The sequence below is a fragment of the Papaver somniferum genome, unplaced genomic scaffold, assembly GCF_003573695.1.
Source record: "Papaver somniferum cultivar HN1 unplaced genomic scaffold, ASM357369v1 unplaced-scaffold_107, whole genome shotgun sequence".
Lineage (NCBI taxonomy): Eukaryota > Viridiplantae > Streptophyta > Magnoliopsida > Ranunculales > Papaveraceae > Papaver > Papaver somniferum.
In genome coordinates this window covers 8177365-8249453 of record NW_020619603.1, presented here as the reverse complement: position 1 = coordinate 8249453, position 72089 = coordinate 8177365, and the positions used below count along the sequence as shown (strand labels likewise).

Below are 72089 nucleotides of genomic sequence, written 5' to 3'. Positions count from 1 at the left end.
ACCATGCCAAAGATCAAAATACCATCTGTTATTGCTTGAGAAGTCTTTGTTGTAGTAGAAAAGAAGCAATATAAATAATAGCATCAACTAAACCCCCAAAATAATGAAGCCAAATAGCTACGACCGAGAAACAGGTATTATCTCTTCTTGCATACAAAATGAAGAAACATAAATATACGGAGAAGAAACATTATTATCGGCGTTATAGAGAAATTAAGGCCAAACCTGACCATGTGTGCATAAACCTAGTCATCCCTGTATCTGTAAATAGACAAAACCATACGACGATATTCTCACATATCCTACAATAGCAACCATGTAAATTTAAACACATTGAAGATCCACACCGTCTGATATCTCAAGACACTATCACTTCACCGTGGACAACAGAAACCAATAGAGGAAACGAACTTTGAAAGAAGCCTGCAGAATCGGCAAGAAACAAACCTTATGCCTTGGTTCTTTCATATAAAAACAAAGGAAACAAAAAAAACAAAAACGAAGAGAGTCGGCGGGGTCACATAAAATCAAACAATTTTGCCGCGCCTCGCCCTATGATCAGGTGTATCGTAGGAAACTATCATGCGTGCAAGAGAAACAGATTTCGTCCTGCTGCGATATCACACACTCTCTCTCTCCCCCCATCTTACCTCAAAAGAAAATTATCCACATAATATCCTCATAAATCTCCCCACTCTGCAAGTCTATTATCGTTGCATCGGAGGAGTAATACTCAATATGCTCAAAAGAACAACAGAAGTAGCAAAAGTTGGATGTTTCCCAGCGGTAAGGGTTCTCCGAGTCAATAGAGGCAAGGATAACACGGTATGAAGATGGACTCGAAAGCATTTATATACATTATTAGATTTCCAACAAAGTCACGGTTTAGTTTCCTAACATAATAATGGTTTAATTTTCCTAAATTGTCTTGAATTCCAAAATTGAGACGCACTGGATTGTCGCCACGAAGGAATTCCAAATTTACAGACGTACTGAATTGTCGTCATGAAAGAATTCCAAATTCAAACTCTCGGTTGAACCAATCATAGGTTGCCATGTGTCTTCACCAAAATACTCAATTCACAAAACTGAAAAAAGACCTACTTCACCCAATCCGAACTGAGAATTTCCTCACCGTTCAACATGGGAGTTTTTTTTTATCTAGACCTTTAAGTATTTAGATGAATGAGATTTTATTGTTTTGGATGGCTGGAATTATACTAAGTTTCCTAACGTAGTTAGATTTTCTAATCTTTTCTAATTGAAGACGGCTAACCTAAATGCAAAATATCAAGAGTTATTTAACATTTGAAACCCAGCAAATGTCCAACGGTTAGCTTTGATACCCAACATTTGAAATATTAATTGTTGGTATCTTGAACAGACGTTGACATTTGATGACTCTGATTGACCAATTTTTATTTTATTATCTCTAATTATTAAGAAATGTTTATTGAAGTTTACAAACTAGTCCCTAATAAATCCTAAATTATCAAATAATCTCCGTCACATTCCCGATCTTTCAAGGAAAGAAAACAGAGAGGAATGGATGGAGGTGCTGTTGACTTTAAAATACGTGATTGGATGACTAAGATATTCAAGATTTTTATGTTTGTGGATGTTTAAAACTATGGGTTACACTCGATTTCGAGTTTACTGTAGGGGAATGACCTATTAAAAGGAGGGGAAATCCGAAATCAGCAGTAAATAACGATCTATTTGCACAACAATATTGCACACCAATTGTTCGATGAAAAAGCTTAATGTCGGTTACCAATTTTTATCACTTACATCTTGTAAACCTTTTTGTATATTGTTGGAATTTAAACCAAGATATGGTGATTTGGTTCGTGGATCAACATATGCTCCAAATGGATCAACTGCTGCAGTTGACGCAGTCAAGTTGAATCAACATACGTTGTTGACACAATGTGTGATATTTGGAAGTTCGAGTTAACTAGAAGAGCAAGTTGTGTCGGTCGTTTGTTTTAGAGTTTTTTTGTGTTTCTAGAAGTGTGCTTTATTTAGAGTTTGTTTTTATTAGGAAAGTACTTTGAGTGTTCGTCAAGTTTGTGAGACTATAAGTAGGCTAGTGAGCCATGAAAAATTGTGCACCAAACTAATTATCAATGTAATCGTTTTATTGCTTCCGCGTTGTGCTCTCCTCTCTCCTACTCGATCCTACGTATATGAATACTGAATCAATCAAAGTCAACTCACAGTTGTGAGACTTAGCTAAAATACATTATAAGTGTGTGGAAACGTTGGTATTACCATAGCTAGCTGCTTGGCATCGTTGCCGCAACGATGGAAAACCCATGGCATTTGTCACTAATTATTTTTTGTTTTCTTTGAGCCGATTCTTGACGAAGGGAGGAATCACACTGGAATGGTCCATGATGCCAATAGATCTAGTCATTTTTCTTCTTATTATTTCTCCGGTCCAGTCCAACACCCAGAGGAAATATGATTAGTTCCATCAGTTCCAACTTTCCTATTTTAAGGAAAAAAAAAAAACACGACCCTTGTCTCGTTAACTAAACAGGCTACCATAACAATTGAATTCTTTCCTATTTAATTTCTTGGGTTGGATAGAAACATTACAAAATCCTTAGCAATCTTGTACCCAAACTCTGTTTCCTCTTTGGCTTCGAAAATATTTCCAAACCCATTTTGCCGGAAGTTGCCCATTAGTGCAGACTTTACCGGAAGTTACCCCTCGCCAACACAAGATAACTCTAAAGTTTAAACTCAGTAGAGGTGTTATTGTTTATTAAACCTTGGTTTGCAGAGTGAAAGGAAGTTAACCTACGCTTCTCTGTTATTTATCTGGGGCAGTATAACGAGGATGGAGTTGTGGGGAAAGGTAAATATGGAAAATTAATTAAAATTATATTTCTTAAATGAAAATAATAAAAAATCAGGTCAAATCACGGTGTTTGACAGTCAACATCCGGTCAAGGTACCAACCCTTAATATTTTGAATAATGGGTACCAAAACTAGGTGTTGGACTTTTACCGGATACCAAAGGTTAAATATCCCAAATATTAATTTCCAAAACAATTTAAGAAGCCAGCGACCGAAATGTTGGGATTGGGGAGAAACGGAGACAAACAGCCTTGAAGTTGGGTCTGTGAAAACTATCACTGTGCCTCCTATGACTGGTAGTTCAACACTTACCGAGAAGAATCATGGCATTTTTACTGGTAACAATGGTTGTCGAGCTTCCATTTGAGTAAAGCCCACTCCGCCGGGGGTGATATTGGCACCGATGGCATGCAGCATCCACCTGGATCTGCCCTCAATTCAGTGTCTTTTTTATTTGTTTGTTTTGTAATTTTGGATGTTCATGTAATTTTGGTTTATCATAAAACTAAATCTACAGCAAAACTTCAACTTGACGTCGACAACCAACAAAGTGGACTAAACAGTAAACCATATGCTTGAGAACAAAATGTCTCCCAACAATTATTCCGACAGTATCGTATACCAATTGTCTCCGTCTCCATAGCCAACTTCCACACGTTAAACAGACCACAATCAGCAGGATGAACGTATCCGGTGGGTTGTATCTAATCGCTAGGTTGAATTACAGCTGCACATCCAAATGTCAAATATTCCACATGTGACACACAAACTTCTGGTTCTGCCAACACTAAACTGAAGCGTATGAATTGGCGTTGCATATAAACCATCACTGCCCATGGATGAGGATAACAGCTCAGTTCAAAAACCGGCCCCTGTATTATTTGATGAAACAAGTGACGACATCCTGGGCACGAGTAGAACAGCAAAGAACATGAGAAGATAATGAATTAGGTTGCTATTTCGTACCATATTCTGCGCAAATCACATTCTTATCATTGTTTTCCTTATTTTTTTTGTCTTTCAAGTCTGAACCTGTGTGGCTTATAAATTGCTGCTCATGCTCCTCTGGAACTGCACAAGAAAGACGAAATGGTGCACCGAAGTAAGATTGTCATCAGTATCAATTAGTGAGCCCTTAAGGGTGAATAAGGGCTCCTATGTGGCCAAGTCTAGGAATAAGTGAGCCCTTAAGGGTGAATAAGGAAGCCAACTTTGTATCTGCATATGGCAGTGGGTCCCAGAGAGTCCCACCTAAGGTAGCCTGCAACAAGCTTGCAGTTGCACAAGAGCTTGTTTTTCTTATTAAACATCGAGAAAGCAACCTACATGACGATGGCGTTAGTGTATATAGAAGTTGATGGTAATCCAGCTTGTAATCGTGAAACTGAGAAAGAAAAACTAACCTAGAATATAGTGCTAGTGTAAACAGCAGCTGACAGCAGCTTCTGTTGCAACTGTCAGCAATTTGGCGTCGCAATGGGTCTGAAGACTGTTATCAATAAGCCACCTTTGACATTTTTCATTTCTAAACAACATTGAGTATACATTGTAATGGATCCACATGGTCATCTGAGGTGGTAGTGTACAAGTCCCAGCTTAAAGGCATCCCTCCTCTATAATCTGTACCTGGTCATATATGATATTCTGATTGTACGTACACTCTCAGAAACGAGACAGGAAATCTCTGTAAGTAGTCATAATGTTACCACACACATTAGAAACCAACATGAAGATCACACAATCACTTAATATATATATCTAATACATATATAGTGGCACATGAAGAACTCGCGTGCTGCAAATTTGAGAGGTACACAGAGCATGAAACCTCTACAAATTTGAAGTTTGTGAAAATTTAATGATAGCCACCATCCATGAAAAGCTTGGAAATGCAAATCTTATGGTGCTCCAAAGTCAGTCCAACATTTTCCCAAAGCATGTTTGAGGGATCACTGGAATTAACATGGGCTCGAACATTCTCATTTGAGAAGTAGCATCACTTTTTAGGATAGCGTACGGAACTCCATAATACCATAAAATTTGCATTTCCAAGTTTTTTATGGTTGACTGTTTGGACATGGAAATACCAGAAGGCTTGCCCTTACCTAGCTTTACTAGACGCCTCTAAATTTTAACTAGCTATTTCTAAATTTGTGAAAATTTTGAAGACAAAATATCTCTCTGTTGAGGTATTTATGCTAATTAGTGTTACTATAGTTGGTTCATATATCTGATTTTGAAGACAAAATATCGAAGTAAGAAAATTGATATCTAGCACGCTACAACCCGAAATTGAATGTTTGTAAGGAACTGAATACACCTACAGTGGGAAGAGATCACCTGGTCTGGCGCCAATTGAGCACTTGAGGTGACAACTTTGCATCTTCTACTCAAGGGGCACAAACTGAGCACGAGAAGAACATCAACAAATTTGAACAGTCAGACATTTTCCAGAGAGCTTTGTTGTAGAAGAAAGGTACGGAATTAGGTTGTTATTTCGTACCCTATTCTGCGCAAATGGCACTAGTATCATGGTTATCCTTCTCCCTTTTCTTGTCTTTTTAAGGCTGAACCTGAATGGCTCATTGCTGCTCATGCTCCAACTGAAACTGCACAAAAAAACTGAAATAGTGCATCAAAGTAAGATTTTCATCAGTATCAAATCTAGACCAAAGCATCTGCATCCCGGCTTGGATGAAGGAATTATCTGTTCACAGAAATTCAGCAATGCTGCATAACAAGATCTTGTGTAAGCAGCTTGCAAGCTTCCTGGGGCCTCCTAAGTGGCCAAGTCTAGTGGTTGGTGAGCGCTTTAGGTTAAATGATGAAGCCAACATTGATCCACCCAAGGTAATTTATCAAATTCTCGAACATGACAGTGCTGAAAACTAAAGGAACTAACCTAGAATACAACAACAGTGCTAGTATACACAGAAGCATTAAGTTAAAAGAAACAATATTGGTGAACAACTAATTAAAGCTGAAAAAGCTGAACGTGAACCAATTTGAAGGTCCAAAAACGGACCAATGCCCTTCCATCATTCGATAAACAGGTGGCAGTCCCCCCAATCCTTAAAAGGCACATCCCCTGTTAATCCAATGGTGGGGGGGCATTGGTCTGTTCATGGCTATCAAATTGGCTATCAAACAGCTGCTCTTACAAACAACTCAGGCAGGTATTCTACTTCATTTTAAGATAGCGTTCTACTCACTATACCCCTTCCTCTAACCTAAGAATAATCTTTGACATGTCTCCTATGGATTGAGCCATTCGTCAAATGGGAAAACTGGTCCTGCTAGACACATGTACTAATGTATATACACTAGAACCTAACTGTCTAACAGTTTCAATTAGAAACACAAAATAGAACCTAATTTACTAGTTGACTTGCTCATCAGCAATAACTGTGACTAGTAGTATATGTTACCCACTAACTTAATACATATCTACCCAAGTCAACCATGTATGAGGGAGACAGATCCGTTAACAGGCAAATGTTGGTTGTCCAGATAGAGATGTAAATTGAATATGTCGATAGGTTTAAATATTAAAATAGTTTTAAGTACCCAGATTTGTTCTTACATCAGACAACAAAAACATTCCCAATTCGTGTAGATAGGTATTAAGTAACACAATAATCACTCACAATTACTGTTGATGAGCCGCCCAAGTTAGCTGGTGGGCACGTGGCACATCCTTTTTGACTTCGTATTTGTTTTGAAGTTTCCTTTTGAAATACCAAAGAAGTTTCCTTTTGTTTGACATTTCAATATATTAGGTGAAAGTTGAGCTTAAATATAAAAATTCTTGTGCAAACTTATTCAGATCATGAACTACTTGCATAAAGTAATGGTTTTCGATTCAACGGACCTCCATGTTCAAATGAACAATCTAAGATTGATAAAAACCACAGAAACATACAACCAAGAAAAAAATAAAAACAAAGAAGAAGAAAGAAATTACTCACAGAGAAATTGAAGCAGCAGCAGCAGAAGAAGAAACTCCTATCTCTATTACTTCTGTTTAAAACAGGTACCATCAGAAAGTCTGGTTCCTCTTGTTGAGAAATCATGGCAAAAGAACTACCAAAGTATGTCATCATACAATCAGACGACAACAATAGATACCTGCACGTCGACACAGAATATCCAAATTTACCTAATGCCCTCCGGTTCGAGGGAGAGTACAGTTTCGGGCTGGAGACGAGATTCGAGGTGGTGCCGTCTACCACTAGAAATGGACTCGTCCACATCCGGTCTTTGCTGAACAACAAGTACTGGGCGACTTCCGGTGGTAACAGCTGGATAACTGCCATGGCTGCTAAACCTGAGGAGAATCAGTCCGAAAAACATTGCAGACTCTTCCAGCCTGTTTTCTTGTATTCCACCAGCAACAGCAACATTGTCGCTAGACTACGCCATGTCAATACCGGCAACTACGTTAGGAGGTATTATGGCAACTCCGATACCGGTGACTTTCTTGGTTGCTTGACTTTATTGCCTAAAATGCAACCGGACGACAACACTGTTGATATGTGCACCTTCATTGACTGGGACTCTGTGGTTATGCTGCCCGACCTTATCAGGATCAAGTTCAAAGAAAGCCAAAGCCACGCAAAGGCCTTTGCTGATGGGTATATGGACTTACGTTCCAGAGCTGATAATTCCTCAATTTATGATTTCGAGGTGTTGCCAAGTCGCGATGGAGGCATACGCCTGAAGAGTACCCAGTTTGGCACTTACTGGACGGATATGCAACCTAATTCTTGGGTATGTTTAACGCAGGCTTCCCCCACAGTCCATGAAACCAACACCGTATTTTTACCTACGACACTAGACGGCAACCTCGTCGCCATGCGATGCCTGAAGAACGGCTTGTTTTGCAAGAGATACTCAGGATATGGTAAAGACAGCTGCATCGCCACACATCACACCTATCCGGACGAGTTCAGCTACATGGAGATTGAGGAGCCTGTTTTCACAAGAACGATCTCTAACGGCATATATCACCTTACTGATGCAAGGCGTTACGACGAGAGAACTGTTGCACTTATCAGCGATGATCAGAGCAACGGAACTCAACGTCCCCAAACGTCACAATTAAATCTCAAGACGACATTTACCAAAACAACTAACTTGAGCAACAGTACCACGTGGAAGGGGGGTGTTAAGGTGACCGGTAGCTTTGGTGTCCCAAAAATAGCATCAGGTTCGCTTGATATATCCGTTGAGCATACCCGATCTTGGAATTGGGGAGAAATGGTCTCAGAACGCACTCATGTTGGGTCAATCAGAACTGTCGTTGTGTCACCAATGAGTAGAGTGAAGGCGAGTCTGGTGGCAACACGGTGTTCGTACGATATACCTTTTTCGTACACTCAGCGTGACTTCTTGAAAAATGGGAGTATAAAAGTTTACAACAAGAAGGATGGCCTTTTAAGTGGCACCGACGGCTACGACTTTAAGTATGACCTTGTCGAGCTTTCACTCAAGTAAAGATCTCTTCATCAGTGACGATGGTGATGGTTGACCTTCACTTGCTTGTTTGGTTTTGTTTCTTTGTTTGTGGTGTCTCTATTGTTTGTTTTTAATTTTTTAAGTTCTTGAATAAGATTTGTTAAAATATAATCTCTATCACTATCTCTATCCGACTAGACATGCAGATGTGAGACCAAAGCGTCTGTCAAGCACCATAGCCAATTTGCATTGGTTAAACAGACCGTAATCAGCAGGATGCACGCTCCTAGCAGTAAACTCGCTAGGTTGAAATACAGCTGACTATCCAAAGGTCAAATATCCCACAAGTGATGCACATCTAAACTTTTTGTTCTACCATCCTAAAACTCTGACAAGTAATCCATTTGTTTGAGTTCACTAACACTATACCGGAAGGGCATGAATTGGTTTTGCTTATGAACCATCTCAGCCCAACGAATAAGGTTGTTGAACTACACTAGAAAACTGAAATGGTGCTCTGAAGTAAGATTTTCATCGAAATTTTGGCATACATCCATGAGTAAAGAAGCTCTTGCGCAAGCCGCGGGAAAACATCATCAGGTGGCAGCCTATGTGGCCATGTCTAGGCCCTTAGAGGGGGTGAATGAGGAAGCCAACTTTGTACATGATACATAGTGAGTCACAGAGGTCGCCGCGTAAGGTAGCCTGCAACAAGCTAGCACTTGCACAAGAGCTTGTTTTCTAGCATTTTCTTATTAAGCATTGAGAAAACCACCGACATGACCATAGTGCTAGTGTATACAGTAGTTGATTGTAATCCAGCTAGTAATCTTAAAAACTGAGAAAGAAACCAACCTAGAATATAATGATAGTGGTAGAGTACACAGAAGCTGACAGCAACTTCTGTTGCAACTGACAGCAATTTGGTGTCGTCACCTTTGACGTTTTTCACTTTCAAACAACACCGAGTATACATTCTAATGGATCTACATGGTAACTTGAGGTGGTAGTGTACAAATCCCAGATTAAAGGCCCTGCCTCTGTAATCCGTACCAGGTCATATATGATATTCTGATTCTACGTACACTCTCAGAAATAAGACAGGAAATCTCTGTTCCTAGTCATAATGTTACCACACACAATAGAAACCTAGATGAAGATCACACAATCACTTAATACATGTATCTATCTAATACATATAATTGGCACATGAAGAATTCGCGTGCTGCCCCACTGGTAAAAGGTACACAGAGCATGAAACCTCTGCCAATTTGATGTTTGTGAAAATTGAATAATAAAACATCCTAAGACCAAGTCATGTAATGTAGAAGCTTTTTATATCCAGAGCCAACTTCCATGAAAAGCTTAGAAAAGCAAGTCTTATGGTGCTCAAAAATCAGTCCAACATTTTCCCAAAGCATGTTAGAGGGATCACTGGAACTAACACGGGCCCAAACATTCTCAAATGAGAAGTAGCATCTCTTTTTAGGATAGAGTATGCGACTCCTTAATACCATAAAATTTGCATTTCCAAGTTTTTTATGGTTGATTGTTTGGACATTAAAATACCATAAGGCTTGCCCATAACTACCTTCACCAGACGCCTGTAAGTTTGAAATATCACCAGGTATGTATGCTAATTAGTGTTACTCTAGTTGGTTGATTTTGAAGACATTTATCAAAGTAAGCAAAACAAATATCTAGCACGCTACTACCCAAAAATGAATGTGTGTAAGGAACTGACCTGCAAGGTCTATCAGTGGGAAGAGATCACTTGGAGCAAGGAATTCTGGCGCCAATTGAGCACTTGAGGAGACAGCATCGCATATTCTCAAGGGCCACAAAAGTGTCTGTCACGAAACAAACAAGATTACCTAAGTTACACAAAATATGAACTAATATTTATAACAAACATAAAAAAGCAATAGCCCCAAGATTTTCGTACTATCATCTCACTTAATCTACAAAAATATGCTCAGTTCATTGTCACTACTAAGGCATAAAACATGAAACAGAATTATGTTATCACCAGTTTCACTAACTCTTAATGTCTTTATAATCTTAACAAAAACTTCCAGTTTATGACGAATAAGATCTTCTTATCATCCATACGACGCTAGAAAGAAAAAACAGAAAGTCTCTGTAAACCAAATGCAATTGAATTGCTCTGCTTTTCAATACGAAGCTGCTATACGGATGGCATATTTTCTTTGATGTCAATCAATCAATTACAAAAGTAACGCAATACTAAAATCGATTCTTTGGCCATAGCTCAAAAAAACAAGCATAACTGACCATTTCCTTTAACCTTTCACCCAAAGATCACCATCGACAATTCCAAGTCTCATAAGAACAATCTCAGGGTTGCTATCAACAAGCCACATTTGACATTTTTCATTTGCAAACAGCATTGACTATACATTGTAATGGATCTACATGGTAACTGGAGGAGGCACACGACCCAGCTTAAAGACATTCCTGCCTCTGTAATCTGTACCTGGTCCTATATGATATTTTGGTTGTACGTACACTCTAAAAAAACGAGTCAGGAGCTCTGTGTAACTAGTCATAATGTTAGCATACACATGAGAAACGATAGTGAAGATCACAACATCACTTACTATATCAAACTACTAGATAATAGTGGCACATAAAGAACTTGCATGCTATCCCACCGTTAAAGAGGATACAGAACATGAAACCTCTACAAGTTTGAAGTTCTGAAAATTCCAATCTGAATATTCGAAGTAAGAGTTGAGTCGGGCAGTATGAGTATGATGCAATTAATGCACTACGTAAGTGTGCAGCAAAAGTTCACCCAGGCGATCACAACCTTCTACTGAATCTATTGAGTAGAACAACTCTAAGTTGTCAACAGACTCAAATAGCACCAGGAATCAAGAACAGTAGATCTTGATTAAGAAATTAGATGAAACTAATTCTGGTGAAGATACAAATTATGAAGAGGAAATTGAATGTTGTTGAGATCTATCTTGTGTTAGGCGCTAGGCGAGGCGAGGCGCCAAGCCCTTTGCCTAGAGCCTAGGGTGCGCCTAGGCGCCGATGGAAAAAAAAAATGACTGTGCACATGTTGGCGCCAAGGGCACTTTATTGCCTAGGCGCCCCTTGGGAGACTCGAATACCTAGCCTTTCACAACATAGGTTCAGATATGATGTAGAAATTGAACGCATGAAATCAGATTTGAAGTAATTGAGAATGGGAGATAAGAAAAGGAGATTACCGGCACAGAATCGATTTTACCAGTTGAGATCGAGGAAGCAGACAAACCAAAATTCTAATTAAGATCAAAAACCAATTGAATTCCAGATTGTACTTTAGAATCGTCAAGATCACACACTAGAAAAACCAAATTTCAGATCTAAGAATCAAGCTTGATTCGGATTGTTGACGTAGCAGGTATCACAACGAAAACCCTAAGTTCTACCAAAACCTCCATGAATCTTCAGAAACACTAGATCAGTGGCAGCAGAAAATGTGATTAATGGTGGTGGTGGTGGTGGTGGTGGTGGTGGTGGTGGTGGTGAAATTTCAAGAAATTGCAAAAGATCAACGCCATGAGGCTTTCCCCTCGATGATACCATAATAATACAGGAAAACCTCATGTCTGCATTGCTGACAGTTTGTAATCCATTAGAAAGATTCTTTCCATTACAGGCAGACTGAATTCATATACTCGACTTCTCTTTTCACTCAACACCCTCACACGTGCACTTGGCACATACAACGACTTACACACTTGCTGACATTCATTAACACACACAATATATGCTATTACTAAGAGCAAGTCATACTAAAGCCACCTTCCATGAAAAGCTTGGAAAAGCAAGTCTTATGGTGTTCCAAAGTCAGTCCAACTTTCTCCATGATTTGGAGATGGAAGAATATGGAAATTATGAATACCATATAATTTCTCTTTTCCAAGTTTTTCGTAATTGATTGTCCGCGACATGAAAATATTCATTACCATAACGCTTTTCCTTAACTGACTTAACAAGACACCTATAAATTTAAAACAGCAAACCAACATGCTTTTTCTATAGCTAAAGCTTATTCTAAACGAAATAGATTGAGAAATGAAGGATGCCTGACCTTGATTAAATCCTCAATGGCAGGCTCTTAGGAAAGTGATAACAAACTCCTCTCTGAAATTTTGCAGCAACCTTTTTTTAAAGATAAACGGTCAAAGTAAGCAAAATTGAGTGGGTAAGGCCTGCAAGGTCTATCAGTATGAAGAAATTACCTGCAACAATGAATTCTGGCGCCAATTGAGCACTTGAAGGAAACAGCATTGCAGTCTTCTAACAAAGGGAAGTAAAAGGGTCTGTTAGGAAACAAACAAGATTAGCAAAGCAACACAAAATATAAAGTAAATCATAACAAACTTCAAAACCTCAAAATGCTCGATTCCAGCATTCAAAAGCATAAAACCATAGAACACATTTACCATGCATAGAAAGAAAAAGATGAAGATAAAGGATTACCTTATCACTAGCTGGAACCCTGACTTGAAACTGGCTACCCCTTAATGCCTTAACAATAACTTCGATGTTTACAAAATTGACAAAGAAGAACCACAGAAACAGAAATGCAAATCTTATCATTAGTAACCAAACCAAATAGAATTGCACTGCTTTCCTATATGAAGCTACTAACTGGATGCCATATTTTCTTTAAAGCAAAATGAGACCAATCAATTACATGAGTAAGGCAATACTTAACCGACGAACAAACTGATTTCGCTATGGAGTTGTTCATCCTCTACACAACCATTGATCAAAATCAATGAAAAACTGACATTTCCTTCAATTCTTCACACAAAGGTCACCATCAATAATTCCATGTCTCATAAGAACAATCTCTTTAACTAAATTCCTGTAAGTAAATGGTCGAACAGCGGCTCTTACAAACAACTCAGGCGGTATTCTACTTTTTTTTACTTTCCTCCTATTTGGTCCACTTCCCACAATTTTCCACTCTTCTTGCTTCAACTTTGTTTTCCTACTCTCATTCACCGTCTCTTGTTTCCCCTCTGCCATCTCCGATAATCTACCAAGTTGCTCCTCCTTCTCCTCTTCCATTGCTTTCATTTGCTGCTTGTAATATGCTGTAGTTTTCTCAACACTTCTTGTAACAAAACTTTCCATTGCATCCGAACTTCTTACCGCCTTATTGAACTCCTCTTTCCAATACTCTTCATTCTCTTCTACGCTTTCTTTCTCATCTTCAGACTCTTCATTCTCCTCATCCTCACTGCCATCCACTCCACCTTCAAGGTCCTCAATCACAAAATCATCCTCGTTCTCATCATCTCCATCCTCAACTTCAAACCAATCCACAATTTCTTTCTCCCCCTTATCCCTCACATTATCCTCATCCTCATCAGGAGCATCACACCCCAATTCCATCTCCTCCAATTTCGCTTTCCACTCCTTCGTATAAGGATGCAACAACTCATTTGGATGATTCGACAACAAAAACTCCAAACACTTATCCTTCCTCTCATCACTCATTTTCTCATACGCATTCACAACATCATCCACAAATGCTTTCGGATTCACCCTCACAATCTTACACAACCCCGCGAAATACGTACACATTTCAACTCTCCCATCATCATGTCTCAATTCAAACATAAAATTCATCTCCGTACTCGGATCAACCAATGGCCCTAACCCTTTGAAAAATTCCTTCTGAGGCTCAAACCTGCACTGATACACCGGCCGCTTAACATAAATTATGTCCGGCCTCATCCACGCTGCGCATTGTGTAATCAACGACCGCGTCTTATTCCCTAACCTCCCCATCAAATTCCATTTATTCAATCTCTTCTCCCCTGATTCAATCACCACTTCACACACCAATGTCCATTGCTGCCACGGAAGCTCCGTCACTCGCCATTTCGGATGCCGAACAAACACCCAGTAATGGTGAAACCCAATTTTCTTATCCAAAACAGTCAACCGCTCACTAAATTCCGTCGCCATATCGAATTTCTCAATTTCTTCCCATTCCTCATGACTATTCACTTCTTGTATCATCGTCACACCTTCTTCCCATAAATGAGCACGAACCGGATCGCCTACCACGATCCCCCGCCACGAATAAGGCCCGTACTCGCCGTATTTGTACCAATCGTGTGGATGTTTCAGATTGGGATCGTCTTTCTCCATGAATCGAACCATTCTATCATACCCCAATCCAACCATCTGCAATTCATCTTCTGTAAAATTATCAGCTTGATTTCTATGCGGATTCTTCAATCTGTAAAAGAAATTCTCTGCGTAGATTTTGTTCTTCCGTCTAGCGTTTCGTTTTGCTTCACGGCGGACATCGGCGTTTCCTTCGATTCTTCCGGTGGATGGACCTCCGGGTTTTTTCTTACTGCGGCCGGCGGAGACACTGGGGTTTCGAAGGTGGTTGATTTTGTGGGGAATGGGTGTAATTTGGGGGTTTTGGGAGAAGAAAGAATGGTTTTTTAGGGGTTTTTTGTTGGGGGTTTTGATTTTGGAGAGTGGGATTTTGGATTTAAAGAGTTGGTTTTGCGGCCATTGGAGAGATGAGAGATTAGGGTTTAAGGAGTTGGGGTGGGTGAAATTGGAGGTTAGCATTTGGGGTTTAGGGTTTTGAAATGGGGAAGAAGATGAAACAGAGTGTGTTGGAAATGAGGATTAGATTTTACCACCCTTGCTTTTGATTAATCTTATCTACCACCCTTGCTTTTGATTTTAACTAGCGACTTATGACGTGGCATTATTCTGACCGTCAGATCATGTAATCTGAGTTATCAATGCTTCGAAAATTTTGGATGATGGTGTAAATTTTAATTTTTAATCACTTAATCGGAGATACTTTTTTTAATTGGGGATATTTTACTGTAACTGCGGGCATGGTTTTTCAATGCCGACAATCAATCAACCATGCCGGAAACATCAAAAAACCATGCCGTCAAATATTCCCCAATTAATTTATATATCTCCTAATTTGGTATTCTTAACTAGACCTTCGGAATGATCATATAACTAATTTAAGGTCATTAGTTTTATTTAAAAGAAATTATATTTAATACAAAGTAATACTAGAAAAATATATTTATATTTATAAAACTAATAGTAAAACACCAAGGTGACCAAATTTGGAGTACAAAAATCGGAAATGATTAATTGACGACAATCTCTCCCGACGATTAATCTCGCAAGAGAGAGAGTAGTTAGGGACCCAACATCACATGGCTGTAGGGCTGTCAACGGATAAATATCCGCCGGATATTAGACAATCCGATAAGGTTAAGGTTAAGAATTATCGGATATCCGATATCCGTTAACATCCGACGGATATCAAAAATACAAACCGATATCGTTAACGTTAATCTATCAGATAATGGATATTTATCCGTTAAAATCCGATAACGCCTGTCACAGAAGCAAATGCAGAAATGCTGAAAATTTAGGTTGTTCTTCAAGTTTTTTGACAGTCTTTTTTGTTCAGGTGTAAGAAATACAAACCACACAAACACCTCAGTCACATCACACATGAAAAAACAAACAACAACAGAGTCTGCAACTACAAACAAAAAATTACACTCAAACATGCTAGATCTTCTTTGCTGGTTTCATTTTGCATCAACTTCAGTCGACGACTTCCATATCTGCATTCACAATCACAAAAACCTGGTTAGGGTAGCTCAATACTTGGACACTATATTAGCTCATCTACTAGCGTATGAGATCTAATATGCTTTTACATGTTACAGTTCTGGAACAAGTGCAATATGGTAGCTCATCTAATATTACAGTTCTAATATGGTAGCTCATCTAATATGGTAGCTCATCTAATATTAATATGTTACAGTTCTAATATGGAAAAGAATTAAGTAAAGGAAAAGAAACGAAGATTTACCTGCATCAAAGAAGTCTGGCAGCCAATCACTTAAGCATAGCAATGCTTGGACTAAATCTGGACTTAGTGAAGTTCTATGAGTTGTTAGGACCCTTCCACCATCGCTGAACATGGACTTTGACGCCGCACTAGTCACTGGCACAGCCAATACATCTCTTGTTATCTTTACCAGAGTTGGATACTTACAACCATTCATCTTCCACCAAACCAATATATCAAAGTTCATTTCATCTTGAGCTGTTAGAGTTGGAAGAATTGGTTCTGCTAAGTATGTCTCTAACTCAGATTCCTGAACATCATCTTCATCATTTTCCAACACAAAACTAGCATAATCTGTGCTAGATGCACCTGAGCTTCTTACATTCATGCGAGCGACAGAGTTTCTAAAGAAAGCAGGAGTTGCAGTGCTGTTTTGAGATTCATATGCATTGTAAACTTTGAAAAAGTTTGTTCTGAATTTCTCATAAAGTTCTGCAGCTTTAGCATCTCCAAACATTCTTTTATATGTGTACCTTACCCATTTTTCCTTATACCTTGGATTCAAAACCACTCTAATGCTCATAATCAAGTTACTCTCACTCCAATATCCATTAAACTTTTCTCTCATTTTCGACCCCATTTCTTTGATATAAAAAAACTCACTATCTTCCCAACTGTTGATGCATTTGTTAATTTCATAAACCCCATTATAATACAGATTTGCAGTTGGATACTTAATCCCTGCAAACTGAGTTGAAACAGTATTAAAAACCTCTAAACATTTACATATTTCTATTCCTTGTTCCCACTGTTGTTTAGATGGTAGAATATCGAAATCAGAATCAAACTCACTAAGTCTTTCAAAACCTTCTTGCAGTTTAATTGCATTCTTAAGCATCATGAAAGTGGAGTTCCACCTTGTGTCCACATCTAAACTAACTTCTCCAGACAATCTACATTGTGCCAATGCTATATCAAACTTTTCTTTCCTATCTTGTGAAGACTTTACATATTTAACACAATCTCTAATAGCCTCTATAAACTCAGCAGCTACTTTCATGCCATACAATACAATCAAATGCAGTATGTGGTTGCTACACCTCATGTGAAATATTTTTCCTCCAAGCAACAAACAATTTTTACCATCTAGCCAAGTGATAAGATTTCTCATCATAACACCATTATCTGGAGCATTATCAGCAGTCAAAGAGAAAAATTTCCTATCTATGTTCCATTCCAAAGTGCAAGTTTTGATAAAATCTGAGAGAGCATCTCCTGTATGTGGTGACGGCACTACAATGTAAGCTAAGGTTTTGGCTTTCAAATTCCACTCATCATCTATAAAATGACATGTAACACAACAATAACCATCTCTAGTGTATTTGGCAGTCCATATATCAGTTGTAAGACTACATTTGGAAGTCAAATTCTCTAATTGTAGTAACAATTCATCTTTCATTTCAGCATAACACCTCATAACATCTTCTCTATTTGTATTCCTACATGGCATTTTAGCAGCAGGGTTTAAAGCCTTAACAAACTCTCTAAAGTAGAAATGCTCAACCATGTTAAGAGGGTAATCATGCTTAGCAATCATTCTAGCAAGGCAATCTCTCATAACAATAGGATCATACTTCCAATTAAGTAATTTAACTTGGTTATTACCTCCTTTTTTAAATGTAATCTTCCTCTGGCCTGTCTTGTTTTCAGGATTCTCAAGGCAGGTTTTCAGATGTTGAGACAAGCGGGTAGTTCATTGTTCACTCTGAGCAGGTACTAACCTTTTACAATGATGACATTCACCCATAAGTACAGCTTCTTCCTCATGTGTCTTCCCTTTTACAGGTTGTACAATGATTCTCCTAGTGAATTCATCCCATGCCGGTGACCTTGTTGTACGCAATTTCTTCAACAAAGCAACAACAAGTGGATGATTTTCATCCGCTACTTCTGCTAATCTCTTACTTGAAGAAGGTGTTGAACTTGAAGCAATTGTTGAATATTCAACACTTTGATCTTCTTGTTATGGTTGTTCGGAATTTGGTTGACTGCCTGAAGTTCCAACTCTGTTGGATGCTTTATGACTTTCAGACATTCTGAGAACAACATGAATAAAGTATTAGTAAAACACAGAACATGAAAGTCATAAAGCATAAAGCATGTTGTTCAAGAAATAGTAAAACTCTGTTGGATGTTATCGATTTCAACCAATAATAAAACTCTAATACTTTACCTAAACTCATACAAGTTATACTCACTCACACAGACACACTGACCTTGGTATTTCCAAACTCCGTGTTTGCAGATCCTGCTGCAGAGTTACAAGCACCAGTCTTCAGCCCTGCAAGCAAGTAAAACATCAGTTTACCTATATATCTCAAAGAAATCCAGAAAATACAACAAATCAAACGTTGAAGACAAATTCTATCACAACATAAGATGTTTTAACTTCCCAAAATCTCAAATCGAACTAGAAGTTAAATGAAGTTTTAACCCAAAATTAGTTCCACATTACTGAAATTCTAAACAAGATTCAACCCCACATTCCACAAAATACATCCAACATTTAACTGAAGAATCAATAATTGGAACTTAGCATATCATTTCACACGCACAAAATGAACTAAACCGGTAACCCCTAAATCGAAGTTGAAGCTGCTTCATACAAGAATGAAAACATCAAAACAATTGAAAGAAACCCTAGCTTACCTTGAGGATTTTCGCACAGCTGATTCAAACAACACAAAAACAAAAACAAAAACAAATAAATCAGTAATCCCTAATCGAACTATTCAAAATCCAACTATTCAATCTCACTTTCAATTACCTAAATCAACAGAGAAACAAAGAAAATAAACAAAAAACTTACAAAATCATACTCACCAAGATCCACACCAACCTCTGTTCAACTTCTTCAAATCTCCTTATCCCTCCTCGTTTTCTCCTCCAAAAATTCCCACTGCCAAAATACTGATAAAACCCATACACATTCTGAGAAAAACCCTAGAAACCAAATTGGCTTAAAATAAACAAAATCGAACAAAAAACAGCTTAAAATGAAACAAAAAAACTCACAATTGAGAGCCGATTCAGTTTCTATCTTCAAGAAATATACCAGTAGTAGACCTTACTGCTCAAGCTGAATAATGGAGATGATTTTGAAATGCAAAAAAATCTCTCAAATTAAAAAACCCTAGTAATCAAGACAGCCCTACTCCTCCTCTAGAGTCGAATCGAATAGCGGAACAGAGAAGTCGAAGATCAGAAGATTAGATTAGGTTCTCCCTGTCGGCAGCATATATCTAAGGGTAGGAAATTACAAGTACACCCCTAGACTATCAGATATCGGATATTAACCTAACGGAAAGGCATATTCCAATATCGTTATCGTTAAGAGAAAATATCCGATAAAATATCCGATTCCGATATCTGATATGTCGGATAAAATCCTATAGGATGTCGGATTTCGGAAATGGATATCGGATATCGTTTATCCGTTGCCAGCCCTGCATGGCTGCTATCTCAATGTTTAGAGCGCTACCAAAAGCCGTTGGATTTCCAATCGGGACACATTGCGGAGCAATGAATTTAAATCTAATATGTTGGTGACATGTTCCTCATATAAAACTCTACATTCCTGCCAAAAATGAAAGTATTCTGAAATACGAAACTTCACCATCCACAAATTTTCATTTCAACCGTTAATCTTCAACGACTGATATTCAAAATAATAGATGGTGGATTTATACATCTCGGAATGCTCTCATTTTTGGTTGGAATGTAGAGACTTATCTTTCTTTATAATAAGAAACCCCAAAAACGCCACATGTCGTGTCCATAATCATTCTAATTTGTGGTTAATCCACATCATCGAACTTTGCCATGTCACTGCCATGTACTTTGCCAACTCATTGTACGCACGGAAAGGTCACCTTTTATATCTTTCCAAAGGTTACCTTCCGAAAGATATCTTTCCAAACATATAAGGATGCCAATTCGACAAAACATTATGCACAAGTTCTCTAACCGACGCATCCCATCAATATCCAAGCAATATTATATGGATAACTACAAATAAGCCAGTGGAGATGTGTGTTAACGTGGGACACTAGACCAAAGTCGCGAAACATCATAAAAAATCTTCGTCAAAATGCCAAATTTACAAAACGTCTGATATTGGTTATATTTATCCCACCGTCATACTACAAATATATATATATATATAGGGTTTATACTACTGCACAAAACTAACCTACCTCTCTCTCACCTCGGTGAAACCTCAGAAATACTCAGTTTCTCTAAACCTTTGGGTACATTTGATTTCATTGTTTTCTTTAGTAATTTTCGCATCAATGTATTACATTTCAGGTGCATAGCGTGTGAAAGGGCTTTCTACAAGATCAACGGTCACCTCTTTTGAATGAAAATATAATATAATATAACATTTCTACAGGTCTCTTAGAAAACAACCCCTGTAAGCCTCTTACCATTTCATGAACTACTTTTTTGATCGTGGAAAAAGATACACTTTACATGTTTGAAACACTACACAAGACATCGAAGGATCTGATGACTTGTCAGATAAAGATATCCGGAAATATCCTACTGATCAATTCGCTGCAGTTACCGGGAATACCAAAGGAACAGTTAGGACTGAAAAATTGGAATTCTAATTGTATATGCTGCTATGGAACATAAATCAATTATTAATGAATGGATTTTCGCAGCGTAAATTGGAAAGTGAGTTAGTGAAGAAACAAATCATAACATGAAACCGCATAATAAGGCATCAATGTATTACATTGATAATGGGTTTTTTCCAAACGATCGGAAATATTACATTGGATATACAAGTCTATAAGAAGGCATCATTCGCATCATGGCATCTTGTAACCAAGAGACTCACCAAAGAAGAATCACAAGGCCCTTCATTGGCCTTCCAAGGCAATGAAGGTACCCTACATGACAATAGAAGACAAGATACCATGATTTAATTAATATTTCATGAGGATAAAGCCCCAGAGATTTTCAAGATTCACACTGCAAGCACTACACATTCACTTCTTGGTGGTCTCATGAATTAAGAATCTCATAATGCTACCAAAGTCCCCTTGAAAACCCCACATTTGACTTCTTGCTTCCACCCTGAAAGTTTGGAGTCTAGATGATCGAATCTCTAGGGTAGTAGTTGTCCAACATTGTTGTAGGGTTGCTTCCTTCATCTGAGAAAAAAGACATGATGTTTTCCAGTACAACTGCAAAGGCCAAAAAAACAATAGACAGATGATGTTGTATGCTCACCTATGAGAAGAAACATAAGGGGGACCGCTCAAGTACAACTACAAAGGCCTAAAAACTAATAGACAGATTGATGATATAAGGTATATGTAACCTTGGGGTGACTCGAAAATGTAAATCGATATAGTAAGAGAAAGAGGCGAAAGCAACAGTTAAAGTGAATTGTCGTTAATATATCTATATACTGTTACCAGGATTTACATGTACCAAGTCTATTCTAATTACAAGTGAAAAAATGCAATAGACCACCATAAATTAAGTTACCATATGCGCTTTCGTGTACTAATTTGTATCATTTTTTTCTTTTTCTTTTTGAAGGAGTACTAATTTGTATCTGTATCTGTTATTTTCGGTGCGTGAAAAGTGCACCTTCCATGTCAGCAAACCTTTCCATGTCATGAAAATCATGTCGCCAACTCATCCCATACAGTAAGTTCACACCAAACGTCACATTTTTTAGTTAATTTCTGATCGAAATTTGTTTGAAAGACTCCAAAAAAACACCAGCCACCAAACACTACCTTTTAGGTTAATTCTTACTGATATTTGATTGACCAAAGGGTGCACCTTCTCATACAGTTCTAGAATGGAAAAAAGATCTGGGTATTTTTATCTTTTGGTTTGAGTTGCCCTTTCAATTTAGTATCTCAAGAAATATGTTTTCTTCAAATATTATAGCACTAAAAGACTTCAAAATCTTACACGAAAAGAAACGTTGTTTACTTATTCATAAAACCGGAAAAGATCTTTCTTCTGGAGTTGCACCTTTATTTCCATATCTCAATAGACACATCGTTTTCTTATTTTGTCTATAAATGCTCGAAAAAATCGGCCTCACAAATAACCAGTGATATGTGGTAGGGTCTGATAAACTTGCAATGGATATGGGAACCAACAAGATGCAGCCGAGGAAGATCAACCAATCAGCAAAACAAGATAATCATATGACAACTATCCATTCACATTCTGTTGTCCATACTGACGGATCGGTTGAAAATATTACAACCTCAATTGTGTGCCCAATTGATCTCACAAAGTTTAATTCAATAACAACAGGTGAACAACAAATCTTACCCTAACTTCCAAGATAACATTTTACAACATTGTTACATAATTTTTGGTATCTATATTTTCCAATATATGTGTGACAAGAGGAGAATCAAGCCAAACAAAATCAGAAAGGAAGGAGATATCACATTTCAGAAGATCATCTTCACAAAATTTTATCCCAACTACGGTAATGAACCTTTTAGGTCTAACAAAAAGAGTTCAACGAATCATATGGTGACACACTATATGCGCACTATTAGATCAGAATTTATATATTTCTCATTATTCAATAATGTCTGTGAATTTAGGAATTATGCAATCTTTTGTGATATCAGATTTAAGCTTTGTTTGTGGCATGCAAAGCAAAAATATGGGAACCATACTACATCAACGGAGTATGCGATTAGAAGAACCAAATCAGTCAAAGAGTGACAACCTAAATGAATTACAACACCTAAGTGAGTTGTGCCTGATTATAAACCTTCGCTTCCAAATGATTTCATGGTATTGTTATTAGCCAATTTTTTTTTATACAGGATCAGTAAATAACGTTTGGAACTTTGGCACTACAACACATACATTCCCTCAGCCTATTATTTGGTACAAGGAGAAGAATGATAAGTCAACAAGAATTAATGAACCTGGGTTTCCAATCTGTTGTGGGACTGAAAAAATGAAACTTATATTGAATAGAAAACTTTTGTTGATGCCACAGAATCTGCTGGACTACCAAGGAGGAGTCACCCCTAGACACTTCAGGAATAAAATCATATCATATAATTCAATGATATGTTCACATCGATGAAAGGTAAATTAAATACAAAGATCAATAATGGTCGCGCGCCATATGTCTTCGGAACAATCAGAACATCAACGATGAAGTACCTATGATAAATTAACTGCTTTGTCGTTGTTATGTTGAGTTGTTTTTATTCGATGTTATTCAAAAAACACAGTTTTAACTTTCAGTAATTGAAATGGTGTCCTATTTCTTAATCTAATTTTCCCTGCCTTGGTTCCATTATTAAATGTTTATATCTAAGTTTACCTGAGTAATGACTTGATTATAAAATGTCATTTTTTAAGGGAAGATGTGTAGAAGATATAGTTAATATGGGACGCTATTTTTAGTTTTCCACACATATCATTCTAAGTTCAAACTATGTAACCCAATAATTCTCACCAATTTGCAATATTTTACATTATTAATATTTCGATCCTTCCAGTCCGTATGTACCGGGTTAGTGGCTTGTAAGAAGAACATGTCACAAAAAAATAGCTTTAAATTCGTTGCTGGTTAGGCTCAGTAAGAAAAATAGCGCTAAAATGTGAAGATTATGTCAATATAACCATGTCAACGGATCCCGCCCCTTCATTAAAACTCCATATTAAACAAAAATGACACAAAAACCCCAAATTTTAAAAAAATTGGTTTCATCAAATTCTATGATGAAACCTAATTTGGTTCCATCTTATTTTTGGCTTTTTTTTTTATCATGAAACTGAAGATTTTAATGATAAAACGGTAAGTTTGTGATGAAACCAAATTTTGGTGGTACTATTTCTGGTTAGTGGTGGTGTTGGTTGGTGGTGTTGCATTTTATGGTGATGGTAGTGCTAGTATTTGTTGGTGGATGTGGTGTTGGTTGCTAGTAGTGGTAGTTGATGGTGGGTATGGTGGTGGTGGTTGGTGATCGTAGTGGTTGGTGATGGTAGTGCTGGTATATATTGATGGTGGATATGGTGGTGGTGGTTGGTGATGTTAGTGGTGGTGGTCGGTGATGGTAGTGGTGGATATTAATACAAAAACCCCAAATATTCATATTATTTTGGGTTTTTGTGTTACGTACTTTTGTTTTGATGAGTTTTTTGTGGATGGATAGTCACATCTTTGGGGTTATAACTCACGACCCCTTATATTTATCTCAATCTAATATAGCATACAACCTTAATTATTAGAAATGAGTTTTAAAACAATGGTTCTCATGTAAGCCAACATATAAAAGCACCGACAAATTGAGCTCTGACAATCACCTCCAAGTAGGATTTTCTCGTCCTAATTTTGTAGATGCCATAAGGAATTTGGTAATAATAGTTTTTGATTAAATGTGAGAAACTTGTAAGCTGCACAAACTCATGGTTTATGAGAGATTAATGTTTACTCAATGAGATATCTTTGGAGCTGGTGTCACTGTAATATAATGGTAAACTTACTGACTGATGATACCAGTGATCTGAGTTCAAACTCATCATAAAAATCTATAGTTTAGAACGCTTATGGAGGCTTTCCTTATAATTTTAGAATAAGTGGCTTGCACATATGTAGTACAATTATACAAAAACTTAGAATAATAAAACTACAGCTTAATTTGGTATTGTTGTGTTTTTAATAGAAGCACTTTTCTGATATGCGTTGCGTTGATGTGTTGTCACTAGTCCAGAAGGGGATATAAATGACGATTAAAGTCTGTTATAAAACATGATTTATCACGGTTTTCATCTGTCATTTGAACCGTTATTTGACTCTTTATAACTGACGAACTGATAATGTTGTTAGTATGACGACTAAAATTTGTGATTTTTTTCACTTACAGAATCTGTTATTAAATATCACGGTTATTGTATCTAATATACAATAACGATTGATTAATGTCATAAAAAATCACAGTTACTGTATGTGAAATATAATAACGGTTGAAGTATGGCATTTAAAAACCACGGATGATGTATGTTAAATAAAATAATGGTTCAGCCCTATTATAATTCGAGTGTTGTAGTGGAAAATATGGAGAAAGTAAAGATACAAAGAGAGGTTTCTATTGATCAGGATAATAGAGTTACATGGATACAATATCATTTATATACATGTAAAGCGAAACCCTAGGTTCCTAGTTGGGTCGCACATTCATGGGGTGTAAGCCCTACAACATTCCCCCTTGTGCGGTCCAATAGAACTCTGTATACATGCTTCACATAAAATTCTTCGAATATAGTTCTTCAAATGTTGTCCTCTACTTGGTGACTTGTGCCGAAATCAATTGCCTCATAAAAACTTTGATAAGGAAAATCCCAGTGGGGAAAACCTTGGTACAACTTTTCACATGTAGTACTTCACATGTTGTCTTGTACTTTATATACAGTTCATCACATGCAATACGATCTTCAAAGATCGACGAGTCTAAGTTAATTGTCTCGTTAAAACTTTGTCAGGCTAACCCAGAGGGACAAAACCCGAACTAAAGTAAAAGAGTATAATATTAAGTAAAAGTTAGAACATAGTTGGATGCATATACGTTTCCTCATTAAAACCTTGACAAGGAAAACCCAGTGGATACAACCTTGACGAAGGGAAAAGAGTACAACGTCACAGATGCACGTAAAGGTGATCCGTTGCAGATGATCACTTTGCTCCGTTGAAGTTGACTAGTTTCTTCACAACTCCTAAGGCAGAAGATCCTCGTGGGAAATACAATAGCCTTAGCTGGGAAATTACATTCCCGGTGTTTGTTGTTGTCTCATTAAAAACCTTGCCGAGTAACAAAACCCTATAGGAAAAAGCAACCTCTGTGAAGGATAATAGTTCAACATACCATTAGATGCTCCCCCTGATGTCAGATAATTTTCATTAGTCTAATGCATTCAAAAGGAGTTTATCACACTCTACTTTGGTGACTTGAATGTTTATAAGACCATGTTGTTGATTCTGGAAGTTACGTTGCTTAAGAGAATATAACGTTTCATTTCTTTGATTCAGATATTTTCAGTAATATCAACGTGATCTCTATGTCTTCAAAGTTCAACATACGTGATGTTTTTAGTATTGTCTCGCTAAAAACCTTGTCGAGTAACAAAACCCTTTGGGAAAAACTATTCTCGATCGAAGGGAAAAATAGTACAACACATCTTCAATTTCGAAGTAAAATATGTCGACATCATATCCTTGGATCCTGCCCCTGATGTCGGCATCTCCCCATGATTACTTTAAGAGTTGTTCCAGACAGTTCCTTTAGTCATGTACTTTTCGAAACTGAATATCGGTAATGACTTCGAAAATACTCTACCATATATCCCCTTGATTACTTTCGTTGGAGAAAAGATTATTGTTCCTTCATAATCAACAACCTTTGGATTGCAGTTCCTTTAGCATTCCTTTTTATGTCTTTTCAGGGATAAAACAAACCCATTTCAATGGTTACTTTTAAGTACATGATTACATTCACTGTACCATTCCAAAGACGTTGCGTTGGCGCTGAGCTATATCTAGCTAACAAGTTCCCCGAGGATGAAAAATTTAATCGAGTATATTATTATAGTAAGTACAACAATGAGAATATTGTACTTATATATGGGATTTCATCTCCAAAAACATCTTCATTATCTTCCTTTAGACGAAATGGTTACTTACTTACATTTGAACCTCGACTAATCATGGGAGTGTTATCAGGATGCATGTCTTTATTAAATTTCCTGTTAACTTTAGACAAATGCAAACTGGTGGAATAATATACCACAAGCTCAGTATTCGGTCGAGCTTTCCCCATATTTTTCATCTCAAATTCGGATTTCAAATAGCTTTTAAGGTCTCTTATTACATCAAGAGTACCCATCATGTCTGTACCATCGACATAGATAGCTACAATTCCAAATCAGGAACTCTCTTGTGAATACGCAATGAAAATAACTTACTTGTCTATCCCCTCCACATCAAATAATCACATAGACGGGTATACCACATCCGCCTGATTGCTTCTATTTATAAGTAAGCATTCTATCTAACTGTAAACATACTTTTTGGTTTAGAGTCACTTTATTTGGGTAAAAAAGGGCTATCAAGTACTTTTGTAAACATCTTATATCTTTTGATTCTTTTAGAGATACGTAACAACCACATTCATATGCTGCATTTCAAGTCCTTTTGAAATTACCAAGCTAACTAAGTAGCGGAACACTATGAAGTTCATTACAAGAGAACAATTCCAGGGCTTTTTGAGAAACCTCGCGCCAAAAGGCGAGTCTTTATCCTTTAACACTACTTTATTCTCATTATGCTTTGTGACAAATTAATCATGTATGTCCAATAGGATTTACACTTGGTTGGTTAGCACTACCACACCAAATACCTGTATATTTGTCAAAGAACTAAGTTCTACCTGGATTGTATAGGCCAAAAATGCTCTTCGTTGAAAATAAGCAACGAGGAGCTTGGTTCGATCTCATTTTGCAACATTTCCTTAAGCAATTGTATATGAAATTAATCATCAATATGCTCGCATGATCTTTCCATTGACTCGTGCGCATTCTCATAATCCACTTGGGATGTCATTGTCCTCTGGAATCATTAAACTTCGGAGCGTCCTATAGTTTGATTCATGGACATATTCAGACACAATCTTATGAGATGATTTCTGATGATATAAATAAGTTGTGCCTTCCTCACCTATTTTCTTTCTAGGTGAGGATTGATCGAACCAAGTGGTCTCTCCAACTTCTTTTATGGAGCCACGGCCTCAACCACACTTCCACTAAGTGTAGTTTCAACACCTTAGTCTATGGTGTATATCCCTTATTGAGTATTTGTAACCTTGCAGGTAGGTTTGCAGCTGGTATATGTGATCTCATCACTTTAGCGACATCAATGTACATTCTGAAAATCGATTATTCTTTAACTTCCCATTTACATTTGTGGAGTATAAGAATCAATATGAGACACAGTGGGAACACACCACGACAATTCTTATCGTTCCCTTAGAAAATAATTTTTCTTATCTCCCTCTAACGATGGAAAGACTGTCTCATTAAAGTGATAACCCGCAAATCTAGCGGTAAGTGATCTCCAACCAAAGGTTTTAAAATACGGATAATTGTTGAGAGTAAATATCCAACAAAATTTCTTAATCATTTTCGTGACCCATCATAGTACGATGTGGACTCGTAATGGCACATATATAGTGCAACCAAAAATGCGTAAGAACATAAATGTCAGGCTTATAACCAGTTACCAACTGATACGCAAAAATGGTTGACTAATTATGGGTTCTAAAACGAATAAGTGAATATGCGTATAATATTGCATATCCCCCAAGAATTTGTAGGAAGGTTGTTACGCACAACCTATCCTTAGACACCATATATAACCTATGATGGTAGCCTCTGCGAGACCATGGGGTATATGATGCTCTACAATGATCCTATTAAACATGCACTATCCATCAAGTCCTTTTGATGTAAAATATCTAGCAATAACAAGGTTGGTGAGACCTTAAATTGTATAATATGTGCTAGAATTGTTTCAAAAAAGCATAATTTATTGTGAACAATAATTAATTCAACACTTCGAATTATCCACCAGAGCCATAAATCACTTGAATGGACCGCATTCTGTATGGATATGTCCACAAATATAACCTTGTTTCTTTTGAAAAAATGGGTTGGTTACCATTTGCATCTTAGGATGGTCTCAATCCTTTTTACTAAAGAATGACTTTGTAAAATAAGTTACATGCTTTATTACTTTAAAAGCATAATGGGAGGGGAGGTGGTGTTTCTGGTACTTTAGAAAGAGTTGATTGTGAGAGATGCCATTTGCATTCTTTCAATCTTTGTGATTCCCATTTTCTTGTTAACTGAAATAAAAGGATGTCCATTTGAGTTCTTTCAAAACAAAACATCATATCACAACCAAAGTGTCTTTATGGTTATGTCAAAACCTGAGTGAGTCATTGTCAATTGTCCAAGTATTTGTGATTTACAGTTCACTAGACTAATTGACTCATTATCTTCTCTAAAATGTGATTCCTTTCACATTCATTGGAGGTAATTTGTAGATGCATTCCCATTCTCACGGTTAGTTTTCGTTCAATAACCGTTTGCACAGACTTCGTAGAAACTTAAAAAAGTGTGACTAGCTCTTGGTTCTTGTAGGTCTCATGTAACTTTTACTAATTATGCAACAAAGATTGAGTATTTTTTCATTCGGCTATTATCTGTAATGATCCAATCATCGCATGGTATTACATAAGAAAACAATTCAATAAGCAGTTTAATATATTTCCTTAAGAGCTTCGTGTAATAAGTGGTGTGGCCTTATTACGTAACAAAAGAAATTTTATCTCATTTACTTTAGAGTGTTATAATTCATGAGGATGATATACTTTTCATCATAATGTACGAATGATCCTTTTAACTCAAGTAATTATGAGTATATCTCAGGTGCTTTAGAATATTTCAGTCTCATGTAAATGATATACTTTTCATTTCATAAGTACAAACTATGAATTTAGTTCTTCGCATAAAAAAGTTTTTTATTTTAACTTGAAAAAAAAATGTTTACTAAACTACCATACAACCAATCGTCCATGATCAAATCATACAAAATTCAGTTGAATAAAGATAATTAATAAAAACTTAACAAAATGTAAGTATATTAATTGGGCAAGTTTCTTATTGCCACTGAAGTTGACAAGCGGGGGTATGGCCTTCTTTAACATATAGTGAGTTTGTTGTCATTTGAACTCTCTATATATCTTATAGTTGGCTGCTATTATATGATACTTGTATTCCATCACTTGTACCATACTCAGTAAATGTTTATACCAAGCGTCCATCTCTCATTCCAATGAATCAGAATTACGTCTCTGTCTCATGCTCAGTAAATACATTTACTTTGTATTGTTACTACTTGAGCCCATATTACAAGTGTTTTAAATTCCAATGAACATTCAAATTTTCAGGGGAAAAATTTCATGAATGTTTCAAAAACTTCCTTCAGAGCATTCCATCGTCTGAAATCAATATGTCGCCTTAAAACGTAGAAGTTATGCCTTCATTTTTTTGAACAATGCATCGTCATTGGTTGAAGATTTTCATGATGGAAGTAAATACCTTGTAGACACAATTGACTTCTATATCAGAGGCTCTTTAATGGCGCTCAAGTACTTCTGAGTCCAAAAGGTCAAATTTTATTCGAGTTGGTTTAATCAGAACCCAGTCAACGGATTGGTCAATGCCTGGTCCATTGGGTTGACTATTTTATGGTTAACAAAAGTCCACATATATGTTCCATTATAAGTGCTCCGGTGATAGGCACATTTTTATGTCTTATATAATCTCAATTGTATATATTATTAGTGCTCGGTTTTATATTTATTATGGCTTTTTATGTCCCTGTAGGTATTTTTGGAGAAATGAGCTTTTGCGGCGAAATTGGCTGAAAACGTGGTTTTTGCGCTCGTGGGAGAAAATTACTATACGGACTCTCACTTTGGATAAGGGGTAACCTCAGAAACGCGTGAAACAATTTTGGGAAGAGATTATTGTCGTAACTGCAAAGGAAGGAAAGAAGAGATTTCGAGGAGTTTTGTGGAGATTAAATCGCTCTGTTGGATATATATAAGTTTCTGGGAGTTCAAGGAAGAAGGTCGGACAATTTGGGGAAAGTTTAGAGCACCACAGAGTCGAGAAATCGAAGTTGCAGGAAGTCGAGTTCTGCTGCTGTTGCTGAAGAACACGAAGAACATTAGACCTTTCAGAGCAGTCTTTTATTCAACAACATATATTTTCTATCGTTCCTGTAACAGTCTGCAACAATTATTACTGTTAGTATTTCTATGTAACAGTGCTTTCTGTGACATTGCGTTTTGTAACAATTACAACTGTTACAAACACGTTACTTCATACCTTCTCTTCTATTTAATCAACTTTTGGGCAACAAACATGTATTTTGAGCACCTGAATAATATGAGGAGCTAAACCACTTAGCCGAGGCGACGGAGGAAGCCATTGTTCCATGAAAATTGGTATATTTCTATTTTAATTAATTCATGCAATTTCTTTTATGATTATTTGCATGGAACTAATATTGGAAAATTAATTTTTATTGAATGATTGTGATCCGTTTTGATGGAGCATGCTTAGTTTAAGACTTTTGATGTTTCATGCTTGATGTATACAATTGTTACTTCAAAAGTCTACCAGAGGCAATAAATTATAATCACTTTAAACGCAAAGAATTACATGGATATTGATTAGATTAAATCACTCAATTGGTCAATGGTGGAATCCTGAGTCTTGGTGCTTTTTATAATCTTGATAAAAACAACTTCTTAAGTTTTCTATTGAGTTTGAATCTAAAATCGAATCTTCACAAGTCTGAGTGAACGATACTTTACTACCACTTTCTACAACAACATAAAAACTACACCAATTTTTGGCGCCGCTGCCGGGGATTTGTATTAGGTTTTAGGTTTTAGATTTATTTTATTTGTTTTAGAATTTTTGTTCTCTTTTACGCCTTTGGTATTTTTAGATTCTTTTCAGATTTGAGCGAAGCTACAAGGAAAGAAAAAGTAATATAAAAGGAAAGCATCGCCAAAGAAGGAAAGAAAAGAGGAATCCAAAAGGAGTGAAGAAGAATATTTTGTATATAGTTATTTTGTTTTATTTTTAGAAACTGTAAGTAGGGTTTTATTTTTTGTAATTTTTCTTTTTATTTTTGGACACTTTTTGGACTTTATTTTTGGACTGGGACATTATTATTTTTAAACCCTAAGGAAGGGTTAGTTTAAATAAAAAAACTGTGTGCAGAGAAGGACGGTGATTACGATATCGCCTCGGCCCCTCGGGTTCGTACATGACATAGGAGTTGTGGCCCGAGTCGACTTCAGCGGTTCTTCGCCCGTCTGGTACGGGAGGTAAGTTTTTCGAAACACCCGCGAATCCCCTGTCAGCGGGTTTACCGTATTCCTTCGTTTGCATATATGCTGAGGACTTGAAAACGACTGCTTTAATTTCCTAGTAAAGGGCAAGGACTGGCCATACAAGATAAGGGTTCGGATTTCATCACCGTTCTCTTCTTTCCCGCCTTAGGAAAACGAAACCAAACACGAACCTAAGCCTAAAATTTTGACTAGAACGAGACCGATAGGGTAACGAGCTTAATAGGAAAGTCGTTAGAAAAATATTGGTTACTCTTTTGAGCATACTTCGAAGTTCATGATGGTTTCACAGCGCCACCTTGTAACCGGTGAGGCCTTGGGTATCAAAGCTGCACTGAGCTTCCCTCGCCTCGATTCAACTTACTTTGACTCGGATTGATTCCAGAGGGGTTTGCTCAGATTGTAACGAGTTCCTTTTCGAAAGAATAGAAGCTGGTCTAGAAACAATCTAAGTGGAACCATCATGCTTTTTGTTTGCTAGAAAATTAGGTTTGATTTGGTTGAGTCATACTTGTTTTGTGATTGCATAGAATCCCAAATATACCGATAGTGCCAGAAATGGAAACTTTAAAAGCTTTGTTGAACCCTATCAGGACTACTCGTCCCTCCTTTACCAGGTTAGCTGAAACTGAAGCAAATTATGAACGTAGGCCTGGGACCCTACATATGCTCCCAATCTTTTTAGGGAAAGAAAATGAAAACCCATACTTCCATGTTAGGGACTTTGAGGAAATTTGTAGTACCCTAAAAATTAGAAACCTTCATGATGATGCTTTGAAACTCAGGTTATTCCCCTTTTCCTTAAAAGATAAATCCAAGTCGTGGATGTATAGTTTGGCTTCCGAATCAATCGAAACATATGAACAACTTACATCTTCCTTTTTGAACAAGTTTTTCCCTAGGCACAAAACATCGTCTAGTAGGACGCAAATCTGCACATTTTCTCAACAGGAGGGAGAGTCTTTGTATAGGTATTTGGAAAGGTTCAATGACTTATTAGCCCAATGTCCTCATCATGGTTTAGAAAAGGTTAGGCTAGTTCAAATCCTTTATGAGGGTTTAGATTATTCGACAACAACCATGGTTGAGTCTCTATGCACTGGTGGTTTTGAAAACCAAACTGTTTATGCGGCGATGGAATTTTTGAATGAAATCTCCGAAAAGACCCAGCAATGGGAATATAGTAGGGAACCCAAGAAAACAATTCTTCTAGGTAGAGGAAACGTTAATAGGGTAGAAGGAGGCTATGAATCAGATGCGAAAATTGTTGCTATAGCAAAAAGGTTAGAAGCCTTAGAATTGGGTCATACTAGTAGTAGAATAGAGCCTTTTTGGGAAGGCCAGAACAATGAAGAGCAAGCCAATGCTCTCTATAATAACACTAGGTTTGATAACCGTCAGAAGTTTGACCCATATTCAGAAACCTATAGTCCTGGTTGGATAAACCATCCGAACCTTTCATGGTCTAAGGGCCAGAGTCTAGGTCAGTTTAGTAATTCTAATGCTCCCCCAGATTTTGTTTACACTAAGAATTCATCAGGCCCAGAAAATAGAACGACTAGCTTAGAGGAATCTATTAAGATGTTAGCAAAACTCAGGATATGTTAGCACAGAGCCAAATTAGTTTTCAGCAGGAAACCAAGCAGAACTTTCAAACTAATGCTCAGATCCTTACTAAGCTAGAACTTCAAGTCGGCCAAATAGCTAAGACTTTAAGTGAGAGAGATAACGGAAGGCTCCATAGTCAGACTACCCCCAACCCTATAGGAGTTCATGAAGTAGGTGCAAAACCATTTAATCAAGTGAATTCTGTCACAACCCTTAGGAGTGGTAAAACGGTAGACAATAGGGTAGCCAAGCATAATAGTGGACATACTGTAGATCCACCTTCTAGTTCCCAAGATAGCCCCAGAAGGAGCCACTAACTGAAGAAACCGATAAAATTTCTAGTGATGCCAATGTGGTTCCCGACAGGTCTCATATTGTACCCAAAGCCCCATATCCACAGTTGTTAGCTCCAACAAAGAGAGAGTCGACTTTCAACGAAATACTAGAGATATTTAAGCAGGTAAACATTAACATCCCTTTATTAGAAGCAATTAGGCAAATGCCTGCTTATGCCAAGTTCCTTAAGGACCTTTGTACACGAAAGCGTAAGCTTAATGTCCATAAGAAAGCCTTTTTAGCTGGTCAGGTAAGTTCAATCCTTCTGAACCAAACAACCCCTAAGTATAAAGATCCTGGATGCCCCACCATATCTTGTGTGATCGGTAATTATTCAGTAGATAAGGCATTGCTTGACTTAGGAGCTAGTGTGAACTTACTCCCTTATCATGTATACAACCAGCTAGGTCTTGGTAAGTTGAAACCGACTAAAATGACATTGCAATTAGATGATAGGTCTGTCAAAGTACCTCGTGGTGTCATAGAGGATGTTCTGATTTAGGTTGATAAATTGATTTATCCAGTGGATTTCGTTGTTCTAGATACTCAGCCTGTTCAGGATCCTAGTGCTCAAATACCGGTGATTTTAGGTCGCCCATTTTTAGCCACAGCTAACGCTGTCATCAACTGTAGGACCGGACTTATGAACATCTCCTTTGGTAATATGACCACTGAACTAAATGTCTTTAATGTTAATATACAACCTTCTAACGATTTAGAGGAAGTGAACATGATTAGCACTTTAGTTCAGGATCTAACTCAGTATAATTGGGACGACACTTTATTTGGTGATTCCTTAGATGAACTTGATGAGGAAATTCTCTTAAGTCAGTTAGGTGACCAAACTTTTGAACTAGAAGAATCTCTTGAGTACTTTAAAGACTATACGGACCCTGAGATTCAAGCCATAGTGCTAGGCCTTACGGAGAGTAGTGTTGACCCTAAGTTTGGGGGTAATGAACTAGAAGAATCTCTTGAGTATTTTAAAGACTCGGAGGATCCAGAAATTCAAGCAATAGTTAGAGGTTTTTCCGAGAATACTGACTACCCTAAGTTTGGGGGTAGTAATGGTCAATTATCCCCATTAGAAGTCCCTAACTTGGGATTCGATCCTAGTGTACCTGAGGTATTACTTGAGTCACTTCCGACTCCGCAACCGGATCCTCCTGATATTTTCCAGGAGAAAATTCTAAAAACTTGTTGTTCGAATGAGTCAATTTGTCAAGACACTCATATGAAGCCCAAATGGGCACAACAGAAAAACCCAGTTGTCTTGCAGGAAACCTTGGATGAGGATGTGCTATGTCTGTTCATTTTTCTGATTTGGTGCAGTTGTCTGATAATTGTGGCAATTTTATTTGCTTTTGTTGACCCACAGTTGTTTCGACTATTGATATATGATTTGAAAGGTAATTAGCCATTTTGTGGTATTTGACGTCTGGCTGAAGACTTTAAATTTAGCACTTCTTGGGAGGTAACCCAATCTCATGCAACACGGTAATATCTTTCCTTATATATTTGCTTCAAATGGTAACAGTTTCTCCTTGTTCATGCTTTTAATTTTATCTTTAGAATATTGAGGACAATGTTAGATTTAAGTTTGGGGGTATGGGAGAAACTTTTTAGTTGCAATATGAATAAATAAACTCCAGAGCTTAGAAATTTATGCCTATTAAGGATTGCACTAACTAATCTAAGTGGATGGAAGCATTTTGATCGTAGGAGTTGAGGAACCAATCTGATTAGATGGAAACATCTAGAAGAGTCTATTCATAAAAGCACAGAGCTCAGGTGTTAGAAATAACATGATAGTTTCACCATATCTCGTTGAGTCCTTTTCACTTCTATTTTTATTTTATTTTGTTTTTAAACCATGTTTCTTCAAGTGATAGGTGGGGCCCACGATTCAAGTTGTTACCAATGTTAGGGTGAATTAGAGTGATTGAGTTACAAAGAAAAAGAAAAAAAAAAGACCAGACCAATTAGACCAAACGGATCAAAAAAAAAAAATTCAGTGAATAAAGTCGACCACTGGTTCCCTTGTATATGCCAGTTGTGTTGAACTAGAATTAGGATTATCGATCACTGGTTCCCTTGTATATGCCAGTTGTGTTGATATTAGTCAGACCAGTATCTCAATCCATTAGGATAGGTTCATTTTGGCGGAGGCCTTCAGACAGATATGGGAAACGCCGTTCACTTAGTAAACATCAAAACCTATGTTTTTCTATATCCATCTTCTTGATATATCCATGTGATTAGTTTTGACTCCGGATATTGATGTCCATAGTGCAACTATCTGAGTAGAGCTCTGTCACTTTATATGAATTTTAGTATGCTTGAGTGGAAACTCGTGTACAACAATTGGAATTTCGCATCAGGGTACTTCCTATTGTAGTCAATAAGTATGCCAACCAAGGAGATTCTTTAGTGCCTTCCAAGGTTCTGCGTAGATAGCTAAGGTCTGGAGTAAAGGTTTTGTGGGTATACCTCTTGTAAGCCCTCCCGAGACTATAACTCGGCCACTAGGGACACTTAGGGGTTTAAAGGCTTATTGCATACGCTAAATGCAATCGACGATGCCTGCAACAGTGAGTTAGGATTTTATTTTCTATTTGATTTGCTCGAGGACTAGCAAATAATAAGTTTGGGGGTATTTGATAGGCACATTTTTGTGTCTTATATAATCTCAATTGTATATATTATTAATGCTCGATTTTATATTTATTATGGCTTTTTATGTCCCTGTAGGTATTTTTGGAGAAATGAGCTTTTGCGGCGAAATTGGCTAAAAACGTGATTTTTGCGCTCGTGGGAGAAAATTATTATACGAACTCTCACTCTGGATAAGGGGTAACCTAATTACAAAGGGGTGACCCATTTTCAGGCATCTGCTAAAGGGAGACCATCCACAGATAAGGGGGGGTCACTTTCTTCCCAAATTCAAATAAAAAAATTGGCGGGAAAATTTTGTTCACGTCTGCATGATTTTTGGGTGAATATTCGATCGAGTTCCAAAGCGATTCAATGGCTGAAATTGATTGGGTTTACTCCTTAGGCCTAAACAGTCCTGGTGAAGTCTTTTGTTTGAACCCAAATTGGCTAGAATAGCCGGAAAAAGAAATAGAACTCAAGTTATACACGGTTTGCTGTTGGACTTATTTTTGGAATTCCAGGAAGACTAAAGGCAAGAAACTCTTCCCAAACATACATATCTATATAAGGAAGAGTTCGAGTAAGTTGGAAAGCTCAGAAACGGGTGAAACAATTTTGGGAAGAGATTATTGCCGTAACTTCCAAGGAAGGAAAGAAGAGATTTCGAGGAGTTTTGGGGAGATTAAATCGCTCTGCTGGCTATATATAAGTTGCTGGGAGTTCAAGGAAGAAGGTCGGACAGTTTGGGGAAAGTTTAGAACACCACAGAGTCGAGAAATCGAAGTTGCAGGAAGTCGAGTTCTGCTGCTGCTGAAGAACACGAAGAACATTAGACCCTTCAGAGCAGTCTTTTATTCAACAACATATATTTTCTATCGTTCTTGTAACAGTCTGCAACAATTATTACTGTTAGTATTTCTCTGTAACAGATTTTCTGTGACAGTGCGTCTTGTAACAATTACAACTGTTACAAACACGTTGCTTCATACCTTCTCTTCTATTTAATCAACTTTTGGGCAACAAACATGTATTTTGAGCACCTGAATAATAAGAGGAGCTAAACCCCTTAGCCGAGGCGACGAAGGAAGCCATTGTTCCATGAAAAGTGGTATATTTCTATTTTAATTAATTCTTGCAATTTCTTTTATGATTATTTGCATGGAACTAATATTGGAAAATTGATTTTTATTGAATGATTGTGATCTGTTTTGATGGAGCATGCTTAGTTTAAGACTTTTGATGTTTCATGCTTGATGTATACAATTGTTACTTCAAAAATATACTAGAGGCAATAAATTAGAATCACTTTAAACGCAAAGAATTACATGAATATTGATTAGATTAAATCACTTAATTGGTCAATGGTGGAATCCTGAGTCTTGGTGCTTTTTATAATCTTGATAACAACAACTTCTTAAGTTTTCTATTGAGTTTGAATCTAAAATCGAATCTTCACAAGTCTGAGTGAACGATACTTTACAACCACTTTCTATAACAACATAAAAACTACACCATCAGGCCCATAGGTAATAACCTTGAAACTATTAGCTTATGAGCCCAAAAAATATTGTTAAACCCAAATTGGAAATTTCATCATCCAACTATAGTGATCAGAAAACAATTGTAAACATCTCCGATGATTATGAAACTTTTACATTAACTTCATAATAATTTTTTGACATACATGATAAAATTTCAACTCAATCCAACGGCTATATAAAAACTTATCCATGACTCCATATGACTGTTCTAATTAGCGTTTCTGTGGAAACAGTTGGAAATATCACGTATTTTTGAGTATTTTCATGGTTGGAACTTTATGAAATTTTTACAGTATCTCACCAAGAACAATATACAAAACATACCAAAAATATAGCATAATCCAACGGTTGAAATTCTCAGAACTTAGGTTTTTCGACGTTGTTAACTATTAGGGTTTTTCTGAACGTACACAGTTTTATTCAACACAGGTTTTGGAGATTGCATCATATTCCGATTTGATTGAAATTTTAACCTAGTACGTAATAACTGATTGGGTTGAACATATTAAAATTGCATGAAAATGAAGGGGTGGGATCCGTTGACATGGTTATATTGACATAATCTTCACATTTTAGCGCCATTTTTTCTACTGAGCCCAACTGACAATGAATTTAAAGATAATATTTTGGTGACATGTTCCTCATATAAAAATATACATTCCTATCAAAAATGAAAGTATTCCGAAATACGAACCATTAATCTTCAATGACTGATATTCAAAATCGTAGATGGTGGATTTATACACCTCGGCGTGCTCTCATTTTTGGTTGGAATGTAGGGCTTATAAGAAGAACATTTTACAAAAAAATTAGCTTCAAATTCGTTGTCGGTTGCGCTCAGTATGAAAAATGGCGCTAAAATGTGAAGATTATGTCAATATAACCATGTCAACGGATCCCACCCCTTCATTAAACAAAAATGATACAAAAACCCTAAATATTAAAAAACTGATATAGATACCCCAACCAAAATTGGTTTCATCAAATTCTGTGATAAAACCAAAATTGGTTTCATCAAATTCTATGATGAAACCTAATTTGGTTTCATCTTATTCTTGGCTATTTTTTTTATCATGAAACTGAAGATTTTAATGATGAAACGGTAAGTTTGTGATGAAACCAAATTTTGGTGGTACTATTTCTAGTTAGTGGTGGTGTTGGTTGGTGGTGTTGCTTTTTATGGTGATACTAGTGCTAGTATTGTTGGTGGATTTGGTGTTGGTTGCTAGTAGTGGTAGTTGATGGTGGATATGGTGGTGGTGGTTGGTGATCGTAGTGGTTGGTGATGGTAGTTCTGGTATATATTGATGGTGGATATGGTGGTGGTGGTTGGTGATGTTAGTGGTGGTGGTCGGTGATGGTAGTGGTGGATATTAATACAAAAACCCCAAATATTCATATTATTTTGGGTTTTTGTGTTACGTACTTTTGTTTTGATGAGTTTTTTGTGGACGGATAGTCACACCTTTGGGGTTATAACTCACGACTCCTTACATTTATCTCAATCTAATATAACATACAACCTTAGTTATTAGAAATGATTTTGAAAACAAAGGTTCTCATGTAACCAACATACGAAAGCACCCACAAATTGAGCTCTGACAATCACCTCCAAGTAGGATTTTCTCGGCCTACTTTTGTAGATGCCATGAGGAATTTGGTAATAATAGTTTTTTTATTTAAATGTGAGAAACTTGTAAGCTTCACAAACTCATGGTTTTATGAGAGATTAATGTTTACTCAATAAGATATCTTCGGAGCCGGTGTCACTGTAATATAATGGTAAACTTACTGACTGATGATACCAGTGATCTGAGTTCAAACACATCATAAAAATCTATAGTTTAGAACGCTTATGGAGGTTTTTCTTATAATTTTAGAATAAGTGGATTGCACATATGTAGTACAATTTTACAAAAACTTAGAATAATAAAACTACAGCTTGAAATGATATTGTTGTGTTTTTAATAGAAGCACTTTTCTGATATGCGTTGCGTTGATGTGCTGTCACTAGTCCAGAAGGGGCTATAAATGACGATTAAAGTCTGTTATAAAATATGATTTATCACGGTTTTCATCTGTCATTTGACCCGTTATTTGACTCTTTATAAATGACGAATTGATAACGTTATTAGTACGACGACTAAAATTTGTGATTTTTTTTCACTTACAGAATCTGTTATTAAATATCACGGTTATTGTATGTAACATACAATAACGATTTATTAATGTCATAAAAAAATCACATTTACTGTATGTGAAATATAATAACGGTTGAAGTATGCCATTTAAAAACCACAGATGATGTATGTTAAATATAAAAATAATGGTTCACCCCTATTATAATTCGAGGTATTTTTATTAAATAAATTTTTTGAATTCTCACGAGAAAGTTCTGTAATTTTTCTGGCTACCGATTCAGATATGAAATCCGTTTATAATTATTTGGTGTATCAGAAATTCATCCAGACTAAAAAAAAATAGACGTTAAGCAAATTGATTTTATTGATAAACTTTGTTAATTATTTTTTAAAGAAAACAAAAATTATAATACATATCCTAACAACTCCAAGTTACATACTGAAAATAAAAAAGGTAATCAATTTACTGTCACTGCCGCTATAATTTGACCGCTCTAACTCTCCTACGGGAGACACATAGGCCTTCCGCCACTTAATAAACTCACCTATAGGAACATCCCGATATGCAGCATCATCTCTGTTGCACAATATTGCACTTGGCTCAATGATTAAGTGAAGCATGCAGTCGTAATCGTCATCAATCAACACCTTAGTATCAACATATGCAACTGCAACCGGCTTTTTCCTTAAGTTCCTCAAAAAGCAAAGACCAAACGAGGAGGGTACTACTGGCATTCCAATATCAAGACCAAGTTAGTTTAAGAAATCATGATAGCAACATTGTATGCATTTGACTACACATTACTAAGACATACTGGAAGTCACCTGCTGGTAAGAGCTATTAGAGATCTGATTATGTACTCCAGTGTTGATTTTATGTCTTTCGGCATCCAACTGTGCTTTCAAAGCTTCGTTTTTCTTCTCTCTTTCAGGATATTGTGCTTCTGTTCCTGCAACCCGGCCTTCATAAACTCAGAAGCAAGAAACTGGGATTTAGAAACACCAACACCCATTCTGCGTATGTATCCCTTTCAATCGGCTCCAAATATCTAGCCATATTTAAGAAGCAACTTCAAATTCCATGAAATTCAGTTTAAAAATTTAACGTATCACAAGGGAATTTTTTAGACTACTGTACAGATGGAAAGTCACCGGCAATTCACGAGGAGGCAATAACAGTATACACATAGAGGGAACTTCAGTTATTAACAAATTATTCCTATACAGTCTAGCACTTATGTCTTCAAACATATAAAAACTAATGAAATTTACATAGTGGTGCTGATGTTGGCTACTTGATGTAGCAATTACTACTAAAACATAAAATAAGACAGTTCAGATGCAACAGTGTTACAATATGGCAATGTGATTGTAAGAGATTGAAAACAATTGCAAACTGAATCAATAAGCATTACTATAAGAGAGCAACGTAACCACTATCACCATCCAATATGAAAATTCAAGAAACAGTTTCATAGGAGCGTAACAAATGTTGGTGTTATACGTTAGGGAATGTGCTCATATTTGATAGGACCGTAGAGCTATATAGGAGGAACGCATCCCCGAAATATTGGTTTCAAATCCGCTACCGTTCAAAAGTTCCCAGAAATAAAAAACGCCCAAAATGTGAGATAGTGTAAAAATAAAATTGTGAATAGATCCACCATGTCTCTTTTTTTCCCCGAAAATCTCACTAACTAGAAAAATTTATCTATATAAGAAAGTAGGCGAAGGCCTGATAAAGAGAAATTCATATACTGAGATCGGTTTCCTAAAAAGTTACAAATGAAAAAGCGGGGGTATAATAACCTTACCCAATATTTCTTTTATGCAATCTGTATGTAAAAACTCCAATATAATTCCAAGAGAATCAACTAGACAATCAAACTCAATCAATGGAAATATATCCAAGAGTTGTATCTCTGTTTCACAATGTAATCAGCAAATCAAACAGATAGAAATCCGCGAGCCTGATTATCATGTGAAACAACTTGAACGGTACCAAATACCAACGTTCAAGTGTCAATTAATTTATATCAACAACCAAAGATGGGATTACCTAATTGATTGAACTGCGCACAACCTGTGATATTCCAATTATATAAACAAATATAATGCGGAAAAGAAATAACAAAGACATCAGAAATTTTGTTAATTAACGAGGAAACCGCAAATGCAGAAAAACCCCGGGACCTAGTCCATATTTTAATACTATACAGACACTCGCCTACTCCAAGTTAATTTCAGACTGGAATGTAGTTGAGCCCTAACCAATCTCACACTGATTAAGGTACAATCTCATTCCTTACGCCTCTGAATCCCAGCAGGACTCTACGCACTTGATTCGTTTAGCTGATCTCACCTACAACTTAAGCAAGGTGAACATGAACCAATTGATACACCCGACTTATATTCCCGAAGAACAGCATACTAATATCAGTCACCTCATAATAATCTTAATCGTATGGTAGCGAAACAAGATATTGTGGAATCACAAACGATGACGCGAAGATGTTTGTGACTACTTTTTATCTTGCCTATCAAAGATTAAATCTCGAGCAAATCTTAGAGAAAATAATACTCAATCACGATATAAAACAGCAAGATCAGAACACGCAACTACAGAAAATAATTGGGTCTGGCTTCACGATCCCAATGAAGTCTATAAGTCGTTAACCAATAATGGTTTTGGAAAAACCTAGGTTAAAGGAGAATCGACTCTAGTCACAACTATTATCACACAAGAGGTGTGGGGATTAGGTTTCCCAGTTGCTAGAGTTCTCCCTTATACAGTATTCAAATCAGGGTTTGCAATCAATGTTACCTTGGTAACAAAGCATTCAATATTCATCGTTAGATGAAAACCTGATTAGACTCAAGATAATATCATTCAACCGTTAGATCGAACTTAGATTGTTACACACAAATAAAAAGTGACTTCACTTAGATATGAGTAATCGTACGTACCTAAACGTGTACACCTTGTTGGATTAAAAATAGTAAACCGAAGATAGCCATATGAACACTTTCATATCAACCTTGTTCATCTTAACAGAACTAGTTCAAATAACTCAAATGAAACTAGTTATAGAGTTGTTCAATTGTTTATATTCTCACAGAAGTATACAAGACACAATTGAGGCAAAATCGATTTTGATTCACTCGAATCAATTAATGAACATTATAGCCACGGTTTGCAAAAGATTGCATTCCTTATTATATAAATGTATTAGTTCATCAACAAACCGATTTTAGAACATAACCTACTCAAATATGCGAACGGGTATACATACCTAAGTGGTCGGGCTTAGTTTGGGTTCGCCAGTATGTGAACGGGTACACATACCTCCAAACTCAGTTGATTTCCGGACTTGAACTTACGTCAGTACGCATACGGGTATGCATACTAAGTACCCAGACTTTCAACTAACCAACCAGTACGTGTAAGGGTATGCATACTATGGTTCCCAGACTTGGAATAACTTGCAACAGTTAGCATGCAAGTACGCATACTGTGCTATGTCCCATCATGGTTAATTTTTCTAAACTCTCATTTTATTCATTGAAACATTCTTAGAAGACGACAATATCTGTCTTACACAAACTATTAGCTTCAAAGCAACTTTTAAGTGATCGATAGATCAATACGAAACATTCCGAGTGTACATCAAATGACTGTCTCACACAAATCATGTAAGATGTTACCAGGCGATTTTCACATCATCATCTTTTGACTTTTGTTTAGAATATAAGATGAACTTGGTTAAAGCGAAATCTTACCAACACATATTTCGAGAAATATGTAAGCGAGTTAAACTCAGCTCGAAATATCTAATGTGTATAATCGAAGTATATATAGCTATACGAATTTTGTCTCAAATAGGAGATTGAGTAGATATACTTTTGAGTGATAGATGAATTCAAGTCTTCACATACCTTTTGGTGATGAAGTTCCATAAGCCCCTCAGTAGTTCTTCATCTTCAATTGATGAACGCCGTGAAGTCCAATGCTCAACTATACTTTCTATCCTAATTCGAGACTTAGCTATAAGTATACTGGAAATCAAGACTTATAGTTTTGACAACTAAACTTTGACAAACAAGCTTGAGATAGAAACGCTTGCGAGTTCGACCGAGCAGTGCTCTAACAATCTCCCCCTTTGTCAATTTTAATGACAAAAATATCAATACATATGGATTACAAAATAAATAAACTTTATAGCTTCTCATCCAAATGCTTGTTCCTTGGTTCTTCAACATTACTCAAAATCTCCATCATTTCCAAGTACTCCATTGATTCTGAACGTGTTCAACTCAGCATCATAGTTGTTGAAGATCCATAGCTATAACAATGAGAAAAAAGTAGCTCTCAATCATTATTATACAATGTCATAGTATTGTTACACAACATCAAGGTCCAATAGTATCACAACTTTAACAACAATACTATGGTGATATGTATCACTCCCCCCTTATTCAATACTTCATCTCACAATGAAAACCACTCCCCCTTACTTAATGATCGGTAAACCATATATATATTTGTAGTGTGAACTACACATTAATTCTCCCCCTTTTTTTCAATATAAATTGGCAAAGGTATGAAACCGAGTGGGATCATAATGAAATTCTCCCACAGATACTTCATGACTAAAAGAGAACATATCAACTTTGTTTCGATTTCACATAGTCGAAACTTAGTGTATTCATCAAGGAGCTTATAAAGATGCAAGAAAACTCATACAATATTCCACGACCGCACTCCCCACAAAGATTCGGCAATTAAGCACAAGTTCAATTAAGAACTCTCCCCAGTAAAATGTCATTCCCGAGAGAACAACAAGAGCGACCTTACTTTTATAAGAAAAGAAGGATTTCTTTGGACTTTAAAAAATTACATGAAACATGAATTTGTATCCAGAAAACTCAATTAAATTAACCACAAGAGAACCCGACTTTTGAGGGATAAATGAGTTCAAGTTGCCACATACCTTTTGTTGATGAAGTTCCACAAGCCCCTTAGTAGTTCTTCGTCTTCAATTGATGAACGCCATGAAGTCTAATGCTCAACTACACTTTCTATCATAATCCGAGACTTAGCTATAAGTAAACTAGAAATCAAGACTTATAGTTTTGACAACTAAACTTGACAAACAAGCTTGAGATAGAAACGCTTGCGAGTTCGACCGAGCAGTGCTCTAACAACAAACTCATTTTTTGTGTAATTATTTTCAATCTATGTATTTTTTTTATTTTCTTTTACATTTATTTTTTTCTTAAGGAAAAAGAAGATGTCAGTAATTAACTTAAAATTTCCAAATGAATTTTTTTTCTTTCTAAACAAGCTGGCAAGGAGATTTTATATCGAAAATGAAAGGAAAAAATAAAAGATGGGGGCAGGGCCTGACCTCAAAAAGAGAAGAGAGAAACAAAGAAAAAACGATATGCTACAAACTTGTCTAAAACTATAGGAAGGAAGCGAAGATCTATCACTTCCCATGGCATATTGAATAAACGAAGGTGTTGATCGCACCATTTTTTTTCCGAAAAAGAGGCTAACCTCAGAACATATATTGAGAAAGCCAATTTAGGTAATCGGAAACCTTACAGGAAGTTTTCAAGATCATAACACAGTCATACAGATTGTAGCATCTCCACCAATTCTTGCATATCAAATCTATCCCTTCAGATCTAAAAACAGTTTCAGAAATCCCAATCTCTCGCAAAGGAGAGGACCAAACATATATGGTCAAACTGATTTTGAAAACAAAACTAGTTGTGTGAAAGCACAAGGCAGTGACCGGATCAAGTCCGATCCAATGTTCCTCATAGCATGTAAATAACATGAACTTGAGTTTTTTAAATTTACATTGCTTAATGCAATCAAGGTATAATAACCCATCTAATAGTAACAATATCCAAAATGTAACCAAAATGTCTCAAATAGTAACCGGAATGTCTCAATTGTCTCAAGTGTGAAAGTCTTCAACGGTCTTTAAGTATCTGTAGCGGAAATTTTCGGGCTGACTCGGCTTTGGAGATAAGGTAACAATTGCAGTTGTAGATGAACTGGGAGATGATCTTGAATGAGTTGTTGCAGTCTTTCTTTTCATTACTAATCCTAAAACAAGTAAAACTAAAACAACAGAGGCTAACATAATACTATTACAAACTAAATAAAAAACAAGGCACGATGAAATCCTCTCAACACCATAAACTAAAAATATAGCAGGTATGTAACTCTTTAGTGTAGTTGACACCGATACAGAAGAGGTTGTAGAAACTTTGATTTGCTGAGTGATAAGAACCGAAGAAGCTGATATGCTTTGTTTGCTTATCTGCCAAAGAACAAAAAACATATTCATGAAGCAAACAAAATACAGACCACAACCATCAATCCACCTGGTCAGAACTAAAAGCAGGATCTCATGATTGTTGTTAGAAAGCTGTCTGGAATCTTCCTCCACAGAGAATAATAAATACGCCGGAAAATACAACAGAACTTATGTAACTGCCGGCGGAAACCATCGTAAAGTTTGCAGCAAAAGCCAATAGATCACAAATCCAAAGGTACAACGGAACTATTACAAGTAAAATTACTAAAGAAACATAAACAAAATCAGACAACAGATACGAATCTTTTCGAGATGCCGGAAATGAAACTAATCTTTTGATTTGGACAGAGTTTAAATCTGATAAAGGTCGTATGTCTAAATCTCTTCTCCCTATCATAAAAAGAAACATACCAGCACCAAACAGCTGAAGAACTACCAGCAAAACCATGAGATAACAATGAAAAACTCACCGAAAAGACTAAAAGAGAGAGAACTAACTGAAAAAAATCAGTCAGACGAAGCTTGAAGAAGAAACAAGGTTTGGGTGTTGATTGATCTGCTCAGATCATCCCCAACGGAGCCGATCTGAGCAGAACGACGCTCACTGGACTGGGGTTTTCATGGAGCAGAAAGGGAGAAGAAAGAGAAAGAGAACCACTAGGGCACTGAGCATATACTTACTGAATTTTCACCCCGTTTAGCTAGTAAATCCGCTACTGAATTTCCTTCTCTATAAATATGCGAGAATCTGAATTGAATTGAAGATAAGTATTTTAAACAATTCTCTCACTGAACTAATAGCCTCCAAGGAACCAAAGATGAGTTGGATAGCGCCATAATAACGTGTACTCGAACCAGATTTTTCTCATTCCCCTCACTTGCGCTATATGAAAGGCCTGAATTGCACCTCAAAACTCCACCAAAACTAAATTATCAATACCTAAAGCTTGAGCAAGACTTCCCAAAACCAAACCATTATTATTTCTAATCACCACTTCACAACCTGCGGGGTCAGGATTGCTTAACGAGCAACCATCGACATTTATTTTAAACCAACCATATAAAGGCGGGTGCCAACGCACCTCAATAATCCTTGGAGCTTTAGCTGCCTTGCCCTCCATGTTAAAAAACCTCAAAATACACAGATCTTTTATGCCATTAGTCATAAATCCCTTACTAATTTTTCCAGATTCCCCAATCATTAACCCGAGCTTACCGACAGCTTGTTGAACGGTCGTAATCTCATGTTGCTGTCTTAACTGATTTCTAACCCACCAAATTAACCAAAAGCAATTTATTACTGCCACCCATAGTAGATTTTTCACCTGCGAGCTTTTGTTGTACCGTCTAATTAAATGAATCATCTCTTTAATTGTATTTGCATTCAATTGAATGTCAAAGGTGCTTCCAATCCAAGCCCAAAGAGTTGTAGCATACCAGCAGCCAAAGAAAAGGTATTCTTGGGTCTCCGCACAGTAAGGGGTTGTACACAAATTTCAGCAATTAGCCGTTGTAATGTGTACAAAAGCACATCGTTAGTCACCAAACGTCGATGTAGCATCTTCCAGACTACCCATGCTCTTCGAGGAGGAATACGAACTTCCCAAAGGTCTATGAAATCCATTTTAACTGGTTGTCTTGGTCTATAATACTCATAAGCTTCCTTCATTGTAACCACTCCTCTTTTGCCATGCTCCCATATCATCTTATAATGGAACGGATTGAATCTGGCTTCTCAACTCGTGGAGATCAGGCATATAATCCGGGATATGCCACCTACCATTTACTATGAATTCCTCAACGGAATTCATTAAATTCAAAATGTCCAGGTCCAGAAACTTACCAATATAAGAATTCAGCGAAAAACATCAATTGTCTCTCCAAAATTCGATGCATGAGCCATTTCCTACCAACCAAACAATACTTGTTTTAAGTCTCTCCCGTTGCCTACAAAAACCTGGCCAAACGGAATTTTTTTTGAAGCGACAACCAGTTGTAAAACGTGCTTTTATGAACCTGCACCATTCTGAATCTCCAACCATTATTTGCCAAGCGGTTTCATCGACGCCGCATTATTCAGACTTACTAAAAGTCTTATATTGAGGCCGCCTTCTGCAACAGGTAAACAAAGAGTTTTCCAAGCAACCGTATAATGCTTAGTGATACTAATATCGCGCCAGACCATATAAAATTTCTCATCCAAGTTTCTGAGTATATGAATATTGGCTTTAGGCCATTCATAAACATGAAAACTATATAATGAAGAACTGACTATTACTTACTAGTTCCACCCTACCGATTTGCCTTTCCAACTAGCCAATTTTAGCTTAACTCTGTCCATTATCGGTTGAATGTTCCGTTTTTTAGGTTTCCCTTGAAAAATTGGGACACCCAAGTAACGGAATGGTAAAGATCCCATAGCGATTCCGCAATGGGTAGCCCAACGATTAGCTCTACGTAATATATGCTTGTTAGCAAACAAAGTGCACTTTGACTTGCTATTTTTTTAGCCAGAGCAGGCACCATATTCTTGCTAAATGAATATATTCTTACTTACACAGGCCACGGTGTGAAACATCTGTGTCTGCGCATGCGAGGCTTATACATCGTTCTGAAACTGTCCAAAAGTCAAATTTTCCATAGTGAGATTTTTATGGTACCATGTAATAGCATTTGTATATTAAAAAAAAAAAAGTTGGCGCTTTTTCTTTTTTGTGCATCACTGAAGGACCTGCGACTGCGAGGGTCCAGGGAGCTCGAGCAAGGTTAGCCCTTTAGTCCACTAACTGGATTTTATAGCTTGGTTTAAGATTTTAGCCCATCTAAGAATATTGTTTTAAGCGCTCCTTATCCTTCCTGATTTAATTTGGGTGTTTCCTTAATGGACAAGAACTCCATACTTACGAAACCTATAAATTATCTGAGATGGTTAATATAAATATATAGAGAAAGAGGTAGTTACAAGCCGTATCAAGGTATGTTTCAATACTGCACGTCTCAACTGCAAATATGGGAGTGCGATTCAATGTCGGAGGCAAAATCTTTGAAACAAGTGCGACAACACTTGCAAACGCAGGCCGAAATTCCATGTTTGGAGCTATGTATGATGATCAATGGAACTTTCGTCCAAGAGAAATTAATGATGAATACTTAATTGATCGAGACCCGGAATGTTTCCCTATTCTTCTTAATCTTTTAAGAACAGGTAAGCTTCATGTTCCTCCTAGCATACCTGAAAAATTACTCTACGAAGAAGCTCTCTATTATGGTCTTCTTGATAATGTTAGAAGTGCAAAGTGGGGAAGATTTGACGGTAACAAGTTAAAACTAACAAGTTCGGTTAAGGGTCCTGCTCCTCTTCACGATTGTACTGCAATAAGGGCTAGTCCTGATGGAGGTTGTGCTGTTGCTCATGGGAGCATTGTTCATGTGTATAATTGGATGCTTGAAGAACGTGAACCACTGAATCTTGATTATCGGATAGTTAATGATATTGCGTGGATGGATTCAGAAAATATTGTGGTTAGTGCTGGCGGAAGATTAGGTGAGGGATATGGAGGAATAGGTCTTTTCAGTTCGTCAACAGGTGATCTAAGGCATAGGTATGAGGTGAAAAACACAACTGCTGGAGCTTTATGCTTCAACTCTGATGGTAAGATATTTGCATGTTGTGGAGGAACAAGTTTGGAAAACGGGATTGGAGTTTGGGATCAAGTTACTGGAAAACGAATCGAATTTTACAATGCAACGCCAGATTGGCCTCTTGGTGATGCTCCTAAGATTTAATGGCATAATGGATGTAACTGTTTATTTATTTCTGCTTGGTCCCCATGGGATAAACACAGTCACATTTGTCTTTTAGATTTTAGAGTTGGCAGAATCGAAAAAAAGATGAGTTGGTCTTGGAGCGAAAAAGATCAAAGGGAAGGAGTTGTATATGATGCAATTGCAATGGAAGAATGTAATTCTATATGTCTGGTTCAGGACCTTGAGGATTTGAGTTTCATAGATATGAGAAGTGGCGATGTTACATGGAATCGTAGAAATCTGGAAACCGGAAAGCATATCAAACCTTGTTATCCTAAATTAGCATCACATGGTGGACAAGTTTTTTATTCCAGGGATGATGGTATATCTGTGTTTTCAGGGCCTGACAAGGTTTTAACATCTAGTCTTGGAAGAAGTTGTGGTGGTTCAATTCGTGATTTCTCAATTGGTGGTGATTGTTAAAAATACAAGTTAATTTGTGATCATTATTCTAGAATAATCTTGAAGTCCCCTGGACTAGGTAAAGCCCAGTACATTCTAGAGTTTATGGGCCTCTAGAGTCTTCCTTTTAATCACGTGTAATCTAGAGAATTTTTTCTCTAGAATTCTCTTAAGGCATAGTCGATCATAGTCTCTAGAATTTTCATTTCTAGAGTTTTCTTCATAGTCACTCACTAGGCCTATAAATAGGCACTCCATGGCTTCATTTTGATCCATCAAAAACTCAAGTGAGTAGACAAGAGTTAGAGTGAGAGCTAGAGTTAGAGTTAGAATAAGAGCCAAAATGACTCTTTGTAAAAAACATAGTGAGCCAAAGTGCTACACTAAAAATTCCCCTTGTAATATTTTCATTTCCAAATTAATATAAGCCTCACTTTTCAATTAACCAACCTCTCTTTCCCTAATTTCATTTCCATAAACCCATCACACTTCCGCATTGCGCCAACAAATTTGATATCAGAACCAACTTAACCCAGTAATCCTAAAACTCTACCCATGGCAATCAATCAAAGTATTCAAGGTTTCAATTATGCCCAGAGTCTAATTCCAATTTTTGATGGTGAGAGTTACGATTATTGGAGCCTACAAATGAAGACAATTCACAAGACCTATGGGATTTTGTAGAAGAAGGTTATAAAGTACCAGAGTGAGCAGAAACTCTGTCGTCATGGACGGACGCAGTGAAAAAGGAGTATAAGGAAAATAAGAAGAAAGATGCTAAAACACTACTGTTTCTACAACAGGGCGTAACCAAAGCTATTTTTCCTCGAATTTCGGTGGCGAAAAATTCAAAGGAGGCCTGGAATATTCTCAAAGTAGCATTCCAAGGATCAGAAAAGGTAATCTCCATTAAACTACAAAATTTATGGAGAGATTTTGATAATCTACTTATGAAAGAAAATGAAACTATCCAGAATTTCTTTTCAAGAGTTACTGGTATAGTAAATCAAATTAGTAGTTATGGAGATACCATAGAAAATAAAAGAGTTGTAGAAAAGATTTTAAGGAGCTTACCGTTCAAATTCGATCACATCGTCGCTGCCATTGAAGAGTCCAAAAATTCATCTACTCTCTCGGTACACGAATTAATGGGTTCACTCGAGGCGCACGAGAAAAGGTTAAATAGGTTCGCGGAGCAACCGTTGGAGCAGGCGTTTCAATCAAAAATAAATTTCAGTGAAAAGAAAAATACGGAAGCCAGAAAAGAAAGCTCCAGAGGGGGATCGTCATCAACATCACCTCACGAGAAAGGGTCGACATCAAATCAAGGGCCCAAAAATTTCTACCGCGGACGTGGAAGAGGAAAAGGAGGTTATAGAAACAACAACCAAAGGTACGGAAAAAATTACTCCTCAAATCTCCAATGCAGTGTTTGCAAAAAATTTGGCCATGCAACTGAAAATTGCAAGTACAAGTGCACCAAATGTGATAACTTAAATCACATGTACAAAGATTGTTGGCTTAAAAATAATGAAGCCAACTATTCCGAGAAAATGATTCTCAAAATCAAGTATTTTATTCCTGCCTCACCTCGCAACAAGAAGCGCGAGGTATATGGTATGTCGACAGCAGATGCAGCAGCCATATGACAGGAAACAAATAATATTTCGTAAAATTGGAGGAGCAAGAGATTCCACCGGTCAAGCTCGGAGATGGAAAGTTCTAGAATGTTGAAGGAAGAGGAGTCATATCCGTACGTACAAGGTCAGGTAAAACTCGATACATATCTGATGTTCTTTATGTTCCTGGCCTAGCTCAAAATTTATTAAGTGTTGGACAACTTATAAGAAAAGGGTACTCACTACATTTCGAAGACGGAGAATGCACAATTTATGATAAATTAATAAACAATTGGTGGAAAAAGTAAAAATGTCAGGAAATTTTGTCTTTCCTTTATCTATGCCATCAATTGAAAATTGTGCAGTGAGTACCAATCATATAGATGAATGCAAGCTATGGCATATGAGATACAGGCATCTCAACTACAGATCCTTGAAGGTTCTAAAATCAAAGAACATGGTAATTGGTCTTCCTAATATCAACGCTGGAGATAAAATATGTGAAGGTTGTATTCTTGGGAAGTTCCATAGACTTCCATTCACAAACAAATCGTGGAGAGCAAGAAGGCCCCTCGAATTGGTGCACGCCGATATCTGCGGTCCGACAAGAACAACTTCACTCAACAACAAAAGATATTTTCTCCTATTCGTGGATGATTATACTAGGATGATGTGGGTGTATATTCTCGAGCAAAAATCTGAGGAATTCACTAAACTCCTAGAGTTCAAGGCGTTGGCCGAGAAGCAAAGTGGTCACCAACTAAAGGTTTTCCGTACAGACCGTGGTGGAGAATTTACCTCAAATGAGTTTATCAACTACTGCAAAGAAAATGGAATTAAGAAGGAGCTTACCGTCCGATACACTCCACAATAAAACGGCGTCGCGGAAATAAAAAATCGTACGATCGTGGAAATAGCCCGCAACATGTTGAAAGCAAGGAAGCTACCCAATAGTTACTGGGCAGAAGCAGTCAACACGGCGGTCTACATCCTTCATCGTTCGCCAACAAAAGCAGTTCTCAAAAAAACTCCATATGAAGCTTGGCATAAGAAAAAGCCCGAGGTAACTTCTTTCAGAATTTTTGGTTGCGTAGCATACTCACATATTCCATCCCAACATAGAGAAAAGTTCGATGAAAAAGGAGAAAAGCTAATATTCATCGGATACAGCGAAGAGTCTAAAGCATATAGACTTCTAAAGCCAGATACAAAGGAACTGGTAATATCAAGAGATGTAATCTTTGATGAATTCAAAGCTTGGGATTGGAATGATGAACCAGATAACCACGAGTCTCCACTACTCATCGAAGAAGAGCCAGATCTGTCACACCAAGAAGAAAACACTCCACCAGCAATCCCGATCTCCTAGTCCAACACAACAAAGTCCAAGTTTATCGGAAGCAAGTGCCCCACCAAGAAAGGTGCGTTCCCTAAGAGATATTTATGATATATCTAATTGTGCGTTTATAGTACTAGAGCCTCAAAAATATGAGGAAGCGGCGAAGGAAGAAAAATGGAGACATGCCATGGACGAAGAAATGCGAGTAATCGAGAAAAACAAGACATGGGAGCTTGTTAATCAGCCAAGTGACAAAGAGATCATTGGTCTGAAATGGGTCTACAAGACAAAGTACAACGAAGATGGTTCGATTCAAAAGCACAAGGCAAGGCTAGTTGCAAAAGGATATTCCCAGCAACCAGGAATTGACTACAACGAAACATTCGCCCCAGTCGCTCGCATGGAAACAATCCGGATGGTGTTAGCTTTGGCAGCTCAACTCAAAATGAAAGTCTACCAATTAGACGTAAAGTCGGCGTTCCTAAACGGAGAACTTGAAGAAGAGGTGTACGTTGAACAACCTCAAGGATATGTCCGAAAAGGAAAAGAAAACATGGTTTATCGTCTCCACAAAGCACTATATGGCCTCAAGCAAGCACCGCATGCATGGAACAGCAAAATCGACAAGTATTTCCGAGATAATGGATTCGAAAAGAGTCCAAGTGAGCCATTCCTCTACATAAGAAAACAAGGTACGGATTTCCTAACCGTCTGTCTCTATGTTGATGATTTAATTTACGCCAGCACAAAACAAGACATGGCAGAAAAATTTAAGAAGGAGATGATGAAAGAATATGAGATGACAGACTTAGGACTTATGCGATATTTTCTTTGGATTCAAGTAAAACAATCTCCAGAAGAAATATTCATCTCCCAAGAAAAATATGCAGAAGACTTACTGAAAAGGTTCAACATGATGGATTGCAAACCAATTGCAACTCCAATGGGTACCAATGAGAAATTGGTAAAAAATGATGGAGCGACAAAAGTTGATCCAACCTTATTCAGAAGTCTAGTCGGCTCACTGATCTACTTAACAAATACAAGGCCAGACATCGTCAATGCAACTAGCATTGTTTCTCGGTTTATGAACGATCCAAGCAAGTTACACTACGCCGCCGCAAAAAGAATTCTTCGATATATCAAGGGAACAAAAGATTTTGGCATCAAGTATACAAGAGAAAAAGATAATGATTTGATTGGCTTCACAGATAGCGACTGGGCAGGTTCTATTAAAGATCGAAAGAGCACATCAGGCTATGTTTTCTGTATGGGAACAAAAGTTATCTCTTGGAGTTCTAAAAAGCAAAGTACGGTGGCACTATCATCAGCCGAAGCAGAGTACATAGCATCAACAAGTGCAGCATGTGAAGCAGTATGGTTGAGAAGAATAATGACCGACCTACAACAAAGGCAAAAGCAGCCGACGACTATCTACTGTGACAATATGTCTACAATTGCAATGACAAAAAATCCATTCTTCCACGGACGTACGAAGCACATAGAGCTACGACACCACTTCATAAGAGAACTAGTGGAAAACAAAGAAATCGAGCTCCAATTTTGTCCGACTCAAGAACAAAATGCGGGACATTTTCACAAAAAGCAGTCACAGTGGATAAGTTCAATCATTTCAGAAAAAAGCTCAACATCACAAATTAAGAGGGGGTGTTAAAAATACAAGTTAATTTGTGATCATTATTCTAGAATAATCTTGAAGTCCCCTGAACTAGGTAAAACCCAGTACATTCTAGAGTTTATGGGCCTATAGAGTCTTCCTTTTAATCACGTGTAATCTAAAGAATTTTTTCTCTAGAATTCTCTTAAGGCATAGTGGATCATAGTCTCTAGAATTTTCATTTCTAGAGTTTTCTTCATAGTCACTCACTAGGCCTATAAATAGGCACTCCATGGTTTCATTTTGATCCATCAAAAACTCAAGTGAGTAGACAAGAATTAGAGTGAGAGCTAGAGTTAGAGTAAGAGCCAAAGTGCCTCTTTGTAAAAAACATAGTGAGCCAAAGTGCTACACTAAAAATTCCCCTTGTAATATTTTCATTTCCAAATTAATATAAGCCTCACTTTTCAATTAACCAACCTCTCTTTTCCTAATTTCATTTCCATAAATCCATCACACTTCCGCATTGCGCCAACAGTGATCGACTCTTCGTTCTTCATAATGAAGAGAATATGTTCGACGTGTGGGAGACTCCATCTCCCCCAATTATTTGATGAAACGGTATATAGTACATGCTTAACTAGACTGACACAGAACTATCTTCGCCTTTTTCTTTTTCTTTTTTATTCTCTTATATAATGACATAACTCCAGTGGTAAGTATGTTGTGCCTTGAGAAGATCATTATAGACAGTGGTAAGAGTAGCAATATCCTTTTGCGGAGCATCACTAGAAGAATTTATATACCACAACTAATATATTTTGGGGTTTGTTAAACCGAGAACAATTAATATTATCCACAACTCTGCGTTTTTATTTCCCGAAAAGCTCACTAGAAGAATTTATCGATAAGAAAACAGTAAACTAAGCAAGAAGGCGTGACAATTTTTTAAGCAGTAATTTTTAACGGACCGAGAATTGGAACCACGTGAAAACCGAATCTTCTTTTTATCTCATAAATTTTTCTGATAGGTCCCAATGAGCCCCGCGGAGAATAACAGGGGTCCCGTTTTCGGTTTGGCTCTGTGTCTATCGGTTTTTTCAGGCGGTTTTTTCATGGTTTGTTGAGAATTTTTGTTTTTCTTAAGTCTAATCATCTTCCAATTTTTTTCTGAAGCAAAAAAGATGTCAGTAATTAACTTATAATTCATAAATGAATATATTCTTACTGGCGCAGTGTGAAACATCTGCTTTTGCTCATGCGTGGCCTGGCCTGGCCTACACATTGGTCTGAAACTGTTAATATCAATTAATCAGTTTCAGTTTGACAAGTATATATATTACATGAGGCTCTATGTACAACTACTCGGGTCCATACCAGTGGCTATAATAACAGAAACAGATTCTGAACAGACTGTCCAAAAATCGATTTTTCGGTTCCGACGTAGTCAATGACATTCGCATAAGTTTAAAGTTCTTTTTACAGGTAAACTATATGCTTGGTATAAGATTTTAGCCCATCTAAGAGCAAGGGCTATGGAGGTTGAGAGTCTCTTTCAAAATGAAAGACTCAATCAAATTTGACCAAATTTGATCTTACTATGGGTAGGGGGAAACCCCCTTTCACCCCAAACTCGATCAACATCTCGTTCAATCGATAGAGTATGTGAAATTCTTCACTACACGGCTCTTAGTTTGCCTTATGGAAAAAAGAACAAAAACAACAAACCAATTGCCGTTTGAGAAGAAATTGAGAAATAAATGGCTCATCATATGCCGTTTGAGAAGAAATTAAGAAATACACGGCTCATCATATGCCGTTTGACAGACTTTCATGTATATGCCGTACAACTCCTGTACTCTTTCATAATTTATGGTTAAAAATTTTAAACATCAAGTGGGCACCAATTTTCCTTCTTTGTTTGATGTGTATTCACACAACTTGATACTGGAGGGACGGCAATTTAAGAGCCCTGTAATCTACTCTCCTCTTTGAACCCATGGTAGATTTTCCACTCTTTCGCTTAGTCTCCCGCCCATTTTGAAAGGGATAGAGTGTTTTAACACTCTATCCCATAGCCCTTGCTCTCAGGAGGGCAGACTTAAAGAATATTGTTTTAAGCCTGCACTCCTGATCATCCCTGATTTGGGTGTTTCCTTAAAAAGGACTGTTAACAGAAATAGAACCCACACGTGGTCAAGAACTCCAAATTTAAGGAAACTTCTAAACTTGTTACCTGGGATGGTTATATATGTTAGTTATTGAAAACTAATTAATTATTTCCTAAAGTTAGCCGTGGTTATTCAGGGAAGGGGTTTCCTAAACCGGTTAGAATTCTCGGTGTCCAAGTTTGTAACCTATATAAATAGGTAGTTAGGCCTTGTAGAATTTGTGCATTGTGTAGAAAACGATTAAGAGATTGGTGAGAGATTTCTTGTATAACTTTTAGGGCTAAAGTTAGGGTTTCGTTGTGAGAGCATATTGGTGAGGAACAAGGGACAAGGTTATCGTCTCGGGTAATTTTTGCGGTGTAACCAAGGGTTTGCTGGGATTCACACGACGTTTTAATCGTTTTTCTTCATAGTGGATTTGAGTTGGTGCGGCTCGAAGTGGACTTAGACAATATATACAAGTTGTATGTATTGGTCGAACCACTATAAATCTTGTGTCTTGTGAGTTGATTTATCTTTCTCGTATTATTATAGTTGCTTGTACTTGGTTTACTTATCATTCATCATAATATCTCAAGATCCGTTATTCCGCGGTTGTCAGTGATTCCCTAAGAAAATCCTGACAACTGGTATCAGAGCTCGGGTTAGATCTTTAGGGTTTACCGTAGTACGATTGGAGTGGGAGTTATGGGTGATAATAACGAAAGTACGGTAGCTAGGGTTAAAGTTTTTAATGGGAATAACTTTGCGTTTTGGAAGTCTCAGATGGAAGACTACCCATATGAGAAAGACCTTGCTGATCTATTGGGTGGAGTTGCGAAAAAGGGAGCATGCAAAGAAGATAAATGGAATATTCTTGATCGGAAGTGTGTAGCCGTGATCCGTAGATGCCTAACGGAGGAAGTCTACAATAACGTACAAGAGGAAACTAGTACGAAGAATCTTATGGATAAACTTGAAAAGTTGTATCAAAAGTCATCAGCCTCGGGGAAGATTATGTTGTGCGAACAATTATTTAATCTAAAGATGCAAGAAGGCGAAGCGATTTCAGCACATGTTGGGAAGTTTAAATCAATTATTTCTCAGCTTTCAAAAGTTAGTATTACTTTTGATGATTAAGTTCAAGCTTTACGGTTGTTGTCGTCATTACCAAAGAGTTGGGAGACTGCAAGGACAACCATTAGAAATTCCGCATGGAGCGAGAAGTTGAAGCTTGATGATGTGCAACAAATGTTAATTGCTGAAGAGGAAAGAAGAATAGAACAAGGTTATGGTTCTAGTACTTCAAGCTCGGCCTTAAATTTGCAGGAAGAAGATAGAGGCATGAGTTCAAATAGGAACAACAACAACAAATCCAGATGGAAGTCTAGAGGGAAATCTAGGTGAGATCTCAATCCCGGCCTAGAGGTGTTGTTGAGTGTTGGGCGTGTAAGAAAGTAGGACACTTCAAGTGCGATTGTCCGGAAAACAAAGGTGTTAATAATGGTGGAAACAAAGGTAATAAAAAAGAGGTCAACGTAGTTGTAGCTGCGGATCCGGTGAAGGTCCTTGTTGATAACAATAAGGTGATTACGGAAGGTTTTCTACTACTCTCTGAGGACAAACAAGATGAGTCTTGGATTATAGACTCGGGAGCTTCTTTCCATGCGACAGGTGATAAGAGTATTATGATCTCTTATAAAGAAGGATATTGTGGCCAAGTATTTTTGGGTGACGGTGAAGCATGCGACATCATCGGTTTGGGTGATATGATCTTGAAAGTCAATGGTTCGACATGGAAATTGAAGGATGTACGACACGTTCCAAATTTGAAGAAGAACTTGGTGTCTGTGGGCCAAGTTTGTGATGATGACTGTGAAGTTGTGTTAACAAAACAAAATTGGAAAGTAAAGAAAGGGGCTATGGTGTTAGATCGAGGAGTTAGAGTCGGTACTCTATACCGGACTTCAAAGGGAACTACTTTAGAAGTGGCTAGTAGTGGTGAAGACACTAACTTATGGCATAGAAGATTAGGGCACATGAGTGAGAAGAACATGAAGATTCTATGTTCGGGAGGATATCTACCTAAGGTGAAGTCTGTTGATATGAGTTTTTGTGAAGATTGTGCTATTGGAAAACAAAAACGGGTTAGTTTCAGCAGAGAAGGAAGAGACTTGAGAAGTGCAAAACTTGATTTGGTTCAAACGGATGTATGGGGAATAATTGATGTTGCATCTCACAGCGGGTTCCAGTATTATGTCACCTTTATTGATGATCACTCAAGGAAGGTGTGGCTTTACTTCATGAAGAATAAGTTCGAGGTGTTTGAAGTGTTTAAGAAGTGGAAATCTTTGGTTGAAACAGAAACTGGCCTGAAGTTGAAGTGTCTAAGGTCATACAACGGTGGTGAGTATGACAAAACAGAATTCTTACAGTTATGTGCTACAAATGGAATTCGTTTGGAGAGGACAGTTCCAAGGACACCACATGAGAATGGAGTAGCAGAACGTATGAATTGTACGTTGAATGCACGTGCAAGGTGCATGAGGTTGCAGTCTGGTTTGCCCGAGACCTTCTGGGCACATGGAACAAAGACGACTGCTTATCTAATTAACAGGACACCTAGTAGTCCATTAGATATGAAGATACCAGAGGAGGTTTGGACTGGAAAAAAGGTAAATATTTCCTATTTGAAAGTTTTTGGTTGTGTTGGTTATGTTCATCTTAGTCCCGGTGAGAGGTCTAAGATATATAGGTGCTCAAGCAAAGAAGTGTATATTCCTTGGTTATGGAATTGACGCTTTTGGGTATAAACTTTGGTACTATGAAGGTCACAAAGTTATTAGAAGTAGAGATGTCACTTTTAATGAGAATGAGTTGTACAAGGACAGGAATACAACACAAGTTGAAGATGTCAGGTCAAGCAACATCGATAAGGAGTTGTATATCGATATTGATGATGTTTCTGGAAGAAGTGTGGAACAAGAAGAGCATGATGTTGCTGATGGCAGAGAAGTACAAGTTGAAGAGACTTCTACTGCAGTGGGAGTTATTCCTACAGTTTCACAAGAAGTACGAAGATCGTCAAGAACTCATAAACCAAGCCCAAGGTATGCTTTGAATTATCTATTACTTACGGATGGAGGCGAACCTGAAGATATTAAGGAAGCACTAGCGGCTGATGATTCAGGCAAGTGGAAACTTGCTATGGAGGATCAGATAAATTCACTTGATGAGAATGACACTTGGGTGTTAGTAAAATTACCAATAGGTAAGAAGGAGTTGCATAACAAGTGGGTTTATCGGATGAAATCTGAAGCAAATGGAGAAATTTGCTACAAGGCGAGGTTGGTTGTGAAAGGTTTCCAGCAAAAACCTGGTGTTGATTACAACGAGATATTTTCTCCAGTTGTGAAGATCACTACTATTCGATTAGTGTTAAGTCTAGTGGCTTCTGAAGATCTCTACCTTGAACAGTTGGATGTAAAGACAGCTTTTCTTCATGGTGACCTATATGAAGAAATTTACATGAAGCAGCCAGAAAGATTCATAGTAAAATGTAAGGAAGAGATGGTGTGCAAGCTAAAGAAGAGTTTGTATGGTTTAAAACAAGTCCTGAGACAGTGGTACAAGAAGTTTGATAACTTCATGCATAGAAGTGGTTACTCACGGTGTAATTCAGATCATTGTTGTTACTTCAAAAGGAATGATTCTGACTACATCATATTACTACTGTATGTGGATGATATGTTGGTTGCCGGAACATCTCTACAAGAAGTTGTGAATTTGAAGAAACAATTAGCAAGTGATTTTGATATGAAAGATCTTGGTGAAGCAAAGCAGATTCTTGGTATGAGGATCACAAGAGATAGAGCTAAGGGTGTACTTATGCTTAGTCAGGCTGAATATATTGAACGAGTGTTGAAAAGGTTCAATATGGAGAATGCTAAACCAGTTAGTTCTCCACTTGGAAGTCACATTCGTCTTTCAAATATGCAGTGTGCGAAGATAGATGAAGAAAAGGAGTACATGTCTAACGTACCATATTCTTCGGCTATTGGGAGTCTAATGTATGCTACGGTGTGCACGAGACCGGATATTGCACATGCAGTGGGAGCAGTGAGTAGATATGCAAGCAACCCAGAAAACAACATTGGGAAGCTGTGAAGTGGATTCTCAGGTATTTGAGAGGTAACACAAACGTACCATTGTGCTATGGTAAAGGTGGTTATATTTTGAGGGGTTATGTGGATGCAGACTTCGCAGGTGATGTAGATAAAAGAAGAAGTACGACCGGTTATGTTTATACTATGGGGTCAGCTGCAGTGAGTTGGAACTCAAGATTACAGAAGTTGGTGACATTGTCTACTATGGAAGCGGAGTATGTAGCGGTGACGGAAGCGAGCAAGGATATGATTTGGTTACAAGGATTATTGGCTGAGTTGGGCAAGGAACAAGGAGATAGTGTTCTGTTTAGCGACAGTCAAAGTGCTATACATTTAGCCAAGAACTCAGCCTATCATGCTAGGACGAAGCATATAGATATCCGTTATCATTTCATTTAGGATCTCTTAGAAGAAGGAGAGTTGAAGCCGGCGGATATGTTTACCAAGGGAGTTACATCAGACAAGCTAAAGCTCTGCAAGGCTTTAGTTGGTCTATCAGAATGAGGATCTGGGAAGGGAGCCGCACTAATAAGGAAGATGTTTTAGCACCGTCATTCCAAAGCTGAAGAATGGAAGACAATCAATAAGTCTTCAAAGTGGGAGATTGTTAGTTATTGAAGACTAATTAATTATTTCCTAAACTTAGCCATGGTTATTTAGGGAAGGGGTTTCCTAAACCGGTTAGAATTCTTGGTGTCCAAGTTTATAACCTATATAAATAGGTAGTTAGGCCTTGTAGAATTTGTGCATTGTGTACAAAATAATTAAGAGATCGGCGAGAGATTTCTTGTATAGCTTTTAGGGCTAAAGCTAGGGTTTCGTTCTGAGAGCATATTGGTGAGGAAGAAGAGACAAGGTTATCGTCTCGGGTAATTATTGCGGTGTAACCAAGAGTTTGTTGGGATTCACATGACGTTGTAATCGTTTTTCTTCATAGTGCATTTGAGTTGGTGCGGCTCGAAGTGGACGTAGACAATATATACAAGTTGTATGTATTGGTCGAACCACTATAAATCTTGTGTCTTGTGAGTTGATTTATCTTTCTCGTATTATTATAGTTGCTTGTGCTTGGTTTACTTATTATTCATCATAATATATCAAGATCCGTTATTCCGCGGTTGTCAGTGAATCCCTAAGAAAATCATGACAATATATATATATATATAGGTCGGACACATTACAAGCCGTATCAAGTTACGTTTCAATGCTGAATATCTCAACTGGAAATATGGGAATTCAAACTGACAAGGTGAGGTTCAATGTTGGAGGTAAAATCTTTGAAACAACTGCAACAACACTTGCAAACGCAGGCAGAAATTCCATGTTTGGAGCTATGTTTGATGATCAGTGGAAACTTCGGCCAGGAGAAGTTAATGAAGAATACTTCATCGATCCAGATCCCAAATGTTTCTCTGTTCTTCTTAATCTTTTAAGAACAGTTAAGCTTCATGTTCCTCTTAACATGCCTGAAAAATTTGTTTACGAGGAAGCTCTCTATTATGGTCTTCTTGAGAACGTCAAAGCTGCAAAGTGGGGCAGATTCGATGGTAACAAGTTAGAATTAAAGAGTTCCGTTAAGGGTCCTCCTCCACACGATTGTACTGCAATAAGGGCTAGTCCTGATGGAGGTTGTGCTGTTGCTCATGGTAGCATTGTTGATGTCTACAACTGGATTCTCGAAGAACAACAACCATTAAATCTTAATTCTGGAAAAGTCAATGATATTGCGTGGGTTGATTCAGAGAATATTGTGGTTACTGCGAACCAAAAATTAGGGGACGGATATGGAGGAATGGGTCTTTTCAGTTCGTCAACAGGTGATCTAAAGCATAGGTATAAGGTTAAGACCAACACTGTTGGAGCTTTATGTTTTAACTCTGGTAGTAAGATATTTGCATGCTATGGAGGAACAGGCTCGGAAGATGGCATTGGAGTTTGGGATCAAGTAACTGGAAAAAAGATTGATTATTTTAATGCACGTATTGGTTGGCCTCTTGGTAGTGCTGATAAGATTCAGTGGCTAAATGGTAGTAATTGTTTACTGGTTTCCGTTTTGTTCCAAAGGAGCGATCAAAGGCATATTAGTCTTTTAGATTTTAGAGATGGACGTATGGTTTGGTCTTGGTCCAGGCAATTCAATCGCACAGAACAAGTTATTTATGATGCAATTGCAATGAAAGAAAATAATCTATTTGCGTGGTTGATGAATATGACAATTTGGGTTTCATGGATTGGAGAAGTACCAGTGGTAGCATTAGATGGAACCTTGGAAATAAAGAAGACCGAAACCATGTATGACCTTATTATTATTATTATTATTATTATACGTCTATTAATAAATTCTCTTAAGTATCCGATTCCGAATCAACCACCCCATTTATCAAAGGATGCCAGGATAACAGCCAACACACCTATAGTAAAACTCTGTAAGGGTAATCACTTTCAATTTTCTTTATGTCAACAGAAACTAAAAGTATTGCTAGGATTAGTTTGAAATGTTAGTTATCAAGTGTTTTGACAAGGACGGATAATTAGAGCGAAGAGTATCTCCCAAATCATGAAAAAATGTATCCATACTCCATTGGTACCAAAAACAACAAAAATAAAAATTAAACATCTAAAAGTCATAAATAAATAAATAGTGGTTCGAACCGAGGAAAAAACTACAAAAAAAACAGAGCTCTAGTAATATTTTTGTGGTGATCCCGGTGGGCCGTGGAGGACAGCAGGGACCGGTGTATGTGAGAGTTTTTAGAACGGTTTTTGTGTGACGGTTTTTTTTCTCGGTATGTCGAGCATTTTTGATAAATAAACTACGAATCTTTTCCAGGGTCTAACCAAAATCTGAACAGGAACTCAAAGGATTTTTTTCTTTAAGAGAGAGAAAAAAATATTTAGAGTTCATTATATCTCTGAGCAGAGTATATATACGTTTTCGCAATGTTTATGTAGGTGTTTGTTTACGGGAATTCTAATAGAAATAGGATGCCCCGTCATCCAGCTATCCTTAATGGTCAAGCAAACTAGACTAAACAAAACTCGTATCTCAGATGGTACCATAAATATAAGTCGGGCACATTATAAGCAATATCAAGGTTGAAAACCCCTACAAGAAATATGGGGATGCAAACTGACAGGGTGAGGTTCAATGTTGGAGGCAAACTTTTTGAAACAACTGCAACAACACTTGCAAACGCAGGCCGAAATTCCATGTTTGGAGCAATGTTTGATGATCAATGGAAACTTCGACCAAGAGAAGTTAAAGATGAATACTTCATCGACCGGAACCCGGAATGCTTCTCTGTTCTACTTGACCTCTTAAGAACAGATGAGCTTCATGTTCCTCCTAACATTCCTGAAAATTATTCTGCAGAGAAGCTCTCTATTATGGTCTTCTTGATAATGTTAGAACTGCAAGGTGGGGACGATTGAATAGTAACAAGTTAAAACTAACAAGCTCGGTTCAGGGTCCTGCTCCTCACGGTTGTACTGCAATAAGGGCTAGTCCTGATGGAGGTTGTGCTGTTGCTCATGGAAGCATTGTTCATGTGTACAATTGGATGCTGGAAGAACGTGAACCACTAAATCTTGATTATTGGATAGTTAATGATATCGCGTGGATCGATTCCGAGAATATTGTGGTAAGCGCGGGCCAAAGACTAGGCAAGGGAGATGGAGCAATGGGTCTTTTCAGTTCGTCAACAGGTGATCTAAGGCATAGGTACGAGGTGAAAAACCAAACTGCTGGAGCTTTATGCTTCAACGCTGATGGTAATTATTTGCATGCTGCGGAGGAACAAGTTTGGATAACGGGATTGGAGTTTGGGATCAAGTTACTGGAAAACTGATTGACTTTTACAAGGAAAGTACAGATTGGTCTCTTGGTGATGCTGCTAAGATTCAATGGCTAAATGGAAGTAATCGTTTATTTGTTTCTTCTTTGTCTCCGTGGGGGGGACACAGTCATATTGGTTATTTAGATATCAGAACTGACAAAAAGGTAACTTGGTCTTGGTCTAAAGAAGACCAAACAGGAGGAGCTATATATGATGCAGTTGCAATGGAAGAAAGTAATTGTATATGTGAGGTTTGCGGCCATGACGATTTGGATTTCATGGATATGAGATTTACCGCTGGTAGCAGTAGCTTTAGATGGAATCAAGGAAATCGGGAAAACCAAAATTATATCCGACCTTGTTATCCTAAACTAGCATCACATGGTGGACAGATTTTTTATTCTAGGAATGGTGAAATCTTTGTGTTTTCTGGACCGGACTGGATTTTAACATCTAATCTTGGAAGAAGTTGTGGTGGTTCAATTCGTGACTTCTCAATTGGTGGTGATCGACTGTTTGTTCTTCATAGTGAAGAGAATATGTTTGATGTGTGGGAGACTCCATCTCCCTCAGTTATTTGATGATTTGGGGTTTCACGCTTAAACTGGTACTACGTTTACATTCGAGGTAGCTATTTCTCATTTACAGTATTACCATTGACATCATCTATTAATGAATTCTCTGAAGCATATCCAATTCCGAATCAACCTCTCCATTTATCATTGGATGCGAAATAACAGCAAACATATACCGTATGGTATAATAACTCTAAAAATACTAGGATCAATTAAAATAATATACTCTTACATGCAAGTGTTTTTTTTTCACGGGCTGGTCTAAGGGGGTGTGTCTGCTCATGCATGCGCGACGTAGCCATCATTCTGAAAATATTAGTGTTAATCAATTAGTTTCCGTTTGACATACCTTCTATTACGCATTCGTGCAATCTTAGAGTTCATTCTGTTATATTTTGATAAGTAGATCACAATAATACCGTTTTCGCACTCCTCGAATCTGTTTTTGTTTTCCCTTTGACAAAAATACAAATGAAAAGTTAATTATAGGGGAATCGCGAAGAGAAATAGCCATGACAACAAAAATATCTAGAATTTGTATATGTATGTACAACATGATGAATGATCTTGTAATCCGGATTTAACTCCGACCACTGAAATTGATTGCCTTATTCTTGATATCAAGAGATGCTTTAAAGAAATTAGATTAATTTGGCCAACAACTAGCTTGTAGATCCAAACGAACCTGAATGCCTTAAATTCAAGACTGTCAACATGTTCGGTTCTTCTCAGGTACGACTACGACCGAAAATCACTGATTAAACATGTAGTTGCAGGAAATCCTACAACACACTCCTATGAATTTAGACAAGATTCTAAATAATCATAATGGAATTCTTTTAAGTATTATTTATCAAATTCTATAATTGATTACAAGATAATACAATGACTTTACTTGCTCTCCAAATAAACTTTCTCTCTCTTGATTTCTTGTCTAACACTCACCTTAGAGATTCCTCTGCTTACACAGATTCCTTCCCCTTATATAGGGTACTACATAGTGGATGACAGCTAATAGATCCCTTATTTTCGGAATCACTGTGTGTTACAATCGCTCATGTACATTCACTCAATCTCGCACGCTTTACACTTCGCGCAGATCATCACACTTTACTCGTGACTATGCTGACATCATTAAATACGTCATCCTTATTTTAGTATGTGTCATGGTCGTTGCTTAGGATAAATGACCTTTACTTCGCATACATAATGAGTGTGCGATATTTCACTCCTACATTTTGCCTCTTCTCATTTCGTTCTCTTTATAAAGTGAGCGATATGAAGAATCTCCATCTAATAAATATTGCACATGCTCGACTTTTCAAATTCTGCTATGCCAACACATTTCCAGAATTTGAGCTTTCCTTACTTACGCGTGTCTTTCATCTTCTTCTTTCTTCTTATTTACCTTCCTCTTTCTTTTCCTATGCTTCTGCATTTTAGCTGTAATTTCCGTCTGTGATATGATTAACATACATTTTTCTTACTGTGATTTCCTTCACATATATATCCCTCATTCCCATTCTTATAATGGCTCCAGCTGGTAAAAAGATGGAAACTGAATTCACTCGGTTGAAAAGAGAATTTGCCACAAGAGGTTTTTCACTTTTTCTTCCTTCCCATTCTGATTATTCATCCAAACTCAATCTTGAGTTAATAAATTCTGAACAGTGGTTTAATCAAAAGATCATCCTTTCATTAGGACAACTTCTGGATAATCTTCCCATTCCATTGTATAATCCGGAAATTCCCTTATTCTATGAAATTCTTTCTGATGAACGATTCTCAAGAGGTATTTTTCAATTGAGTGGTGATGCTATTAGAATAGCTTTAGAATACTCTCGTCACGCGGCCGGATTAGGAACCTCTTATTCTTATGAAGTGCGAAATACATTATACCGTGATAAAGCCATCGACCCCACAGAGTATACTGTTGATAATTTCTTCAAAAACTATTATGTTGCGATCATGAAAAATGAATCGACAAAATGGGCCTCTCGCTTAAGAAGAAAAGATGGTATTTCTGAAAACCAGAAAATTATGCGAGATGTTGATTGGAACGATAAGTCTAATAGTACTGCTCGCAGATCTAATGATTCTTGTTGGCTTAACTGTCCAGTTATTTTAGTAGGTACTTATATATCTGGAAGAGCTATTGATGGTTCTGATCTTCCCCTTCCTGCGAATCTTTCTGTTTATCAACCTTGGAATTTGGTCTTGTCTGATAATAAGAATAAGAAGATGGTATGAAATTTTCGCATATTTCTCCTAATTTCGCATAACTCTTTTTTTTTTTTTTTATTTCTTATTTTCCTACTCTTCTGATTTCAGGCTGCTAAGAAGGCCAAAACGTCGCACAATGCATCATCTTCGCAGAATAATGAAGTAAGAAACATTCCCTCTTAAGTTAAACAATATTGTTGCCTTTGTTTCTTATCCTAATTATTCGCGCAGGTTGAAACTTCGGGTACTAAGGATATTGGGAAAACCAAGAAACGAACCAAGAAACTCGCATCTAAATCTGGGCCCAAAATTTCTTCTTCCGATCTTTCCAGGAAGCGTAAAGAATTCTACCCTTCTTCAAGTTCTGAATCCAGTGATGATGATATTCTTGCTTCTGAAGATCCATCAATCTCTTCTACAATGAAAGAATTATCCAATCTTTTTTCTGATCCCATATCGGCTCTTAATAATGATGATCTACAACACACTTTTGGTACGATCTCGAAAGTCTGCGATGCTCCTATTTTGGATGATCCATCTCTTCGCGGAGCTGCTTCTGCTGTAAACCCAAGCTTCCAATATGTGATTGGTTCTTTGGTAATATCTATACCTTTTTTTATACTCTTTCTAATCTTCTTCTCCGACATATAACATCTTTTTTATACTTTTACAGGTATCTCGCTTATCATATTCGGTTTCTTCGGATTATCAAAGGAAACTTCTCAACTTGGGAAAATAAAATACCAAACTTAAGGATGAAAATTCTACCAACGTTGAATTACTTCGCAAGGCTCGAGAAAGAAATGATGAAATTCTTGGTATGTAATCTTTGATTGTTTCATTCTCCTTGTTTTACATGATAATTAACATTCCTCATTTCTTTATATTCGCAGATACTTATAACTTTTCCGATGAGGCATCTAATTTTTCTGACGAGAAAACCCTTTTAGAACATATTAATTCTTATTTAAACAATTATCCAACCAAAGGATTTGAGAATCTCAGCATCGAAGAATTAAGGTTGAAGTATACACTGCTCTTAGAATGGATCATAGACCCTCACTAACTACACTTAATAACTTCAAACGCCGTCTTCATGAAAATAAGGAGAAAATTCAACTTTTTGAAGAAAAAAATAATAAACTCATTACTGAAAAAGATGAGGTCGCTCTCAAGGGTGCGAAAGCATTAGAAAAATTCCAAGAAACTATCCATAAAGTTCAAAATGAACGTGATTTAGTTTTGAACGAAAAGTTCGCACTCATTAAGGAAAAAAACTTAATCCGTTCTCGACTTCTCATAGAAAGTAAAGCTGAATTTAGTTGGGCTGCTAGAGTTCTGAATGATACTACGGAAAATTTAGCAGTAAATGTGAGCCTTCAATCTGAACATTCTGCGCTGGTTAAAGACATTATTTCCAACCACGAAGGTCACTTTTTTTTTCTTTCATATTTGTCATTTCTTGAAGATGACATCTCTTTTAAATCTAACCATTTTGTTTATATTTCGCAGATAAAGAAAAGAATTATCTGGAGAAGATTGAAGAGTTAAAGATACAACTTGCTGCTAAAGAAAAGATACGTCTTGAAGAAACCGAGAAGTTATCAATGGAGTTATCTGTTCGCAACTCCAAGTATAAACAGTTGAAAACGAATTATATCCTCACTGTTTCAAATAATGGTAAGGATGTCATTCGCGCTCGTGATGCAGCAGTTAAGAAAGTCTGTGTTCACAATAGCATTCCTCTCTCTAAATATAAGTTCGCAGACGTTCCTCCCAACGATGTTGTTCCTGATATTATTGATAGTGAAGAAGAATATGAAGAGTATGAAGAATAATGAAATAATTCTGAGGCCGAACATAATGATGAAGATAATTAATTATTTTTCACTTGATGTAAATCCTTCTTCTGCCTCTTGTATATCTTCGTGTCTTCTAGAATTATATACCTTTAAAATATTAATTTTCAACCCTTGATTATAAGTTCCCTTTAACTTATATTCACATTCGCAAATATCAAAGTTCCATCTGTTTCGCACATGCATCAGACTACCAAATGAGGCAAATAGTACTCTTTTTATATTTGCATTCCCATTCTTGCCTCTGCTAATTATCACAGATGGATAGGCTGATGAACATATTGTCGATTTCCTCTTTAATCATATTTTGTATTGTGCGAAACACCTCGCAGCTAACTTATTTCTATGAATTCCTGCAAAACAAAGTTAACTTATATCGTATTTTTCTCATGAGGTCTTATTTTGCCTTCCTAATTAAAGGTCTTATGTTGCCTAAAATTTTCTTTGTTCTTGTGCGGCGAAATCGTAGAAAGTCTTTATACTGTAGTATATCAACCCATTGATCTCGCCTTATCTTTTTCTTGTATTATTGCCTCTTCATGTTTATCTTTTGCGTAAATATGACAAGTCTTAATACTCCCATGAGTGAAAAGCCTCATGATATTTACGTTATTTGACACAATTCAGCTCCCTAATGGAGAGTGTCGTCCGTATATTCCCCCTGGTTTCCCCTTCAAGGAAGCTTACCTCTACCGGATTAAGGTTGGCTCCTGCCATCTGGTAATTCAATAACCAGTTGATTTCGCAGTCTCTTATCCCTCTACCGATAAGGTTTATAGTTACGAGACCGCACCCTAAGAGGGGTTTCTTCGGACTGAGTGCATCATAGTCAGGACTTGTTAAGAATGGTAAGGTAGGCTCCAACGCCCCCCGCACTCTTGACTCAACCGTGTACCTCGGCGCCCTGATTGAGTTTATGCACTCCTTAGGAGAGACTTTCTTACCTTGGTCTTCCAATCTAAGGTGATGAACTTAGACTGAAAATTTAAGGCACCTCTCGTGGATGGGCTTTTTCGTTTTTTCTCACCCAAAATATCCATGACTCAAGTTCCAGGGTCGATGTAGCTTTCCCTTGAGTCATGCTTATCAAGTTTTCCCCAAATGTGACGTGCGATAGGTCTTACTTTTTGCCTCTTGCATGTATGCGAGCTAGGGTGCACGCCACAGTTGGATGCCTCTCTTCTGTGGTTGTATACTCTGTTGCCTTACACTAAGATCTTACTTTAAGGTCTTACATTTGCCTTATGAAAATGATATCATCTTATGAAAATAGAAATTTTTCATTCCATTCTTATGTGTGAGTTATATAACTCTAGTACATAGAATTGTTACTGATTTCTCATACATGAAGAAATATATTCATATTACTCTTCTGCTCCTGTCATCTTTTGTATTTCTTTAAGTTCATTGATGCTTCTCAGAACATTATTTCGCATGATATCTTCAATTTCCCCTGTGAGAATATCATCGCATATGGTACTTTTCTTCTGAGAACACAACTTCTGCCTCTGAACTCTCTCTCCTTCTTTAGAAGTAATCTTCCTGACTCGCTTGATGTTATTATTCGCAGAAGATTCTGCTTCAAAATCCTTCTT

General features: G+C 37.2%; 3 protein-coding genes and 2 pseudogenes across 3 annotated transcripts; 4 read left to right on the top strand and 1 right to left on the bottom strand.

Annotated features, from left to right (window-relative positions):
* Positions 1-6940: 6940 nt before the first annotated feature.
* LOC113327987 lies at positions 6941-8365 on the top strand. Its single transcript, XM_026575088.1, has one exon. The coding sequence runs from the start codon at positions 6941-6943 to the stop codon at positions 8363-8365; it is 1425 nt and encodes a 474-aa protein (XP_026430873.1).
* Positions 8366-12988: 4623 nt separating this feature from the next.
* Positions 12989-14995, bottom strand: LOC113328168. The gene has a single exon (XM_026575256.1). It carries the CDS (start codon positions 14954-14956, stop codon positions 13151-13153), a length of 1806 nt encoding a protein of 601 aa, XP_026431041.1. The 5' UTR covers positions 14957-14995; the 3' UTR covers positions 12989-13150.
* A 25755-nt stretch (positions 14996-40750) lies between these two features.
* On the top strand, positions 40751-56299 carry LOC113327986 (annotated as a pseudogene).
* A 6930-nt stretch (positions 56300-63229) lies between these two features.
* On the top strand, positions 63230-64495 carry LOC113327985 (BTB/POZ domain-containing protein At2g24240-like). Its single transcript, XM_026575087.1, has one exon. It carries the CDS (start codon positions 63230-63232, stop codon positions 64493-64495), a length of 1266 nt encoding a protein of 421 aa, XP_026430872.1.
* A 623-nt stretch (positions 64496-65118) lies between these two features.
* Positions 65119-66418, top strand: LOC113327819 (annotated as a pseudogene).
* The last annotated feature ends 5671 nt before the right edge of the window (positions 66419-72089 follow it).

Coding starts and splice junctions, on each gene's coding strand:
- LOC113327987 (XM_026575088.1), top strand. CDS start 6,941: ATGGCAAAAGAACTACCAAAGTATGTCATCATACAATCAGACGACAAC.
- LOC113328168 (XM_026575256.1), bottom strand. CDS start 14,956: ATGCTAACCTCCAATTTCACCCACCCCAACTCCTTAAACCCTAATCTC.
- LOC113327985 (XM_026575087.1), top strand. CDS start 63,230: ATGGGAATTCAAACTGACAAGGTGAGGTTCAATGTTGGAGGTAAAATC.